This window comes from Carettochelys insculpta, chromosome 27, assembly GCF_033958435.1.
Source record: "Carettochelys insculpta isolate YL-2023 chromosome 27, ASM3395843v1, whole genome shotgun sequence".
Lineage (NCBI taxonomy): Eukaryota > Metazoa > Chordata > Testudines > Carettochelyidae > Carettochelys > Carettochelys insculpta.
The window spans coordinates 6,015,793-6,086,367 of record NC_134163.1 but is presented as its reverse complement, the minus strand read 5'-3'; the positions used below and the strand labels follow the sequence as shown (position 1 = coordinate 6,086,367).

Here is a 70,575-nt window from a genome sequence, read left to right as displayed (position 1 = left end):
GGACAGTCCTTTTTTGAACAATATTGTCCTTTCTATTTTTGTACAAAAGAGTAACACCAACCTCACTCTTTAGGCTGTTATATTGATGTTTTGAGTTTCTACTTAATTTTTAATTTTTATACTTAATTATAGGGTTGCTAACCATCCTCCTATCAGAAAGCCAGTACTTAATTCAGATGATTTTCTCTTGTTATTCTTTTGTTCTTTGCAAAATAAGACATCTAAAAATTAACTCAAATCAACTTTTGAAAACAAAATAGCAGTCAAGTAGCACTTTAAAGACTAACAAAATAATTTATTAGGTGATGAGCTTTCATGGGACAGACCCACTTCTTCTGATCTGAAGAAGTGGGTCTGTCCCACGAAAGCTCATCACCTAATTAATTATTTTGTTAGTCTTTAAAGTGCTACTTGACTGCTTTTTTGTTTTGATAGAATACAGACTAACATGGCTATCTCTCTGTCACTAATCAGCTTTTGAGCATTACATGCAGCAATTTTTTGGTATGAACTGTCCCCGCTTTTTCCATGAAGACCAGCATGTATGTGATGCATCAATATAGTCCAAGACCAGAAGTGTTACTTTCGGAAACATTGAATTGGGGTCATAGCAAGCCACCTACTTAATCGATAATTTGGATAGTAACAGCCATGTTAGTCTGTACTCCAACAAAACAAAGCAGCAGAAATGTAGCACTTTAAAGACTAACAAAATGATTTATTCGGTGATGAGCTGTCGTGGGACAGACCCACTTCTTCAGATCAAACAGGCTTCCAGAGGCTAGGTCATAATTATGAGCTGTTTCTGCTCATCAGAATGTAAGGAGGAAAAGAAAGAAAACAACCAGGGTGGAAGGCAAACCTTGACTCTAAATGCCTCTGATATTAAAAGTTTATTGGCAATTAGAAAACTGATGACCCAGTAGGGGTCATTATGACCTCTGTGTTTTGTAGACTTTAGCGATAAAGGATTACCTGCCACAGTATACTTTGAAGCCAACTCCAGAGAGTGTCTCGGAGTGGGAGGTCTGTTCATCTGTAGCTTCACAAAGAAGCAGTTTCTAAGGTGGCACAGGAATGCTTGTTATCTCAAGAGATGTTTTTTCTGACCCCTTTTCTCCCCAGTGGGTGAGCAACTATCCACTATGAACCTGCTGTTAATTATTCCATCCTATTCCAAGTGTTATGTAAAAATCTGGAATGGTCCAAACCAGCAGTTCCAAACCTGGGGTCCATGAGGGCAGTGCAGGAGTCTGTGGGAAAAAAAAGAAAAAGGGACTATAAATTATCATAGAAAATAATTTTTAAATAAATTGCAAAGTTACTCTGTCATTTTTAAATTAAATATCTTCCAATGATGTTATTAATTGCTGTCCAAAAATCTATGTTACGCTTTCCTTTTTCATTTAATGACATGTACATATCAGCTAGAATTGGCTTTGATGTGGGCCCATGAAGGGTTTGTGGGGTGACTGGGGGTTTGCAAATGATTTGGGGGGTTATTGGGGGTCTGCACTCGTGGAAAGTGTGGGAGCCATTGTTCTAAAGCTCCTGTTTACGAGTGCTTAAATCTAATAAACTGTCGTGTTAGATGAGAGCATACTGACTTGCATTTAATCCTTCTTCAGACAGAATTTCTGTGTTCCCGTTGATTTAATCCTGACCAGACCAGATGTGGAGTTCTGTTGGGGATTCTGAAACCCCTGGGAAACATCCCCAGAGTCCATCTTTCTTGGTCTGTTTCCATATTGCATGGAATATGCCCAGAGCATTGAACTCCATGAAAATGTTGCCTTTTTTCCAGGCTGGAAAGGAGAGAGCACGTAAATGCCGTACGACCTGATGGACAGGAAGGGCTTTGGAGTTGAAGTAAATTGCTCATCTGCCTTAAGGAACCCTTATCAGCTCAGGGCTGTTCACCTCACTGCTTTTGTCCCTTGTGTGTGCAAAGCTTTCCAAATAACTGGCAGCATGATGGATGGGCTTCAAACTGTGCCGGTAGGCGGTGTGTGGAGCAGAGTCATGAAGGTGAAGAGCTCTAAGTCCTACCTCTGCTGTTTGCAAGACCTGGTGTTTCCTTGTGCTGGGTCCTGCCCAAACACCTATAAGAGAGGGTCCCTGCCCTCAAGCACTTAAAGCCACAGTAAGCAAAGGGGGAATGTGGCTTGTCTAAGATTACCCACTTGGGTGGGGAATATAGAAGTTTAATGTTCTGCATCCCTCCACAGTGCACAAGACCTTGCTGCTTTGTAGCTGTAAGGGGAAAATCCAGATTTGGGAACACAACAAAGGAAATGTTTTCCTGGCAGACTGATTTTCCTTAAAAGGGCAGCTGTTTGCAGCCGCTCAGATGTGTGGCACATTGGAGTAAATCATGGCGAGGTAGGGTGGAAAGCAGGGTGCTGGTGAATCTGTAGACATGCATGGATGACACCTCCGCATATGAGGCTTGTTCACAGACACCTGCTTCAATGACAGCATTAGCTGAGTGTCACAGGCCCTACACTGGTCACTACCCATGAAGATTCCTCCTTAGTTCAAAAGGCCAATGCCTGAGCTTTGAGAGCAGAAAGGGCTGAATTCTACCTCTGCTATGTCGGCGAAGTTCCCACCAACTGAGTTGGGTAAGCAGAGAGATAGCAGTGAAGTCCCTAGTGACCATGCCGTGAGCACTGCTGCAGCTGAGCTAATGTTGCTGTGATGCTGCTTTCAGCCAGGGCTGTGCAGTGATTTCCTCACTGGAACTTCCTCCCAGGGCTTGGTTCATTTCATCCGCCAGTTTCTTGGGTTAATTGCAGGGAGTGATTGCTTGGAAAAAGTTTCATCTTCATTGGCCCAGGCCCATGGTTGCCAGGATGCCCTCAGAGTTTCTGGAGTGGTGTAACTGATTTGTGAGCTTGCCCACTGGAATCGCTCGCCTCTATTTTCCCCCTCTGGCTCTTCTTTAATGAAGCAAAAGAAGTAGGGTCTGGTGGGGGATGGAAGGGGCTAGTGTGGGGTTAGCTGCCCCAGCCTCCCAACCCCTGCAACTGACAGAGGCTAAGGAGAGACAGGGGAGCTCGGACAGTGAAGAGAAGGAGTGGGTGGGAGAGGGCTGCACAGGGCTACCTTTCTGTGGGTGTCTGGCCACGTCTGTCTGTCCGGTGCCGGTTCAGCTTTTGCTTTGATGGTGTGGCTGTGTCTACACCTGGCCAAAATTTTGAAAGGACCATGTTAATAGGCAGATCAGAGAATACTAATGAGGCGCTGAAATGAATATTCAGCACCTAATTAGCGTGCTGCCGGCCACAGCACTTCAAAAGTGCTGTGTTTTGATTACGTGTGGCTTGTCTACATGGGGCCCTTTTTGAAAAGACCCTGCAAATGTTGAAATCCCCATAAGGGAAATCCCATAAGGGGATTTTGGCGTTTGGGAGGTCCTTTAGAAAAGGGCCCCGTGTAGACGAGCTGCACACAATCAAAATGCAGCACTTTGGCTGGCAGCATGCTAATGAGGCGCTGAATATTCATTTCAGCACCTCATTAGTTTTCTCCGATTTGGCCATTAGCACGGCCCTTTCGAAATTTTGGCCAAGCGTAGACACGGCCTGGGTGTTTCAGACATCTAGACTTTTATGTTCATCTAGCCTGACCTCCTGCACGTTGTAGGCTGCAGACCCTCATGCCACCACTCCTGTAACAAACCCCTAACCTGGGGCTGACCCACAGGTGGCCTCAAATCACAACTTAGAGATTTTATATGACAGAGAATCTACCATTTGCATTAGTTTAAACTTGCAAGCGACTGGTGCCGCACAGTGCAGAGGAAGGCAAACCCTTCCCCATCCAAGGTCTCTCAAAATATGGCCCCCCTGTCCATGAAGCCCTGGACCTGTGCCACCTTCCCCCAGAAGCTCCACCCTCACACGCTGCCTTCACCCCAAAGGCCCGCTCTTGCATCTCCTCTTCCCCCAAATCCCTGATCCTTGCCACTCCTCTTCCTCCTCCTGCACCGTCATGCACCGTTACAGCCAGTGAAAAGTGGGGGACAGTGGCCCCCAGCTGCCCCTGTTTGGTGTCCCTGAGTGTAGGCCATGTGGCTCAGTGGGGGTGATTCACAAGCTGTTGACGCTTGTCCTGTTGTCCCTTACATTTCTTGTGGGTACTATTGTATACAGGGCGTGCAAGAAATGTGCATGTGCAGTGGAGTGCAGGGGGCTTGTGGCAAGGGCTTGGGGATGGCAGGAGTCAGAGCAGGAGGCTGAGGATGCATTTGGGAGCTCAGGAATCACAGTTGGGGGTGTGGGGAGGGGCTCAGGGCAGAGTTTGAGGGGTGTGTGGCAGGTACAGGAACTGGGTTAGCCAGGAGGGAGAGGAATTCAGGGGTGTTGCATTTTTTCCTCTCACTTCCTAACAGTGACAGAAGCAGACCAACAAGCATCACCCCCACACTCTACCAGGAGGGCCCGAGGGAAGAGGGCTGGGGCAGTCCCTGAGCAGTCTGGGTGTGCTTCCAGCCAGCCCTTTCACCTGCCTGTTGCAGAGTGCACCAGCCAGCAGCACAGTCCTAGCAGCCTTTCAATCCCACCTTCACTGCAAGGACCATGTGCTGCCAACCTCTGACAAACCCCCACCCCCCAAGCCCCTGTCCCACTTAGCTGGGGTTCTCCCACAGAGTTAGGGTGAGAGGTGAGTAGCTGAGGCTCACTCCTGTGTTTTCCCACAGGAACCGCATGATTTCTGGTTCACGGCTGTGCCTGGGGCAGCTCTGGGGAGCAAACCAAGTGGGAGGGAGCTGCGCTCCTCGAGCGTCTCTGCCCACGCCTCCTGAACTGCTCCCTTGCTCCGCCTGGCTGTGCGGAGTTGCATAAATCATCTCTTTGCATAATGACAGGTGCAAAGGCGCAAGCCTGCAAAGGACTGGCATGTAATTCAGGCATGCTCTGTGATCAGGCTGTCAGAGGTGCCAATGCTGTGGGGAGCCCTGTGGATAAACAGGGGGTGCTACAGCCCCAGCTGATCTGCACTGCCAAACAGCTGTTTGATGGCGGGGGGAGGAGATGAGGGCATTGAGCAGGAAGGAAGCAGGGCTAGGGAGGAGGCAGGGCAGGGTGGGAAGGGGTGGAAGGATAATGGGGCCTTGATGGAGGTTGGGCCGTGCAAGGGCAGGGATAGATGGAAGGCGAGCCAGGAGGGAAGGGGTGCAATAGATGTGGGGCCTGGAGGCAGCGGGAGGCTGACATGCCCCTCTTAAAGCTAAAAGACTGTGCCTATGTCTTCCACACCAAGCACTGGAAAGCCATGAACCCGGCTCACTCCCCTGCCTCCAGAAGCACGAGACTGGGCTCAAAGTCAGGGCCTGTTGCAGTCTTGGTCCTCCCGACAGCCTCTAGCGAGGAGTTCCACAGGTTTTGTGTTCCGTGAAGTAAAACTGCCTCATTTGTTTTAAACCTGCTACCGATGAGCACTGCTAGCACATTCTGTCCAGCCCTAGCAGCTCACCATGCCTTTGATTTCCCTCCCACCCTTTGTCTGTGTTGAGAGGAAGCTCTCCGGGCATTGTGCTAGCCTCATCCCTCCGCCATCTCAGCCAGGCTGTCATGGAGCGAGCTGGCCAGGGTTGTCAGCTTTCTCCTCCTCGCACAAAACTGAATAGCCTTAGCCCACCATCCCTGACCCCGGCAAGGTCCTGCCCTGCCCCACCCCTTCTCCAAGGCCCTGCCCCCTGCTTGTTCCACTCCCTTCCTCTGTCACTCGCTCTACCCACCCTCACTCCTTTGCTCAGTTGCACTGAGCCGGCTCAGGGGCTGGGGTGCGGGAGGGGAGGAGGGCTGTGGCTGGGAGCCCTGGAGTAGGACTAGAAAACAGGTGTTCAGGGTGCAGAAGGGAGCGCTGGGCTGAGGCGGTGGGGTTGGGATGTGAGAAGGGGTCAGGGCTCCGGCTGGGGGTACGGGCTCTGGTGTGAGATCAGGGATGAAAGGTTTGGGGTGCAGGAGGAGGTGAGCCAGGCTGGAGCCAAGGGTTGAGAAGGGGGAGCAGGGGACTGGAACGAGGGCAGAGGGTTGGGGTGCAGGGAGGGGGCTCAGGGGTGCATGATCTGGGTGATGCTTATTTCAAGCAGCCTCCAGAAGCAGCGGCATTTCCTGCTCTGACTTCCAAGCAGAGGCCTTATCCACAGGCACTGCTCTCACAGCTCCCCGGCCTCGGTTCCCAGCCAATGGGAGTTGCTGGGCCAGCTCTTGGGGTGGGGCAGTGTGTGGCACTCCCTGGATGCCCCATGCACAGGTGCTGGAGTGGGGATATGCTGCTGCTTTTGGGAGCTGCACAGGTGCAGACAGGGAGCCTGTGTCAGCCCCACTTCACCACCGATTGGACTTTTAATGGCCAGGTTGGAGATACCACCAGGAGCTGCCCTTTGTGATGGGGTGCTCTGTTTGAAAGCTGGAGTCCTGGCACAACCCTACAGCTCGGCAACCCCTGGAGGCAGTGCAGAGATGTTGCTCCCTTGAAGGACTGGGCAAGGGGACACAGGGTGTTTATGGTACAGGGCAGGTCCTCCAAGTTTTAGGCCAACGTAACCATTGGACCATCCTTCCCTGTGGGTGGAGCTATGGTGTCTCTGTCATCCCTTCTACCTACAGTGTTCCAAACTCTCCCCAGCAACGGGCCCCTGTTGGAGCCAGCCTTTGTGGGTGGTGGCGTCAGCCTTCACTGATTTTCCGACTGTCCCAGGGAAAACCGTTCTGACTGTCTGCCTTCCCAGCCCCCTTAGGAAGCACAGCCAATTGCAGCTGCGGTGGGAGGCAAGGGGGCGCTCTGCCTTCCCCGGACACACCAGAAGATGTTTTTAGGGTGGGAGAGGGAGGAACCAACACTGTTTTCAATGGGGAGGAGAGATGAGATCCCCAAGATCTGTACTGACCCCAGGTGCAGGAGGCACATCCGTGCGGGGAGCTGAGGGCAGAGGTGGGCTGAGGGGCAGAATTGTTGGGAGGCTGGGGGCAGGCTGGTGATGTGGGGCTGAGGCAGACGTAAAAGCTGGGAAGGTGGAACTGCAAAATGCCTTGGGTGGAGATCCATCGCTAGGGCTCGGGGGCTGGTGCAGGAAGTTAATCAAGGTGGGGATGCAGCTCCCAAACTCTGTTTCTTGCTGTTATTGGCCCCTGTTAGTTACAACCTGCGCTGGAAGAGTGTTTGTTCACCACTCAGCAGACCGCCAAAACTATTCCTTGTTTTTAAACCACAGTCGTGATTTGCGGCTGTTGGACTTCTGGGGTCGGCAAAAACAGATCTGCAGATTCCATGGCTGGGGGCCCCGTGTGATCACCTGCTCTGACTGGCTGGACCGCCCAGGCCATCAGCCGTCGCAGAGTGAACTCCTGTTGGCGTGAGAGCCGAGCTGTTCGGAACACAACGCCAATGCGGCGCTATATGTGCGCGAGAGGTGCGCACCATCAACACTGCTTAGCGCCCCTGTGTTATCACCCTGCTTGTCCCCTCCCACAGCCCCCCGCCATAACCACTTCCCTGCAGAGCACGCGGCATGGGCTAAGGCGCCAGGTGATCACCGCAGACCGTGTGGTTCGCCATGGCCTTGCTCTCACCTTGCACTGCTCCCTGGCCTGCCAGCTGTAGCCCAGGGCTGTCTCATGCCTATGCTGAGAGTGGATGCACTGCGGGGGCAGGGTCGTCTTTCCATGTTTGGAGAGCACCTAGCATGGTGGGGCTGGCCCCCGACTGCCGTGTTGTGGTGCTGAGGAACTAGAAGAGACTGGCTGAGGCCGAGGGAGGCCTGTGCCTGGAGGGGTGCCTGACTGTGGGGTAGGTTGCCTAGAGGTGCCCTGAGCCCTGGATCCCCTGTTACACATAGCGCCCTGAGGGGCTGGCAAACCTGTCCGCAGGCCCTGTGGCTGCTGGCGTCAGGCCACTGAATACAGCTGGGGAAATGCTGTTGTGTAACAACACCCATGTCCCAGCGGAGCTGGTCTGGTAGGGAGCAGGGGCGGGGGAGAAGGGGGGGAGGTGGTTCTTATTGTGCCTGTGGCGTGTTACCGCAACTGGTTGCTCTCTCTGCTCTAGTAAGAGCTCCAGCCCTGGCCTGCAAGGAAGAAGGCTTCGTTTGCACATCCGGGGACAGGTGAGCTGTGCAGGTCTGGAAGGCTGCCTCTGCTTTGCCAGTGCCTCTGGGACGAGCATGGCACGCCCCACCCCACTCGCTCTCCGCCTCTCTCATACTCGCTGTTGCATTTAAAAGCTCTGGGTGCCAGCCAGTCATCTCTTCAGTTCTCTTTCTGCCCAGTTCCAGGTGGCTTCAGGACACAGGAGGCAAAAGGATTGTGCTACGGAACAGAGCCTCTGAGACCCCACAGCCAGGTAAGAGAAATGGCCCCGGTTGTGAGCGTTGTTTGTGGCTCTGTTGTAGTTTGAGTGTCCAGCTGATGCCATCCAGCAGCAGCATAACGAGGCCTCTGGGGAATGGAGCGGTGAGGTAGGGGCTGTGCCACCTGCCTGGTTTTCCTAGCCCAGTGGGGCGCAAACATTTTTATTTGCAGACCACTTGAAAACCACTGAGGGTCTCAGCAGACCACATAATGATCTCTCCAAATGGCGTTTGTGCCATCAGATAGCTCGATCAGGGTCCTGATTAGCGGAGCCATGTCTGCGAGACACTAATTTGGTGGGCAGCCCTTTGTTCTCTTGAGCATGGTCACCCAAGTGCACACCTCAGACCCCTGGAATGGAGCTCATGGACCACAGTTTGAGAACCTCTGCTCCAGGAGTAGCCTCATCTCCGCTGGGAAGTGGGAGAGTTCGGGGTTGTCTCTCCAGGAAACCGGGTGTGATCCTCAGGGGGGACGCTTGTGGCAAAGTCAGAATTGCAGTTGTGCCCATGAGGCTGGAAGGGGAAGGGAAGGCAGCTGCCAAAGGTTGGCAGTCACTGGATGGTCCCATCAGCTTTGAAACATAGAGATATATGCATCTCATAGAGCCGGAAGGGACTTTGAGAGGTCATCGAGTCCAGGCCCCTGCACATACAGAAGGATCTATCACAATCCCTGACAGTTTTTTTTTTAATCTGACTTACCCCAGACCCTTAAAAGGCCCCTCACTGATTGAGCTCACACTGCTGGGTTTACAAGGCCAGTGCTCTAACCACTGAGCTACCCCCGCCCCTTAGTCCAGGAAAGGGCACTTGTGTGGATGAAGAGGTCTATGAGCTGTTTATCATCCTATGTAGGTATGTACAGCTCTGTATATCCCCATATACTCCTGTCTATCTAGTGCTGTTCTCTCTCTGTCCATTTGCCTCCATATCAGTCTGTCCATCCATCTGTCCCAGCTGTGAGGAGCATCCTAACTGAGGTATCAGAGCACCTGAACTGGCAAGCTTTCCTTCATAGTTCCTGCTGATGGGTGGGTGACTTTTAACACCTGCCCCTTGCAGAGGTGAAATCAGGACATGGGAGAGTGTCCAGCAGTGGCTCTCAATCTTTCTGGATATGGCGTCCCTTTCAGGAGTCTGGTTTGTCTCACATACCCCCAAGTGCCACCTCAGTTGAAAACTGCTTGCTTACAAAATCAGGCATAAAAATGCAAGTTCCAGCGCAGTGAGATGGAGAGACTGCTGCCTTTCTCTTTTTACCATTGAATTATAAGTAAAATTAATGACAGGACAACTATTGTACTTATGTTCCAGGGTATAGTAACCATGTGCCTCAACATTTTTTTATAAGTACCCCTTTTTAAAAATTATAAGTACCTCCAGATTTCTGTCATGTACCCCTAAGCGTACGCATACCACTGGTTGAGCAACATCGTCCTAAAATAAGCTGAGGTCTCGAAACAAGTGCTTTTCATCCTGTCCAGATTACTTTGCAGTACTCAGATTTGCTTTGCATACCACCAAGTTACACTTCACTTAAAAACTACTTCCTCACAAAAGCATGCAAATATATCACAGAAGACTCCTACTGAAAACTTGCTAACTTCCTACCATCTCATTATCAGATAGGTGAATTGGAATAGAATGATTGTACTTACATTTCAGCATAAGGTATATGAAGCAGTAGAAAATCTGAATAAACTTTTAGTCTGCCCTGACTTTACCAGTGTTTTTTATGTAGCCTGTTGTAAAACTAGGCAAATACCTAGATGAGTTGGTGTATTCCCTGGAAGACCTCAGCGCACCCTGGTTGAGAAACACTGGTATATAGAACAGTATAAGCAAGTCCATCATATGAAATTTTAGTGTGTCCTGACTTTCCCAGTGCTTTTTATGTGGCCTGTTGTAAAGTTAGGCAAATATCTAGATGAGTTGGAGGAGCACTGTGTACCTTTGGGTACATGTACCCTAGATTGAGGAACACGGGTGTAGAGGATGGTTGAACAGTCTAACCACCAGCTATAAAACGCTTGGGCACCATGGGTACTATGGGGTAAGCTGTCGCTGTCGGGCTCTGATGTCCTTTTATCCTCCCACAGTGCTACAGGTCGGCCAAGTGCCAGGACTTTTGTCTTTTGGACAAAGCCATAAAAATCCAGGTGCTCTCTGATCTTTGCAGACATTAAAGGCGCTTTTACTAAGAGTTGGTGTTTTGTCCTATTGCTTTGGCTTTCCCCTCCTGCACTGAGATGCGAGCAGCTGTGTCTCAGTTGTCTGTCTAGCTTGTGCTTTAAATTCTGTATCTGAGGTGGGTGTCACAGGGACATCTCTTCTGGAACAACAGCACATCTCCCAGTGAAGGGGTGGCCTGTGGGGAGATCAGAGACAGGCAGTGTGAGCAGTACATTACACTGGGACTCAGGAGAACCAGCTTCTATTCCTAGCTCTGCAACAAATCTTCTGGGAGACCTCGGGCAAGTCACTTTGTGCCTGGGTTGCCCCATCTGTAAGGTTGGGTTGAAAATAATGGTCTCCTTTTTGAAGCCCCTTGAAATCAGCTGGCAACTAGATGGAGGTTAGTTTTATTCTTATTTGTATTTTCTGACCCTTTGATTTGGATAACTTGAAGGAACTTTGCACCTAATGGGGCGGATTGTAAGAGGAAGGGAGTGGGGTGGGCTGCAGCCACTCAGGAGGGAGCACTGTGACTGCTTTCATGTATCCCTGGCAGGGTAATCCCAGGTGTGTCTCAGGCACTGTGCATCAGTTAGGGTATGCAAGCAAAGAGATCCTGCCTGCAATGAACCACCTCCCTGTGCCTGCAGGTCCTTCTTCATGCACATGTCCCCTTTTGAAGTGAACACACCTTCTCCCCTGAGCACCATACTGGACCTGGAGAGAGCCCAGTCCTATTAAGAGTGCGCAGCTGCAGCATGGGAAGAGCATGCTGCCCCATGTCCCTGCGGGGCTCATGGGGGCTGGAACTATTTTAAGAGCAAAGCTCAGATCTGAGTTGTTGGGGCAACAGTGTGAAGGGTTTGTGCAGCAGCTCAGTTAACTCACCACTATTGCACACAGGCTCCTTCTGTATTCCTCATTTGAGCACAGAGCTGGTGTGACCCCATGCAGTGGGTTTCAGGGGAGAGCAGCCTGGCACACTCCACGGCCCCTTTGCAGCTGTCTGGGAAGGGGCAGAGAAGGGCTGGAGTTTTGGCTGCACAGGACATGCTGCTAGACAAGGCAGAGGGATAAATAGTAGCCTGTCCCAGGGAAGGGCTCAGAAAGCCCTGTTGGCACCTCTGGTTAGGTTTACTAGGCTGCACCTGCTCAGCTTCTGGAGCAGTGCAGCCACAGGCAGCTCCATTCTCAGGTCAGGGGCAAGCCTAGCCCTGAGCATGTGTGTGACCCGCTTTCTAATATCACAGCTGTACTGAGGAGTCCAGGCTGCGTTTGCACCCTCAGGGAGCTGGTGCAGCACCACTGAAAGGAGTCAGACAAGGGACCTGCCCTGAGCAGCTCTCCAGCAAGTGGCACAATGAGTAGCGAAAGGGTCGTTTCAGGGTGATCTCAGGCATCTGCAAGGTTCGATTTAAAATGTCCCAGTTTGAACTCCTGCTAATCTAGCTAGTTCTGGTCACCGTCGTGTTGGCACATGTCTCAGTCACCACACCCATCGTAGGCAGGGAGGAAAGGAGAGGTAGCTCAGTGGTTTGAGCATTAGCCTGCTAAACCCAGGGTTGTGAGCTCCGTCGTGGAGGAGGTCACTTAGGCTACGTCTACACGTGCAGCCAACATCGAAATAGCTTATTTCTATGTTGTGACATCGAAATAGAATAACGTCTACACGTCCTCCAGGGCCAGCAACGTCGATGTTCAACTTCGACGTTGCTCAGCCCAACATCGAAATAGGCGCAGCGAGGGAACGTCTACACGTCAAAGTAGCACACATCGAAATAGGCATGCCAGGCACAGCTGCAGACAGGGTCACAGGGCGGACTCAACAGCAAGCCACTCCCTTAAAGGGCCCCTCCCAGACACAGTTGCACTAAACAACACAAGATACACAGAGCTGACAACTGGTTGCAGACCCTGTGCCTGCAGCATAGATCCCCAGCTGCCGCAGAAGCAGCCAGAAGCCCTGGGCTAAGGGCTGCTGCCCACGGTGACCATAGAGCCCCGCAGGGGCTGGAGAGAGAGCATCTCTCAACCCCCCAGCTGATGGCCGCCATGGAGGACCCAGCAATTTCGACGTTGCGGGACGCGGATCGTCTACACGGTCCCTACTTCGACGTTGAACGTCGAAGTAGGGCGCTATTCCTATCTCCTCATGAGGTTAGCGACTTCGACGTCTCGCTGCCTAACGTCGAAGTTAACTTCGAAATAGCGCCCGACGCGTGTAGACGCGACGGACGCTATTTCGAAGTTGGTGCCGCTACTTCGAAGTAGCGTGCACGTGTAGACGCAGCTTTAGGGATTGGGGCAAATAGATGTCAGGGATGGTGTTTCATCCTTCCAAGAGGGCAGAAGCCTGGACTAGATGACCTCCCAAGGCCCATTTGAGTTCTAGGAGATGTGTATTTCCAATTAAAATATAACAAAAAAAAAAAAGTCAGAGCAGACTGGAAGGGACCTTAAGAGCTCATCAAGTCCAGCCTCCTGAGAGGCCAGGAGGACCAAGCAGCAGCTAGACCAGCAGTTCCCAACCTTTCCAAGATAGGAACACATTCTGACAATTCAGAAGACCTTGTGACCCACAGCAATTCAAAACCAGGAGTAGGAGTCATTTCTCCCTGGGAACAATGCACTTCTCTGCTGCCCAGCTTAAACCCCTTTCAGCCCTCCCACTCCCTTGACCACAGGCCTCTCTCACTTAAGGTTGCCAGATTTTTGGAAAATTTATGTGGGACAGGCAGCCCCACCCACAGGATCCCCAGCCAGGCCTGCCTGTCCCAACATAAGATTTCCAAAATCTGGGGTGGGGACGCTGGCAGCCCTGCAGCTGGGAGCTAGCTGGGGCGCAGTGGGAACTGGCTGGGGTGCACAGCCCTGATCAGCTCTCAGCTTCCTCTATCCCCCTATCTACACTAAGTCATCCCAGCCAGGATCTTGTCAAGCCGGGACTTAGAAACCTCTAGGGATGGAGAATCCACCACTTCTCTAGTCAACACATTCCAGTGCTTTAGCATCCTTCTGAGGAAATAGTTTTTCCTGACATCTAACCTACTCCTCTCCTTCTGTAACTTCAGACTATTGCTCCTTGTTCTGCCATCTTTCACCACTGAGAAAAATTTCTCTCCATCCTCTTTAGAACTCCCCTTCAGGAAGTTGGAGGCTGCTATTAAAGCACCCATCTGTCTTTTCTTCTGTAAACTGTAAACTCTTCTGTAAAAGTCCAAATTCCTCAGCCTCTCCTCCGGTCTTGTGCTCCAGCCTCTTAATCATTTTTGTTGCCCTCTGCTGAACCTGCTCCAGCACATCCATGTCCTTTTTATGCCGGGGGAGGGGAGGGGGTGCGGAGCAGAAACTGGACACAATATTCCAGATGTGGCCTCATCAGTGCTGGGACAAAACTAGACAATATTCCAGATGTGGCCTCACCAGTGCTGAAGAGAGGGGAACAACCACTTCTTTAGATCTGCTTGCAGTGCTTTTCCTAATGCACCCTAATATGCCATTAGCCTTCTTGGCTACAAGGGCACACTGTTTACTCATATCCAGCCTTTCATCCACCATGACCCCTAGGTCCCTTTCTGCTGTGCTGCTGCTTAGCCAGTACAGTCCCCAGCTTATAACAATGCTCGGGATTCTTCCATCCCAAGTGCAGGACTCTACACTTCTCCATGTTGAACTGCATCAGATTTCTTTTGACCCAATCCTCCAATTTATGCAGGTCACCCTGGATCCTATCTCTACCCTCTCCTCGTAGCTTTGTGTCATTGCAGACTTGCTGAGGGTGCAATCCAGTCCCTCCTCCACGTCATTAATAAAGATGTTGAACAACACCAGCCCCAGAACTGAGCCTTGGGGCACTCCACTTGAAACCAGTCACCATCCACATATTGAGCCATTGACAACTTCCCATTGGCTCTGACTGTCAAGCCAGCTTTCTATCCAATCCACACTTCCTCAACTTATGGGCAAGAATATTGTGGGAGACTGTATCAAAAGCTTTGCTGAAGTCGAGGTATATCACATCCACTGACTTCCCCATGTCCGTAGAGCCTGTTACCTTTTCATAGAAGTTAATCATATTGGTCAGGCATGACGTGCCCTTGCTACTTGAATACCACTATCATGTCCCCTCTCAGCCTTCTCTTTTCTAAACTAAACAAACCCAGTTCTTTCAGTCATCCCTCATAGCTCATGTTCTCTAGACCTTTCATCATTCTTGTTGCTCTTCTCTGGACCTTCTCCAATTTCTCTGCATCTTTCGTAAATGTGGTGCCCAGAACTGGACACAATCCTCGATTTGAGGCCTAATCAGCAGTGGGTAGAGTGGAAGAATGACTTCCAACTCTATAGGCAGGGCAGCATTTTGCCTGGTTTACAGAGAGGAAACTGAGGCACATAGCTGCTGATGAAGTGATTTTCCCAAAACCAACACGAAAGTCAACCGCTAAACCAGGAACTGGCCCCAGCTTGCCTAACTCCCCAGCCTGTGCCCTAGTGGCCAGTCCATCCATCCTTGCTTTTGAACAGGGACTGCCTTTGTGTTACACCAGGGGTGGACAATAATTTTCACAGAGGGAGCCACTTCATGAATTTTGGTGCTGGTTGCTGGCACACTCTGGGCTCTTACCAACAGAGTGGGGGCCTTGGACAGAAGGAGTGAGACAAGGGGGGCTACAGAGACAGACCGAGAGTGTGTGAGAGTTTCAGAGAAACACTGTGTGTGTGAGACACAGACCTTGTGACATGGACTGAGTGTATGTACTGCAGTGTATGTGTGGCAATGACTATGTGTGCATGGCACAGACTGGATGTGTGTGACAGCAGAGTGTCCGTGCTGGCTACTTCTGGGTAAGTTTATGAGAGAAGCTGCCCTCTGTCTCTTTACAAGAAATCTGTCCTGCTCTGTTGGCACCCTTCCTGCCACCCGCCCTGCAGTCTGAGTGAGCCACTTATCATCCATGCTTCAGACTGCAGCAGCTCCACTTTGTGTCTCCTTCTTCCTGATCCCTGTGCTGCAGAGCTGGGGCACGGGGCAGGGGAACACCTTGATTTCAGCACTACCTGCTCCCCTCCACGCCCCACCGCATAGCTAGCAGAAGAATCCTAGGAGTATCTCAGCTGCAGATGGTAGAGGTGGGAGGAGGGGCAGCTGAACACATACTGCTGGCTGTAAGTATGCATGCTCTGCTGATCTGCTGGGTGGGCCAGAGTGAAGTGCTTGGTGGGTGGATCCAGCCCCTGGGTGTGATTTGCCCACCCCATGCTTGATTCTGTGCATACGTATATATCGTACTTAGACACTGATTCCTGACTGGAGCCTCCACAGCTACCACAGCCCAGTAACAGCAGGTTGTATTGTTATTGCTGTTGTTTATTACTCACTGGCTTTGTATGGGCAGCACAAAAGAAGGGAGTGAGTCATGAGTCTGGATTTGAAATATCTTGACAGATCTGGGCCGGCAGGGCATTTCAGGCACTAGAGGTGGGTGAAAAAGGCCAGGAGCGTTGTTTACGGGAGCAGTGCACCAAAGCTGATGTCACTGGTGGAGCAGGATGTGCTACAGTAGGAAGCTAGAGGTAACTTTCTTCAAAAGAACCTCAGTAACTTAGGCGCCTACTGTGATGGGCTGCAGTTCCCAGTGTGTTGATCATGCCACAGATGCCCACCTCCTTGCTCATTGGGGATCTCCATCACCCTGTCCTGCTGGGTCAGAAGCTCTGATCTTCCACACACAAGGCACAGGGTTGGGGTAACTGACCCCCCCACACACAAAGAGGAATGCAGACACTGAACTACTTCAACTCTGGGAGTACATAGTTCTAGGGCTCACCACACAGGAAACCAACCCCCAAAAGGGGCCAACCTCCCATAAATCCAACTTTCTTTGTGTAAAAGTTTTACTTAGGGAAAGCTACAGGTTAACTTCCTTTATCAGTGAAAAAGAGATATGCGCAGTGGTTGCTCCCCCACAAGGAAACAATTATTTACTGTGTGCCTAATAGTAAGCAAATGTGTTTTTATAAAGTACAGGACACAGGATTAAAGTGACTACAAGTGAAAACAGACAGATCAAAGTAGGTTACGGAATTAAAATGAACAGAAAATGCATAGCTAGTTCTAATACACTGGGGCTGTGTCTACACTAGCCTCCCCCCTTTTGAAAGGGGGATGCTAATGAGATACTTCAGGACATGCTGATGAGGTGCTGTTCACATTACATCACAGGAACAAAATCAGAGCTGAGTCTATGACTTTTAGACCAGAATAACAAAGTGGGCCATGCTCTGAGAGCACAGCACCATCCACATGCTGGAGGAATAGCCATTGTCTGGCCATCTTTTTCTTCCCATCCCTGTAAGAAGAGGCTGATGGGTTTGGTTATAACTGATGTGGAAGTTGAGCAAGCAGACAGTGGAGCACCTAAGAAGACAATACGCAGATGTAAAAGGAAGCTGCTGTTTCTTTGGACGGCTCTTTGGCTTGGTTTCCTTTCTCAGTTTTAAAAAGAGCCCAGCAAATCCATAGATATCTACTTTATATCATGTATGGGGATGCAGATATCCATGGATCATTTTTACAGATGCAAATACCAATTTTGTATCTGTGCAGGGCTCTCTAAATAAAAACTTGATACCCAGAAGCATTTTTGAAGTGCTGCTGTTAGTAGAAGAGGTAGGAGGCAACTCCCTGATAGGATCCTCACCAATTTTAGAGAGATAATGGCCATAATTGTGGAAGAAAATGGGGCTACTATGGAAAAATCTCTGTGCGTTGGGCTCAGCTAGAAACTCCAAGACACCATAAATTGTAAGAGATGGTCTGTGTCCCGAAAAACGAAGAAACTAAGTAGACAAAGAGAAGAGGGTTATGACCCACACTATGCAGACCCAAAAAAAGGTGAAGTGACTGAAGTGCACTGATGGAAAGATAGGTTCAGTTCCCAGAGTTCCAGCCCAGTGCCTTTCCTTGAGGACCAGTCTTTGTTTCTGCCCCCTTAGGGTAGTGCTCACACTGACACATGGGCGACTCAGTTGGAAAAATTTGAGCTGTGGATGAGAAATGCAATGAATAAGCCCGCCCATTTTGGGAAGAGGCAGGACTGGGAGTGCTGCAAACACCCAGGGGTTAACGCAGAGTGAACCAAGAAACTCTCTGCACCAGTCAAGAAGCAGCAGCTCCTCCTGGCCACTGCATGCTCCTCCCTCGGGGGAGTACGGTTGTGTAACTGACTCCCCTGGAATGCTGTGGCTCATGTTTCCCTGTAGGTGTCTGGCAGCGGGCTTTGTGTGCCCCGTGCACTGAGGGCTCCCACAAGCGCTATGGCTTCCTTCACTAGGGCTTGAAAAGAAAAGCTGCCTTTACCCCCAGCACATTTTCCACAACAATCCAGCCACCAACTCCTAATCTGGCCATGTGGGGCAGCTCAATGCAAGGGTATAAGGGTGACAGCGCCCTGCAGGCCTCTGCAGACCTAGTGCCAGGGTACCCCCTCCAACTCACCCCTCTTCCTGAAGCTTTCAGAGCTCAGGTCCTTTGTTCATAGACTTGCTGTGGCATCATCCTCCTGGTGTCCATGGGCACTACCCATAGCCACTGCTACCTCCCTGCTTGCTGAAAACTGCTACCCAGATGGCTTTGGGTTTTCCTGGCCCAGTGCCAAGGTCACCTGCCATCCGGCATCAGGTCCCACCCCCCCACCAACCAGCCAGCTCCCACGCAGGTGCTCCCAAGCCATGACTGGCTCAGCATCCCTGGACCTCAGGGATTCCTTCCCTTTCCTGGGCTTTGTGGAATCTTCCACCATCTGGGTCCTTTCCCTTCAGTTCCTTTGGGCAGGTGAGGAAAAGGTACTCCAAGAGGTTCATGACATTTGCTTGGCTGGGCATATCAGGGGCACTGACAGAACCAGCATTGCCCTTACTAAAAATGGCTACAGCCCTCTCCATTGTTCTCAATGGAAGGTGAAGCTCACAGACTGCCCACCATCAAAATGGCTACCACTATCCCCCTTACAGGGGCCAGCAAGGCTGCCCTGACTGAAGATGGCTGCCATTGCCTGGTGTTTGAAACCAGGCTGCCCTCAAGGAAGATGGCCGCTCCTCCTTCACCATGTGTGTGCCAGGCAGGAGACAGGGAGGGTTGGGAGAGGATGAAAAGGGGAATGTGTGTCTGTGGGGGGAAGTGGGGCGCTGGGGAGCCATAGGGGCAGAGGTTTGTGTGGGTGGAGAGAGAAAGTGGGGGCAGAGGGATATGGGGGGGCGGGGAGCATGGGGGCAGGGGAATGGTGGGGTGTGCAGGGAGGAGCAAATAAAGAGTGAGGCTGGTCATGGGTCTGGGAAAGGGGGAGGCTCTGGAGGGAAGGGAATTTAGGGAGCAGGGAGGGGAGCAGAAGGCTGAGAAATGTGGGGCAGAGAGAGGGGTCTGGGGATGGGAAGGCTTTGAGGTAATAGGTGGGGGAGGAAGCGAGGTTATGGGGCCACAGATGCTGAGGAAGAAAGCGACGGCTCAGAGCCAGGGACAATGATGCGGGAGGTTGGAGACAGGAGGGCACTGTGGGCAGAGACAGCAGGAAAGCAAGGGAGCAGGTCCGAAGCCTGAGAGAACCAGAAGCATGAGCAGTATTTGAAGGATGGGGCTGGGACAGTGGGAAGGAAGGAAGTTGATAGGACAGGGTGATGGGGTAGCATCACCTCTACCCCAGAAGCAAGGGAAAGGTAAGTGGGATCTAGAGAGGATGCCTAACCTTTAAGTGTGTCTTTAACCGCATGGAAATTGGTGGGGGTTGCACAGGTTCCCTTGAAGGTACAAAAGTCACAAGGCAGGTCACTTCCACAGCAATATCTCAGGGTCAGGGCTTCCTGTGCGCCCCATTCCAGTAAATGTTGTTTTGCATTCATGCCTAAAAGCAAGACCCTGCCTGTACCCTTCACTCTGTGACACTGGCGTGAGAGGCTCTGTGTTCATCCATAGCAAAAACGATCCACTTCACAGCCATCCCTGCAAGCCCTGGCCTCTGAAGCCTTGCCTGCCGTAGAAGAATTAGTGGATGAATTACACTCCTCCTGCCAACACTAGGGCTATTTTCAGATATAGGAATCAGAGAAGAACTCTGGCATTTTCACTGCTGTTCTGAATGGGTTTCTTGAGGTGATGATAAAGATGTTTTAACCCTGTCTGCATTAATATCTAAGTACCTGTGCTTCTGGACCACAGCCCCTTGCGACTGTAAAATGGGTACTTGTTTTTGTAATATAGACACATGCTGGGAGTCACACCGGGGGACGGGTCTGCGGGGGCGGGCAGGAGAGGGGTTCTTCTAATCTCTCACCTTCAGGAGACTCTGCTGGCCAAATTTATCCCTGTACAAGTCTTACTGTGGTGTTGCTGACTCATGAGTTTATTGAGAATCTTGTGATTTCCTCAGAGCTCTAACTCCTGCAGCCCTCAGAATAAATGAAAATCTTGGTTTTAATTTTTAAAAATGGTTTCAAGCCCTCCTGGTTGCAAAGAAAAAACTTGGAAATGTGCTCGGAGGATAAAATGAAGCTAAGAAACCCAAATCTCACCATTCTGCCATTGCTGTCAATGAGTTTGCATCGGTGCAGCTGATCAGAACTTTCCAAACATTTCTGTTAATTCCATGAAAGCTGGCACCATTGTTTCCCTTGATGGCATTGTCAAAGGGCTGGCTTTACTGATGATAGCTGTAGGCCAACTGCAAGTGAGGAGGGGTTCATAAACAGTCTGCAGCACAAAAGCTGGACCAAAGGAATAGTGGGGTAAGAGGTCCCTTTTCTGGAATAAATAAAACCTGCTGGAATATCCCCTCCAGTTCACACCAGGTCTCACTCGCCCACCCTTCTCCCAAAGATCTTCAATATAAGATGAAACATGGCAGGGAAGGATGCAGGCAGTTACTGTCGAGCATAAGGAGGTAGCAAAGATTGAGATGAAGTTTAAAGAAGGACTCAAAGGAGGAGAGAAGCGGATGCTTGGCAGATGAAGACAGGAACACTGTGCCAGGCAGAAGGGCAGCATGATGGCAGGCATGAAGCAAAAATGAGAAAAGAAGTGGAAGCAAGAAGGCAAGAGGCTTGGGAACTGAATTGAGGGATCAGGAAGAAGTTCACTGATTCTTAGATTCAAGGCCAGAAGAATCTAGAAGAATTACGATGATTTAGTCTGACCTGTGAAACATGGGCTGGAGAACTTCCCAAAATAATTCCTAGGGCAGATCTTTCAGAAAGACATCCTGTCTTGATTTCAAAATTGCCAGTGATGGGGAATCCTCCATAACCCTTATTCAGTTGTTCCAAAGGTTAATTATGCTCATTTTTGCAAATTATGCCTTATTTCTAATTTGATTTGTCAAACTTCAGTTTTCTCTATTGGTAGAGCCCTATGCAGATATGAAAATGCTTAGAAACTTTCACCCTGGATACAAAGTGGATATCTGCAGATTTGCAGGCTTCTGGATACAACATTTACATCGGCATCTGCAAAACTGAGCCATAGATCTCTGCAGCTGTGGATACCCATGGATCTACAGGCCTCTAGCTATCAGATCATGTTAGACCTTTCTCTGAAAGACTGAAGAGACTATTCTTTTGTTCCCTATGTAGTATTTATAGATTGTGATAAAATCCCCTTTAGCCTTTTCTATGTAGTTATACATTACATATCTCATACAGCTGAAAGGGACCTTAAGAGATCATCAACTCCAGTCCAAGCAACATCCCTGACAGGTTTGTGGGTTTTTTTAAGATTATTTGTCCCAGACCGTAAATGGTCTCCTCAAGGATTAAACTCACAACTCTGAGTTTACAAGGCTACTGCTCAAACCACTGAGCTATGTAAAGCTGAGTAGGTTGAGTCAGTTGCTGTAAAGGAGGTTTGCTAATCCTTTAATCGTTCCTATAGCTCTTCTCTGTACCTTTTCCAACATGCTTCTTGATTTGAGGACATCAGAATCATTTTGGCAGTGGTTGCACCAGTGCCAGATAGGGAGGTAAAATCACCTCTCTGTTCCAATCTGAGGTTCTTAGATTATACAATCCAAGGATCCTATTAGCCCTTTTGGCCACAGTGTTGCATTGGGAGATCATATTCAACTGATTATTCACCATGACCCTCAGATCTTTTTCAGTCACTGCTTCCCAGGTGGAACTCCCATTCCTGTCAGTATGGCCTAATTATGTGTTCCTAGATGTACACATTACATTTAGCCGTGTTAAAATACAAGTTGTTAGCTTGTGTCCAGTTTACCAAACTGGTATCAGTCACCCATCCTTTCCTTTATCAGTGATGATTTTGTATTTTAGTCCAGGTCATTAATAAAAATGTTAAATAGTATAGGGCCAAGAACCGAACCCTATGGGACCTGTTAGAAACATACCTGTTTCATTATGATTCCCTGTTTACAATTACATTTGGACACTTATTAGCAAGCCATATTTTAATCCATTTAATGTCGGCAGTGTTAATTGTGTGGCTTTCTAATATTTTAATCAAAAGACCATTTAATTCTTGGTCAAATGTTTTATAGAAGTCTAAGTCTATTACATCAATGCTATTACTTTTATCATACAAATGTGTAAGTCCATTAAAAATATCAAATTAGTTTGACGGGCTTTGTTGACTGGCATTAATCATAGCACTCTCCTTTTAGTCGTTATTAATAAAGTCCCATATTAGCCTCTCCATTATCTGGCCCAGAATCAATGTCAGGCTGACAGGCCAAAAATTACCTGGGGTATCCCATTTACCCTTTGTAAATATTGACACAACATTAGTTTTCTTTCAGTCATGTGAAACTTCTCTGGCATTCCAAGACTTATTGAAAATCAACCCTAGCAGTCTCTCAAGCTCCTCAGTCAACTCTTTTAAAAATTGTTGGATGCAAATTATCCTGAGCTACTGATGTAAAAGTGTGTGACTTTAATAGCCACTATTTAACATCCTCTGGAGATAGTAGTGAAATGGAAAGTGTTTTCTCATGTGAAATATTTCCCATATTTGTGGAACAAATCTCCTTTTTTCTACATTATTTTTTGATAATTCCACCATTTCCATCTAATTAAGGGACTAATGCCATTATTGGGATTGCTTTTGTCACTAACATACTTAAAGCTCCTTCTTATTATCCTTAACTCATTGGCAACTCCTCATGTCCCTTTGCTTCCCTTATCAATTTTCTACAATTCCTAGCTTTCTAAGTATATTTGTTACTGTCAGCTTCCCATTTCCTTTAGGTATATAAAATTATTGCCTTCTCCTTTCCTCTAGACCAGGCTGTTTTTTTTAACCAACACACCCTTCTTCCTTGACTGTGAGAAGTGAGAGCTGAGTCCTGAGTGGAGCTGGATTGTGCAAGCGGTGTTAGGTTTACAATTTTTATCTGTAATTACCTGGGTGATGAGTGATATTTATGAATGGCTGAGAGCTTTCTTGGAACGGAATTTGCTGTGCATTTTTTTCTATAGAAATATTTTCATGGATGGAGCCTTATTCTTTCTTTGCACCTCCCCTTTTGTTGGTTTTTGACTCAGATTTCTTTTTCCCAGTACCAAGAATTTTGGTGCCCCATTTCAGGTGACAGTTAATCCCGATGTGTTTATATAACGTGCACAAAACCTCAGCTTCCATTTCAGTTATATGCCTCAAATCCTGCCAGCTGCAGGTGCTAAATTAAATTTTTGGCAGCAGCTGGGAACATTGATTGTTCTGAGCTGCTGAGCAGTCCAAGCAGAAATAATAACACAAAAATATTTTGATACAATAGGGCTCAGAAATGCAAAACACATCGGACAGACACTATATATGAGAATTTCTCTGAACACAAAAGGCCTCTTCTGAAAGGGCTAGCCATGCTCACAGCAGGAACTGTAAGGTCCTCCTTACGCATTCCAGCTAGAGTCACTGAGATGCAAGATCAGATCCTTTATAAGGGTTAGTTTATTTCTGGGGAAAAAAAATTAAAAGAAGTGCTAAAGTGGGTGCTGCCAGTGCACCAGCGTTGGCAGGGCTGCGTGATTTCTGCACCCTCAGCTGGAGCAGAGAGGAGGAGGAACCACGGGTCTCTCTTTGACCCATTTTGAACATCTCCTGCTGGTGCCCACCAGTGGGAGGACCATTGGGACTTGGGTGCAGAACCTCAGATCTGAGAGCTGTAAAGAAGAGGCAGGAGTCTACTGTATACAAAGCGGATTCTTTACTGACTTTGCCCTTACACAGGAGTACTGTGAGTGTCTCTTTAAAGTGTTTTGTGCTCAGGCATGTGAGGGGCAAACTTAGCATCAAATGAAATGGCACCGTGTTGTAATTAGAGTGTGGGGATAGGAGAAAAGGAATGTGGGAGAGAGGAGGAGACACTGCAGGAAATGAAGTAAAGAAAAGGAGATGCTTAGAAGGAAGGAATAAAGACCAATGAGAGGGAAGATTTCAGTGTGTGATTATTAACTAATGAGGTAATTAACACCATTCCTTTCAGCTAGGGACCACAAACAGTAATTAAACCTCACCACATTCCTATGCAGATTGTTTTTGGATTACTAGGCATAAGGGCAGTTTTGTAACTGGTGGTGGCATTTGCTTTCTGTGCGTGACTGGCACTTGGTTGGGATCGAAGGAGGGGACAGAGTTTCTCATACATGTTGATGGCTCCAGACAATTTCTTGTAATTTCTCAAGGGGGGAAATATCTAGGAATTTTTATGGGCAGCTGGGGCCAGACTGAGATGGTAGATAATCCATGCTGATGCTGCTGGCCTCCCCTTAAGTACAGGTTTGGTTCCCTCTTCCCAGAGAAAACTGCATCAACATTGGCCCAGATCCTAGAGTCCTTCTTTAGGCAATGCCCACCTTTTGGTTTCAGTGGGAATCCTGTCCTTGCAAAGCAATGAATTCATAAGCTGCAAATCTATGATTTATAACTGGAACATCTCCAAGGGATGTGATGGATTTTACATCTCTCAAGCTGCGTCTACACGTGCACGCTACTTCGAAGTAGCGGCACCAACTTCGAAATAGCGCCCGTTGCGTCTACACGCGTCGGGCACTATTTCGAAGTTAACTTCGACGTTAGGCGGCGAGACGTCGAAGTCGCTAACCTCATGAGGAGATAGGAATAGCGCCCTACTTCGACGTTCAACGTCGAAGTAGGGACCGTGTAGACGATCCGCGTCCCGCAACGTCGAAATTGCTGGGTCCTCCATGGCGGCCATCAGCTGGGGGGTTGAGAGATGCTCTCTCTCCAGCCCCTGCGGGGCTCTATGGTCACCGTGGGCAGCAGCCCTTAGCCCAGGGCTTCTGGCTGCTTCTGCGGCAGCTGGGGATCTATGCTGCAGGCACAGGGTCTGCAACCAGTTGTCAGCTCTGTGTATCTTGTGTTGTTTAGTGCAACTGTGTCTGGGAGGGGCCCTTTAAGGGAGCGGCTGGCTGTTGAGTCCGCCCTGTGACCCTGTCTGCAGCTGTGCCTGGCATCTCTATTTCGATGTGTGCTACTTTGACGTGTAGACGTTCCCTCGCTGCGCCTATTTCGATGTTGGGCTGAGCAACGTCGAAGTTGAACATCGACGTTGCCGGCCCTGGAGGACGTGTAGACGTTATTCATCGAAATAGACTATTTCGATGTTGGCTGCACGTGTAGACGTAGCCTCAATGTCTTGAGATCCTTGCTGGAACAGGTGCTTTGATCAAATGCGAGTTATTGGGTTCAATGCAGGAGTAACTGGATGGAATCTGAGGGGCTCCACTTGATGTGACTTGGAGTACTCAATGCTATGGAAATTCAGCTTCTTCCAGTTAATCTGCACATGCACTTGGGAAACTGTGTCTAGAACCCTGGTACGTTGGTGCTAAACATACACGCTTCTACTTAAGCTAGACTAGACTTCCTGTAATTGATACTCCTAGCAAGACCCATTTGATTTCCACAGGGCGGCTAGTAGGGTGCTAGGTCATTCATTTGCTTGCACACAAAGCCAGTACATTGCTTAAGCACTAAAAAATGCAGCATGTGAATATTTCATCCAGAGGCAAAAATGCATGAACTCAGGAGGAAACTGGAAGTAGGTTTTGAGTCACTTCCCTGTGTGGCAAGGCAGAAAAATGACTCAAGGCCTCAATGAGAGAAATGAAAACTGAGGAACTGATTTAATCTTGCCCATGTGGTTTCAGTCCAGTTGGACTGACAACAACTTACACCAGCAGAGAATTTGGCCCTGGGACTGTTTTGTTCAGTAAGGAGATGTGATGGAAGAATGTAGCGGAATAGTTGAGATTGCTGGCCTTCACTGAAACGAAGATACGACCTTTAAACCAGATGGAAAGAAAATACTTTTTAATGCAATACATAACAAACCTGCTGTGGGATATAAACTGAGCCAAAGAGTTAATTAAGAAGAATTGGATGTCTGTGTGGATAACATGTATTTACATCTGCCAGGGTAATAAAACTTAACCAGTCTGAGGCTGCAGGACAGAAACTCATCACTGTCTAGGGGCAGGAGGGAATTATTGCACTTGGGAAGGGTATTACAGTCTGGGCTACCAGCCCCAGAGAACTCAAGGAAAGAGGGCAGTACTGTTAAAATGTATTGCCATCTCAGGAGAGAAAAAGAGCTTTAGGAATATAAAGCCTTGCTGTGATCTTTATTTATTCCTTTGCTTTCTAGATTCTGGCCCTGCCAGCAGCATGACCAGTCAGGTGTCACTTGAGAGCTACCTGAACGGAAACAAGCAGCAGTTAGGTCAGTGCACAGAGATCTGGCTGGGTTGTTTGGCTTGGGGATTATGGGAGAGCACTGGCCTGGGAGCAGCAGTGAGGGACATGGGAAAGCTCCAGGTGTTCCCTGTCTCCTTGCAGTCTCTGCCCCAGGCTAGGCACAATCTTGTGCTTAGTGAGGAGCAAAGGAAAAACCAGAGCTGGGCTGCCTTTTGTGGAAGTGAACTCTTGCTCTGCTCTGGTTGCTCCAAAGGCTGCCTCTAACCAGGCCAGTGGGATAGGCCCTGCAGCCTATTCCAGTGGGTCCCAAGGTCCTGCTTCCCTGGGAAAGTCAATTGTACCCAAAGTTCCCTGGCACCCTTGTGGAGCTGCCATCAGTCCTTGTTCTGCTTCATTTCCCCATGGGCTGGACACTGCAGCCCAGAGAGAGGCTAGTGGTGTTGATGACAGCACATTGCCTGGCTGCTTTTCCAGATTTCACCTGGGAGGTGAAGGCCAATGACCGAGCCTATCACAAGCAGTTCAAGAAGAGAGTTGCCTTCTGCCTGACTAGGAAAAAGTATATGGTGAGTCACCTGGCCACATGCCTGGGCTTATTTTTTGGGTGCCCAAGTCTCCAAGATTTCCCAGCTGACAGTGGGAGCCCCTTGGCTGTGGGGTCATGGAGCTGAGCAGACAGCCCTCCACAGAGGTTGACTGGAAGTACAGCTTCTGCAAGTGCCTCATTGAGCAGGAGGAGGGTGGGACCAGACATATGCTGCTGCGTTGGCCAGTCACAGTCCAGAGCAGCATGTTGGGCCATTGACACTTCTCCTATCAGGGAGCTGCGGCTGCGTGTCTGGAGGGAGCCATGTGACTTGTAGTGGCTGATGCATGGAGTCCTTAAGGGACCTGAGAGCGATCCCCGCTAACGGAACTCTTAGCTCAAGTGAGAGGTTTGGGAGCAGAATTTTCATCCTGCTTCTTCCGAGGTGTGTGAGTTTTGCATGGTGGTTGGGTAGGGTCTGCTATGGTGGGACGTGGCTGCAGAGGTAAAATGGAAAAGCCTGCCTGTGAGATAAGAGGGGGTTGTAGGTTGTGTGACACACTGAGCATGTGTTACACATTTCCCTCTCTGCCTGGTGCTCCAAGGATGTGAGTCTGCTGCTAGGCCTGGCTCCTTAGCTCAGGCTGTAGCAGCATCTGACTGTAGCTCCAGAGGTTTAGCCGCTGGTGTCAGCAGCAATAGCAGGTGGATGGACCCCACTCCCAGAGGAAGAACGGGAGATGGGCTGATAGGCCCAGAGGCTCAAAGGTACAGTATTTAAACTCCTGATTTCCACTAGTTCCAAAGGGAGTTAGGCACCTAAGTAGCTTTGAGGGACTGGGTTGTGAAGTGTTAGGGCCTGATGCTCAGTTGCCCTGCACCTGTGCATACTGGGGGCACAGCATGGGTGCAGTTCTCCCCCTCTGACTTGGTGGGGTTTTGCATTGTTGTAAAAGATGAGGCAGAGTTGCAGAGCCCAAGGTGGAGAGAGGGGAAGGAACTCTGCTTCTGCTGTACACCCCCAGCCCTTGGTGCAGATCCTCAGCACTTTCAGGGTCCAGCAGCCCCATTGCACAGTGAATCAGGAATTTAACCTGGGAAGAAGGGGGTGCCTCGTTGGGATGGCCTTTGCCCAGTGGTGGTGGGAAACACCACTTCGTCCCAGCCCTACTTGAGGCCCAGCCCAAGAAGGCCCTGCAATGTCAGTCTTTCAAATGCTCCTTCCAGGATAATGCTATCAAGACAGCCAAATACAATGTCCTGACCTTCCTGCCGCTTAACCTCTACGAGCAGTTCCACCGCATGGCCAATCTCTACTTCCTCTTCGTCATCCTCTTGCAGGTGAGCTCTCACTTGAGGGAGGGGTGAGAGTGTTAGTCCAGCCAACATGGTGAAGAGCGAGACTCTGTTAATGAAAGAGGTGGGACCTCTTGCTTTCAGTGAGCAGGAATGAACACCTCTCCTATTAGGTTCTTCATTAGCGTCACACCAAGCTTTGCTTCATTTGATGAGTTACTTGATTCCTATGCAATGTAAAAGCTTGCTCTTGCATCCTAACAGAACGCAGCTAGGGGAAAAAATGCTTGCCCTGTCTGTTCTTCGTGGAGTTTAAACACTAAACACTTTCCTGTACATTTTGCATTTACTTTGAACTTTATTAACATGCAAATGAACTGGCCTGGCTTCCAAGTGTGGACTTGTCTGTTTTCAGCTGACACCTAAACTTTGGCCACAGCTGGCTTTTAGCTTACTAACCTCATACTCTATGTAGACAAGACCTTAGCCTTATTCTCTGTAGGGCTGTCCTAAATGGCAGGGCTTTTCAGAAATAACTTATTTCAGTGTTCTGACATTGAAATGAGTTATTTCTGAAAAGAGCATTCACACTGCAAGAGCATTTCAAAATGGAGCATTCATTCTAGAGCCCAATTTTGAAATAAGAGCAATGATGGGATGCCTCGCTGGAGGCCAGCTAAGTCATAATTATCTCTGCTTAGTAGACACTGAGTCAATTTCAAAATTGACAGGTTGGGGTTCAATGAAAGTCATTCTTTTTGGTGGAACTACTATTTTGAGTTAAATGCCCTGTTACTCCAGAATAAAAAGCTTTGCAGTGTGGATGCAAATGGTTTTCTTCCTGGAAAAAAGGGGGTTTTCTGGAAAAAAAACCTGACCCCCCAAATCAAAACAACACCTCCCCCCACAAAAAAAAAAGTGTACACAAGCCCTAAATTGATTAGGAAGACCTGTAAGCTGACCTGAAATAAGAGGCTCTTAAACCAAAATAAAAGTCTCTGTGCAGGAGTGCAATAGGAGGTGGCAGTCCAACTGGAGTCGTTGCTGCATGAAGACACAGCCAATGGTTTGATTTTCTTCTCCAAGCCTGGTCCCAGGCAGAACCAGGAAATCCAGATGCTCACCGAAAAGGGCAGCTGGGGAGGTTACCCTAACTCTTCCAGCCCTCATGAAGGTGTCGGGGCCTCGGGCTGGGGTGAAGGCTGGTACTCCACTCTCTGCCCCCGTAGTAATGTTATGTTCCTCCGCTGTCTTGCTTCCCATTTCAGACCATACCAGAAATCTCCACCCTGCCCTGGTTTGCCCTCCTGCTGCCCCTGAGCTGCCTTCTCCTCATCAGAGGCCTGCGGGACCTGATTGATGACATTGTGAGTATGCGTTTAGTTTCCAGAGCTGAAAATCCATGAAAAGGCCCAGTGCATGGCATGGTTTGCCAGACAGCCCAGGACTGAGATGCAAAGTCTTTAGGCCTCATCACCTAGCATGTATGCACAACGCCTTTGTAAAGTCAATGGGCTATGCCTGTGTATCCTCCTCCCTTTGGAGGAGGACGAGTAACTGGCTCCTTCTCTTGTTCTGGCTTCTCTGTGATTTGTCTGCTCCCTTCTCCTGTTCTTTGGAGTCCCAGCCAATGGACATGCTCCTCTTAGATCAACGGACATATTGACCAGGCCTGATTCGTCACAGCATATAGGCAGATCCATTGTGCATGCCTTGTGTCACCCTGCCTGAACGGGCTCAATACCACTATTCCCTCTAATTTTTTCCATCCATGTGTGTAATAAATTTTGTTCTGAGTGATGAAGCACATGTGGATGGGCACCACCATTAGAAACACATGCTGACAGTTGGGTGGCCGCCCAAGAGCTCAGTTTACAGGGAGCACAGTCCACGACCACGAGTGCCTGGCTCAGGGCAGTCTGTCAGAAACAGGACAGTCCCTCTAGAATTAGATTTTGCCAAACCAGTGCCAAGTTTGAACTCTGGGGTCACTATAACAGTTTTGCCATGGAGTCACAGATAGTTCCATTCAACACTCCAGGCTATCTAGCCATCCAGGCAAAATGGACTTACTTACAAGTGGTCATTTACAGCATAAAATAGAACATTCAGGCTACGTCTACACGTGCAGCCAACATCGAAATAGCTTATTTCGATGTTGCGACATCGAAATAGTCTATTTCGATGAATAACGTCTACACGTCCTCCAGGGCCGGCAACGTCGATGTTCAACTTCGACGTTGCTCAGCCCAACATCGAAATAGGCGCAGCGAGGGAACGTCTACACGTCAAAGTAGCACACATCGAAATAGGGATGCCAGGCACAGCTGCAGACAGGGTCACAGGGCGGACTCAACAGCCAGCCGCTCCCTTAAAGGGCCCCTCCCAGACACAGTTGCACTAAACAACACAAGATACACAGAGCTGACAACTGGTTGCAGACCCTGTGCCTGCAGCATAGATCCCCAGCTGCCGCAGAAGCAGCCAGAAGCCCTGGGCTAAGAGCTGCTGCCCACGGTGACCATAGAGCCCCGCAGGGGCTGGAGAGAGAGCATCTCTCAACCCCCCAGCTGATGGCCGCCATGGAGGACCCAGCAATTTCGACGTTGCAGGACGCGGATCGTGTACACGGTCCCTACTTCGACGTTGAACGTCGAAGTAGGGCGCTATTCCTATCTCCTCATGAGGTTAGCGACTTCGACGTCTCGCCGCCTAACGTCGAAGTTAACTTCGAAATAGCGCCCGATGCGTATAGACGCGACGGGCGCTATTTCAAAGTTGGTGCTGCTACTTCGAAGTAGCGTGCACGTGTAGACGCAGCTTCAGGTTGCTTCCAGTCTCAAGAGACCCATCACTTACTCCAGATCGATTGGTACCCCAGCTCTCATACCTGTAGCCAGCCCTGTAATCTACTATCTAAAGGTTTATTAAGTAAGAAAAAGAAAGAAGAGAGTTATTTACAGGTGAAAGTGAGCGAATGTGCACCAATGAGTTGCTATCTAACGTGACAGCTGTAGTGATCTGTCACTTCAAAGTGTCTTCCAAGGATGGACTCGGGGGTTATCCCTGGGGATCTCTGGCTTCAGTTTGTGCTGTTAGCTCAGTAAACATTCAAACAGCAAAGAGATTGAAAATGTCCTTGTGTCTTTGTTTTATTTCCATCATCCAGCCTCCAAGTCTGTAGGACTAGCTTCCTTGGACTTGCTGTTACCAAGGCATAACAGAGCTATTCATCAACCCTTTGTATTTTGATATTCCTTGACGGATCATCTCATTTTGATAGTTCTTCTGGCTGCCAGGATAGGGGTGGACGTGAACACTCTTCCCATGTGGGCTCACAAATCTAGAGAAAAGCTTTTCAAAGATATAAAGCAAAAGGTACATATTTCCTTGCAGCCTGGAGTACAGCCATTGCAAATAAGCTTATTGCACGCAGCAATTTAGGAACATTCAATAGAATCGTAATAATCAATACATAGTTACAAGATTAATATTTATTTTGCACAACACTAATACCTACATGAGCTGGCCTGGCCTCCAGCTATGACTTTGTCAGTTCTTAGCTAATGCCTGCTTGCTGTCTGGGCAAGAAGCAATATTTGGCCTAGCACTGGTACCTTTTGCCATGGGGTTGGAATTCCTGGACAAAGCCCTCACCTATCAGGAAAGGTCTCTTGTGGCCCTGGTGAACCTGGACGCACACTGTAGCCTGTCCCTGTCTTTTCTCCTTTTTTGGCAGGCCCGACACCGGAGTGACTGGGTGATCAACAGCAGGCCCTGTGAAATCTTGGTTGGGAAAAGGTTAGGGGCCTCACTTTCTATAACCACATTCTCCCCCAACACGTGTTTGAAGATGGGGAGGAGCCTGGTGGCTCCATGCCACAGTCTGAGCTTACAGGGTTCCCCCAGTTTAGCAGGTGCGCTCAGAGAAGTGGTGGTGTTGTGGCTCCCCCACACAGACACACCTCCCCACAACCTGGGGCAGATCTCCTTTGCTCCATCCTTGGGATTCCAGTCCCAGCCCAGTCCTCATCCCAATCCCAGCCCAGCTGGGATGTGGAACTGAGAGGCCCTTGCTCCATATGCTGCCTCCCCCTGTTCTAAGGGAGAATTTCCGTTCCTGGGAAGAGCACACAGAGAGTTAGATGCCTAAAAGGGGGATACTGCTGAGAGACAGCCCAGCTTGAAGTTGCTCTTTCCTGGAGGAGGTAGGGTGCAGAAGTGACAGAAATGTCCCATCTGAACACAGGTCATTAAAGGCCAAATGTCGCTGCCTTTGATGGCTGCCTGGTAGGCATTGGTGGGTCTCATGATACTTCCCTGTAGCCAGGTATCCTTATCACTTCCCCACCCCGCCCCCTCCCCCTCACACACCCTGCCCCAGTTCAGCAAGTTTTGAATGGACCACAGAGACTGAAATCTGCTAGAGGTCAGGTTGAGGTGCAGGGGCTGGGGAGGTGGTAGTGAGACTTGCTCATTTGCTGCCCCAGCCTGGTGGAAAGAGGCCTCCAGGATGGTCACCTCAGTGTGTTTCAGCAGCACTGGCCCTCTGAGATGCTTATTCTTCTCCCACAGCTTTTGCTCGCAGAAATGGCGAGACATCTGTGTTGGGGACATTGTCCGCCTGCGCAAGGACAGTATCGTCCCGGTGAGTTCGGCCGCTTGTGGTAGGCCAGGCCCTTCGTGTCTGACTAGGCCCCTATCCTTGAGGCCATGCACTGGGGAATGGGGATGAGAGGGCCTCATAAAGAAAGTCTCTCTGAGGTTGTGTCTCTTTTGCTTGCTTATAAAGGCCGACCTGCTCTTGCTGTCCAGCTCGGAGCCCAGCAGCCTGTGCTATGTGGAGACGGCAGATATTGACGGGTAAGGAGGCTGAGGGACCACAGCCACCAGTTGGGGATCAGAGACACCATAGCCAGCATCCTGAGGCCTCTGTATTCGGGATTCCAGCTGGAGACATCGTGGGTTTCAGAGGTGATGGGTGCCTGTGTGAGTGGGTGCTTAGCACGTCTGAAAAGCAGATGCCCAGGGATTCTGAAGTGGGGCACTCAAAATTCCAAAATGGGGGTTTCTTGCATCTGCAAGACGGGTTACAAGTTCCACCAGCTCCCTCCTGCTTTCTCCCAGCTAAGCAGGGACCATGTCTCCTCCCCCCAACTCTTTGTGCATCTCTTTCCTCTAGCTGGGGAAGGGGAATGGGCCTGACCCAAGCAAGGCACAGTCTGGGGAGTAGGAGCCACATAGAAGCAGGGGACTGGAGAAAAGCCTCAGGAGCTGTGTGTAGAGCTGCACATGGAACCGGCCCTGTCTGTCAGATGTTACAGCTAGCTGGTGGGGGCCTCCGTTGGCCCTACGGAGCAGGGAGCAGGGACGGCTGGGCAGGGAGCCAGAGCAGAGGGGCCCCAGTGAGAGACACTAACCGAGCCTGGCTTAGAAATCTGCAAAGTCCTGTTTGCTGGACTGGACGCTGGGCTGGAGAGGGCCTCCAAGGCCTAGGGCTGACCAGCTCTGACTCACGATGGGGCTGCCTGGGGCCCAAACAGGACTGGCTGTTGCTCATTGTGACTGTAACTGTGTAAGCCTCTATATCATGGGCATCTGCAGTCTTCCCCATCAAACCTGCCCTTCAGCCCTGTGTCTGAGCCCTTTGTGGGACCCCCCTACCTAACACTGCTTCAGCACCCTTAGCTCTTCCTGTGGTGCATGTGCCTGGCACACTCCTGGCAGCTGAGGCTTTGGGTAGCACGTAACTCCTGTAATTCCAGGGCCCAAACGGGAATGAGCTGGGTGAGATCCTCTTTGTGCCACAGGCTGCCTGCATGACTTTGGGCAAATCATGTTGTCTTTCTGGGCCTCAATTTCCCTGTCTATAAAATGGGAATACCAGTCCTTGCTCTCCCTCTCTTGGTCTGTCTGGTGTATATAGAGTAAGTTTTTTGGGGCAAGCACTGTCTCTCACTATGTACCTGAGAAGCACCCAGCCCTACAGGGCTTGATCTCAACAGGGGCTTTTAGGTGCTACCATAATGCACATACCTTGTAATAATTACAAATACCCCCTCACTACATGCTACTCCAGCCCTGGGGTGCAATAAGGCAGTGGTTCTTAACCAGGGTATCTGTGCCCATGGAGGTCCGCCGCGGTCTTCTAATGGGTACATTAATGCATATTTGTCTAGTTTTACAACAGACCACATAAAAAGCGCTTGCAAAGTCACTAGAAACCAAAATTTCATCCAGACAATGACTCTGTACTGCTCTCTGTACTGCACACTGAAATAACAGTACAGTATTCATATTCCACTTAATTCATTTTATAAGGAAAAATGAGAAAATTGCAATTTTACACTAATAGTGTGCAGGAACACGGCTGCATTTGCAGAGGGTTGGTGTGTGTCCGTATCAGCAAAAACAAAGAGTCCTGTGGTACCGAGAAGACTATTTAATACATTTCTTAATAAATTTAGTGAATATAACAAATCTAATAATGGTGTTAGGCTTTAAGATGCCCTAGGCCTTCTTGTTGTTTTTGCTGTATTTTTATGTCTGATTTTGTAAGCAAGTAGTTTTTCTGAGGTGAAATTTGGGGTACATGAGGCAAACCAGCCTCCTCCAAGAGGCCTGCTTGGCTGTAAAGATCATTAGCCCCTGCAATAGGCAAATGACCCTCACCTCCCCCACCGTGTTGCTTTTCATAGAATACTAGAACTGGAAGAAACCTCGAGAGGTCATTGAGTCCAGTCCCTTGTACTCACAGCAAGACCAGGCGCCATCTAGACCAGACAGATGTTTATCTAACCTTCTCTTAAAAATCTCCAGTGGTGGAGATTCCACAACCTCACTGGGCAATTTATTCCAGTGTTTAGCCCCCCTGCCAGTTAGGAAGTTTTTTCTAATGTCCAACCTTAGCCTCTCTTGCTGCAATTTGAGCCCATTTTCCTGTCCTATCACAAGAGGTTAATTTTTCTCCCTCCTCTTTGTACCACCTTTTGATCTACTTGAAAACTGTTATCATGTCCCCTCCCAGTCTTCTCTTTTCCAGACTAAACAAACCCAGTTATTTCAATCTTCCCTTAAGTCATGTTTTCTAGAGCTTTAATAATTTTTGCTGCTCTTTTTGGGACCATTTCCAATTTGTCCACATCTTTCCTGAAATGTGGCACCCAGAACTGGACAAAGGATTCCAGTTGAGGCCTAATCAGTGCAGAGTGGAGTGAAAGAATGACTTCTTGTGTCTTTCTCACAACACTTCTGTGGACACATCCCAGAATGGTGTTTGCTTTTTTTTCACAAGTGTCACTCTGTTAACTCATATTTAACATGTGATCCACTGTGATGCCCTCAATTGTTTTCCTCGAGCTCGTTTGCAGATCTGTTCTCCTTTTCAGGGAAACCAACCTGAAGTTCAGACAGGCCCTTCTGGTGACGCACAAGGAGCTGGTGAGCGAGGCAAGCATGGCTGCCTTTGATGGTGAGTACCCTGCAGGAGCAAGGACTCGTCATTCCACAGCAACAGAAAGGCTCAGGCATCAGAGCATGAAGCTCCCCTGGCACTATGGAACTGTGGACAGTAAGAGCAAAACTCAACCATGTAGGATACAGAATCTTTTCTGCAGCTGATCTGAGACCATGTGATGAACTCCCCTGGGGACTAAGGGCCTACCACAGACCTGCTGCCCACCTCGCCTGCTCCAAAATAAACCCAGAGCAACGGGGATATTTATTTAAATGAAAATGAAACACTCTGCTGCATGTGCATCTTCCCCAGTGCAGGGAGCAAAAGCCAAACAACAAGTGATCACGGGCAAGTGCCGGGCAAGATGCATGGCTGGAAGGGGCTCACATGCTACGGAGATAAGCGCAGTACAAAAACCTCAGTAGACTAGAGCAGAGAAACAGCAGAGCCCTCCTGGGAGCTGATATCACTGCTCTCAGCCCATGTACAGCAAGGAAACTGCTGGGGAGGCCAGATTCACACCTCATTGTGCCAGGAGAGCCAGGGTGGGGCTGGAGGGGCAAGGCAGTGTTCCCATGCCGGCTTGGCCTCTGCAGGGGGTAAATAGTGCATCCTTTGTCTATGTTCGCCACCAGCCCACACAGGTCAGCTCTGCCCACCTGGGCTCCCCCTGGCTGCCTGCAGGCTCCTCCCAGCTGAGTTGCTTTCAGAGGCTGTGCTAGAGGGGGTCTGGAGGGGATCAGGGAGATAGCCAGAAGGGGCATTGTAATGTGTACAGTTGATATAACATTCCCACACCTCTAGTGGGCCTTCTACACCTTGGGCTGCTCTGCCAGGGTCCTGGCCCTGGGGTGAATTTACAACAGTGGAACTGAGATCAGACCCTGACTCCAACCTGTTATATTGTGTACTGGGGTAAAAACAAACAACCCCTGCCTGTGCCGCCACTTCTCTCTTCCCACCTGCACTTAGGTCTGCATTTTTAAGGGTCATCCTCAGCCCTGTCTTCATCTCCTTGCCCACAGCATCACCAAGAAGCCATCAATGGCTTATGAAGGTCAGGGCTCCCACGGTTCTATTCCCAGCTGTCCCACACCTGGGCTGGACAAAGCACTGCCCATTTGATCATGCTGGGCCTCAGTGGGCCAATGGGATAAAGCCACGGTTCTGCAGATGAAGGGTTTAATGTCTGACTCAGTGTTTTGATGCCTAGGGTCTGCCATTATTGCTTCCCTGTGAGGTTACCGGGCCAGCTCCTCCTTCTGTTGTCCAGCTCTTCCCTTGATCTGCCTCAGGACACAGTGTGCTCTGGCAAACTCAGGGCAAACACTTTTCCTCCCTGGCTGGACTCTCTTCCACAGAAGCCTTATCAGGCAGATGGGGTGGGTGGGAGAAGGGTGCCTCCTCAGCAAGCCCAGGGGTGACTCAGGCTGTCCTCACTGTTTGGCTCCCAGGGAAAGTGACCTGCGAGGAGCCCAACAGCCGCATGCACAGCTTCATTGGCACGCTGGAGTGGAGAGGGGAGAAATACTCGCTGGACGGTGAGAAGATCTTGCTGCGGGGCTGCAGGATACGCAACACAGAGACCTGCTACGGTCTCGTTATCTACGCCGGTGAGTGCCAGCAGGGCTGCCCCCAGCTCTGCCCCTCCCCCACCCACCCAGCACCAGCAGGGGGCAGAGACCCAATGGGCCTGATCCCCAGCTGGGGTAAATCAGCCATGGTGCTGTTGAAATCAATGCAGCATAGTTCCCTTGAAGGTAATGGGAGCTGTGCTGTTTTACACCAGTTGAGGGTATGGCCCAGAAGGCCAAATGGACGTGTGGGGCTGCTGTTGGCAGACAGTGTGTGACGCAGCTGTAGCCAGTGTTTCCCGTAAGCCAAACACTTGGGGAGCTGCCCGGAAGAGATTCAGGTGCCGAGCTGATTAGCCGAGCACCCACAGCCTCCCCCAGAGGGAAGCCTATGTTTCTACTGGTGGTGCACATCTGCACATGCCTCTGATGCTTTCAAAATAAGAGTGACAGTAGCCAGAGCTTTGGGCCTCTTTGAATTGCTGTGGCAGCGCTGCTGCTTGTGCCTGGACAGGGTGGGGCCAGCGCCATGGTCTCAGCCAAGCTGAGGGCTGAATGCCCTAGGTCCTGCCCCTTCCACCATTGGTACCACCCCTTTCAGAGGTGAAGTTGGCCCCTCTCCTGCCTTACCCTGGGGCCTGTAATGCCACTCGGTGCTACTGTTTGCCTGGCTTCCTATGAAGCCTCAACAGTAAACTATGGCTGGAGGGAGGGGATACTGGGAATGTTTATGCAATTTTTCCCATCCATATGCAGAATAAATTTTGTTATGTGCTCCAAGGCATGTGCAGATGTGCACCACCAGTCGAAACACAGGCTGTGGGTGCTCTGCTTATCAGCTGAGTGGCAATAGATTCTCTCATGAATGGTCGCCCAAGCACTCAGCTTACAGGCAACACTGGATACTGGACAAGCGTAGCCTCTGTTTTAACCCATCAGCAAAACTGTACTCCTTTTCCCAAGGTGTCAGCCCTGATTGCAGCCCGGTTCACCAATCACACATGTGTATGGCTTCTGTACATACCTCGGAGTCGTCAGACGATTGCAAAATATTTTCCAGACCTGTCAGACATTCCTTCCCTGGTGCCTGTACTGCAGATTGGTGGTAGTTCTTGTAACAAGAGTAACTGTGGGTGCTGTTTTGATTCATTGGAGCAGCATTACTGGTCATGCAACCAACAGCTGCACAGGGTTACTCTTTAGATCTGGGGGGGCCAGCCAGTTAGAGACAAAGAGCCAAAATATCTGTCGATAGACTGTAAAGAGCCACATATTATATATTTATTTTTATCTATTTATAAGTTTATCTCTCTATAGATATGTTATTAGCTATATATAATATAGATAGATATTGATATATGTCATAGATAGATAGACAAAACAAATATCTAATACATGGCTAAATGCCCCCCTCCTCCCACAGAGCCAGGTGCTCACAGCTCCCTGCTTTTGCCTAAGTCCCTTCCTCTCCTCCAGAACCAGGCATGCCCAGCTCCCCACTCTAACCCAGCCTTTGCTGTCTCTCTCTTAAGTTTGGCATGAGAACAGTTCTGATCATTGGCCAGTATTTGCTGCTGGTGACCTCAGAAGCAAGTGATTTCTACTTATGTAAACCATGCCACTGGGATGGGCATGCTAGAAATGCTGTTGATACCTGGGGCCAGATTCTTGTTTACATGAAGGCCCCTTTGCACCACTCTGGCAGCAAGGAAGGCATAAATTACACTTCTGTTCCTGGCAAGTTGTGCCACAGCCCTTGAATCACAATGTTCAGCCATACATGTGCAAGTAACACTTCTGGAGTTCCCTGCTCTCTGATGGTTGTACAAAAGGGCTAAACATAATTATATGGGGAAACTGTGTTATACTGAAAAGTACTGCACAGGATCTCTTCGGGGGGGCTATGTCTACACGTGTCCCAAACTTCGAAAGGGCCACGCAAATAGCCATTTCGAAGTTTACTAATGAAGCGCTGACATGCATATTCAGCGCTTCATTAGCATGTGGGCGGCTGCGGCACTTTGAAATTGACGCGGCTCGCCGCCACGCGGCTCATCCTGACGGGGCTCCTTTTCGAAAGGATGCCGCCTACTTCGAAGTCCCCTTATTCCCATGAGCTGATGGGAATAAGGGGACTTCAAAGTAGGCGGGGTCCTTTCGAAAATGAGCCCCGTCTGGACTAGCCGCACGGTGGCGAGCCGCGTCAATTTCAAAGTGCCGCGGCAGCCCGCATGCTAATGAAGCGCTGAATATGCATTTCAGTGCTTCATTAGTAAACTTCGAAATGGCCATTTGCGTGGCCATTTCGAAGTTTGGGACACGTGTAGATACGGCTGGGGAAAGGCAAAATGCCACATTTATTGGTAATACACATATAGCAATCAACACTTATATATCCCATTCCCATTCTCACACACACACACACACACACACACACACACAAGCACCCCCTCTCAGGCAGGTTGCCAAAAATTAGCCTTCTCATGCATATGCATAATCTGGGAGAGCAGTTTTAAGAATATGCATTTAGCACCTTCTTCTGGGTGGTGCTTACAAAGGCAGGCGCTTGCTGGTGACTCCCAAGGTGTCCATGTGGCCAGTCTTCTTTCAATGGGCCCACTTCACAGGTTCCATTGTTCTTCTCACTGGTCTTGGATCTACCTTCTCCATACCTGGAGGTGCATGTCTTCCACACCTTTCCATTCACACCTCATTCACTCAACAGGGCAATCAATTAAGCAATCCAAAAAGAAAGGGTACAGAGAGTTTTGTCTTTACCTTACCTACTTCTAGGAACTGTTCTACAAAATAGAACTAAATTTCTATAGAACAGGACTTAATACAGTGATACATAAAATGACTTGACAATATTTAAAAACTCCAATAAGAAGATAGTTAAAACAGAGATGTGTCTACAACTGAGACACATAGGTGACTTGAATGGCTCAAGATCACACAGTAAGTCAGTGGCAAAGCTGGGAATGGAACCTAGAAGAACCTGGATCTAATCACTATGGGAGGTTGGTAAGAGCTTCCCTGGAATAAGTTCCTGTGCTGACACCTGCAGGGGGGACCATGTGTCAGACATTTCCCCCAGACTGGAGAGCAGAGAGGGTGTGATGCAGTCAGTGTGATCCTCCAACAGCTGAACAAATTGCCAGGGATACATGCTTTATTTTCCTTTCTAAAATGTGTCTTACCCAGGATTTGATTCCAAAATTATGAAAAACTGCGGGAAGATCAAGATGAAGAAAACCAAGCTGGACCACTTGATGGACAAACTGGTGATCCTCGTAAGTTCATCTCTTCCACAAGGAATGGGCTTGCCAGCTGAGCTGTCACTGCCTGCCTGCACACTCCCCTGAGTCCAAGATGTAGCTCATGTCTGGTCCAGCATAGAGTGAAAGGCAGGGCTGGAGGCTGCTGTTGGGATCTTTTATCATGTGAGGAGGAGGAGGCAAGATCAGAACCAGGTCGGTCATTACCATCTGAAAGCTGATGGGTGAGATGAGTTGGGTTCTTCTCAGTCCGGGTCCTAGGGCCTGAACATGAGCTTCTATCAAGGCACCACGGCAACTAGTGTTACTCTACTTGCTGGCTGCTTCAGCAGAGGGGTTGAAGGCAGAGGCAGACCTCCCCTCTCCTCTAAAGATAGAGCCTCCAGTCTCCACTGACACAGCAGTCAGGGCGGTTGGGATGCTTGCTTGCTGCTGTACCTGTTCTGCAGGGAACCATAGAATCATAGACTCCTAGGGTTGGAAGGGACCTCAGGAGGTCATTGAGTCCAGCCCCCTGCCCAAAGCAGGACCAACCCCAACTAAATAGTCTCAGCCAGGACTTTGCCAATCTGGGACTTAAAAATCTCTAGGGATGGAGATTCCACCACCTGTCTAGGTAACACACTGCAGTGTTTTCACCTGCCTCCTAGTGAAATAGTTTTTCCTAATATCCAACCTAGATCTCCCTCACTGTAACTTAAGACCATTGCTCCTTGTTCTGCCATCTGTCACTACTCAGAACAGCCTCTCTCCATCGTCTTTAGAGCCCCTCTTCAGGAAGCTGAAGGCTGCTATCAAATCGCCCCTCACTCTCCCCTTCTTCAAACTAAATTAAGAACAGGTTAGATAAATGTGTATCAGGGATGGTCTAGACAGTATTTGGTCCTGCCATGAGGGCAGGAGGCTGGACTCGATGACCTCTCAAGGTCCTTTCCAGTCCTAGGATTCTATGATTCTATGAAATAATCCCAAATTATTTTTGCTGCCCTCCGCTGGACCCTCTCCAATACATCCATATTGTTTCTGTACTGGGGTGGGGGTGGGGACAGAACTGGACTCAATAGTCCAGATATTGCCTCACCAGTATCGAGTAGAGGGGAATAATAACTTCTCTAGATCTGCTGGAAATGCTTCTCCAAATGCACCCCAATATGCCATTAGCCTTCTTGACTACAAAAGCACAGTGTCGACTCATATCCAGCCTCTCAGTCACTGTAGTCTCCATGTCCTTTTCTGCTGCACTGTTACTTATCAGTATCTTCCCAGGGGGAGGATTTCATTCTCAACGGCTGTCAGACTGGCTTTTTCCCCAAGGTCCATCCCCGTCCCTGTCCTGGTGGGCGCTGCCCACCCACTCAGCTACCAAAGAGACCTGCCCTTAACACAGCACTGGAGTTTAAATTAAATAAGACAACCAGATCTTAATCAAGTGTAGATCGCCCTTGCTCCATTGAAGTCAAGGGGGACGGATTGTTGGTGGAAATTGAAGGACAACTACAACAACTGGGGTACTCCTGGAGCCAGCTAAAAGTTTTGTCCTGAGACAGAGTGAAGTGGAGAACACTCATATGTGATCTATGCTCCATGCCGAGTACAAGGGTTAAGTAGTAGTGGTAGTAGGAAATCAGCCGTAGCTTCCCTGGGGAGCTGTGCTGGCAAACATCAGCTGAGGATCTGGCTTGAAGAGCTCATCCTCACGTTCCTTTGGTCCTCAGTTGAGAGCCAAAGAAAGGCCCTAGTCCGGGCTGGTGACAAACTTTGCTGGACCTAGGCAAGGTGGGTGGGGCTTGGCTCCAGGCCCCTGGAAGGGGCGGGGCCTTAGCAGGACTAGAAGCCACCCAGCCCTCAGCACTGCCTGCCCAAGACCATGCTGTGCAGAGCTCTGGTGGTGATTTAAAGGGGTAGCAACCAGCACCCCCAGGCCCTTTTAAATTACCAAGCCCAGGGTCAACACTGCCCTTCCCACCCCAGCTGGCAGCCCTGGACCTGGTCTGTCTATAGATTCTGATTTAAAGACTAATGCTCTTCCTGCTGTGCAGACCCATGGCAGAGGGGGAAGCTGCAGACAGGTGAATGTGTTGCTAGGACTTTGGTGTTGCTGCTACTGTACTGGGAACTACAAATGAGGTAGCAGCAGCTTGCCAAGCTCCTGCTTGCAGGTGCTTTGTAACTTGCCAACCAGATGACCCATCAGGTCTATTTACATCAACATTCAGAACAACAAATATTCCTCCTGGGTGGCTGGTGAGGTACCAGCTACCCTGGGGGACTTGTCATGTGTTTACTGCGGAGCACGGGTGGCAATGCCTCCCCAGGGTCTTAGTGCTCAGCTACTCCACTTTCCTATTCCTGTCCTGGCAGTTCCTGCAGGCTCCCACAGCAGGCTGTTGCAACCTGTTGAGTCTTCCTCGTTCCCCCCAGTGGATATATTAACATAAAGTGAAAAGCCTTCCAGTTTGCCGGACCTATTAGCTTAACATTGAACCTGTATCAGAGGGGGAGCCGTGTTAGTCTGTATCTGCAAAAACAACCAGAAGTCCTGTGTCGCCTTATAGACTAATAGATTTTTTTGGAGCATAAGCTTTCATGGGCAAAGACCCACTTTGTCAGATATCCACAAAAGTTTATGCTCCAGAAAATCTGTTAGTCTACAAGGTGACACAGGACTTCTCACTGAACCTGTGAAAGAGTCATTAAGTAGCAATGATGCCATTTAATAGGCATATGCCAATCTGGAGGTATATACTGTCATTTTCTGAATTTACTGACAAAAACAGTTGCCCATTCCTGTAATAAGTGAAAATTTGCTTTGAAAATTTCATTAGTTTGTTGCTGAAGATTATAAAAATCACATCTCAAAAACCCATGCATAGATTTTTAGGTGTGCAATCTGAGCATTCATCTTTAGCCTTAAATGCTTGGATCCTCAGACATGCAGTTTTTAAAATAAATTCTTCAAAAGACCTCCCTTATCAAAGTACGCATTTTAATTACTACAGTACAAAAACTTGCTGCCAAAGTCCTCCTGTCTGTCCCTGCTCTCCTTTTGCCCCTCAGTTGAAGAGATCCCTTAAAAGGGACATCCTTTTTCTTCCAGATAGCTGGACAAATTAGTTCCTTTACTTCTGACTATTTGATGAAATAGTTTTAAGAGAACCCTCCACCAAAATTAGTACCTTAGTTATGGTACCTTAGTTCCTTTGTTATGCCTAAAATCTTTAGAAAGTTATTTTAATCTAAAAATATGATGAAATGTCATAACAATGTATATTGTTATGGAGATCACACAAAATAAATTCATGTTCCCCTTTTCTAAAAGCAATGAGCTTTGTTATGAACACACTAAATGGCTTTGATTAATTTAGAATAACGTCTTTGTTTCAGTGAGTTAAGTATGTAGTAATCTGGAATGATTAGTTCATGAAGGCTAAAGAGAACATTTAAAATATGAAATCAGCTTAGAGATGCTGTTTAAGAAAGTGACAGAGACATAGCCACGTTAGTCTGTATTCTATCAAAACAAAAAAGCAGTCATGTAGCACTTTAATAAAATAATTTATTAGGTGATGAGCTTTCGTGGGACAGACCCACTTCTTATCTGACCCACTTCTTATCGTGGGTCTGTCCCACGAAAGCTCATCACCTAATAAATTGTTTTGTTACTCTTTAAAGTGCTGCATGACTGTTTTTTTGTTTAAGAAAATGTAAAACAGAGAAGAGCTGCCTTATGTATTAAATAATATTTAATGTTGTATTCAGCAGGATAGCTGACTTGCCCTTAGTTACCAAATTTTTGCAAATAAATCTCTGACTAATTTCAGAGTACAGAAAAAAGCCTGTGACTGACCTTTTATACCCAGATTCAGTGCTTTTAATTAGGTACCTTCTGCATGTCCAGACTTCGTGATCTGGTATGCAGTAGAAAGAATCCTAGAAAATAGAGCAAGAAATTTTAGAAGAGTGTGGGTTTTTTTCACATGTCATTTGCTACATTTGGTCCAGGTATTTGGCTGGAAGGGGTAAGCAGGGGCAGGGAGAGAAGACAAGAGGGAGACAGTGGGGAGGGGCGGTGCTTGGGCAGAATGGGGGTGGTGCCTGGGTGATGTGGGGTGGAGCCACAGGCTGAGATTGCTTCCCCAATCAGAAGCTTCACCCACTGCCAATCCCTGGAAGATAACAGGGCTACTTATAGTTCTATCTGTGCTGTTCAGCACCGTAATACATCAGAAACAGGAACTAACAGTCTTCCCTACACAGACAGCAATGAAGTGACTTGTCCCCAAGACTAGGGGGTGGGGACAGGGATGACAAAACCCAGTTCTCTGCAGTCATTGCCCAGTGCTCTAACCACAAGACCATCCTATCTCCCCTGCTTCCTGTTTGACTGAAGTCCCTATTTAAAGGCAGTGCTCTCAGTTACCTATTCCAGCTACGATGCCTTGTTGGCTCTGTTCTTCCACCTTCTGCATGGGTGGCTCTTATGCTTGCCTCTGCAGACCTTTAGGGCGGGGTTCTATGTGTGATCGTGTGGTGCTAACTTCTCCTCCTGGTTTCCTGGAGCATTGGGAGAAATGGAATATACATTAAATATGATCCTAATGGTACTTTGCCAAAGAAGCACCAGCTGCACCTACAGCAGGGGCGTGGTGTGAGTGTGGAGGGGCAGGGTTGGCCTAAGCAATCACAGCTGGGAGGGAAGTGCCTGTGAGATGTATCTGTGTTATTAGTGATGGTGTAATTATATATAATTATTTTATTTGTATTCCAGTGGCCCTGTGAAGCTCACTCACAGACTGGGGCCAGTGGGCTAGGGGCTGTGCAGACCCAGAATAAAAAAGATGATCTCTTTCCCAGAGAGCTTCCCATCTAAGACAAATAAGGCATCTGCCATGACAGAGCTCCAGAACTCACGTGGAAGGTCTTGTCCTCATGGGAACATTTGACCAGTTCCAGATATAGTTACACCAGTATAACTCTGCTGTGTCGGCACAGCGGTAAAAGAGTGGCTTATTTGGGCTCAATTTAAACCCTTTCCCAAATGACATACAGTAACCAGAAAACAGCCCTTTTATACTGGAATAAGAGTCCACAGAGAAGTTATACCAAGGGTCATGTTTTTTTGATCCTCTCATCTGGGCTTCCCGCATAGTTAATTTTCATCCAGAAATCCTATACGAAGCCCAACGACTTTAGTTAGACCAAAGCATTTCAGACTGAACTGTGCCACATGGTGAGAAAGGAAGAAACTCAGGTGCCAGCAAGGCCTAAGCCCTCCCAAAAAGTGATCCCAAAAGGTGATCCACACCCTGGGCTGCAGAGAAAGGTGAACCCCACCCCCAAAGTCACCCTGATCTGACCAGGGGTGAAATTCCTTCTTGATATGAAATCTGGCCATCAGTCTGAGTAGGCAACTAAGCTGGACACCCATCAGGCATCCAAGGATAACTCTAGTGCTTTGAATTCACACTGTAGTTTGTATCTAAGAAGGACCTATTTGCACCAATATGACTAACCAGGTTCACCGGTTTTGCCTCTCCCCAGATCTTCATGATGCTGGTCATTACATCATTCTGCCTTGCCATCGCTGCTGGGTTCTCGGCTGTGAAGTTTCACAAGGAGCACAGCTACCTCTCTGTTTTGTATGATTACACCAGTCCTGCTGAGCAGGCATTTTTCACCTTCTGGGGCTTTATGATCCTTCTGAGCATCATCATACCGATGTCCATGTACATAACGTAAGAGCCATGGGACAGAGCCTGTGCTGCTTATAAATGGCTGTTGTCTTTTATGTCCTCCTTTTGCCCTCCTGGGTCTGCCTGCCATTGGGTGCAGCGGGGACAGTTGGACCTCTGGGTTGTCTCCCTGACTCTATCAGGAGGTAGATGTGGTCTGCAGTTGTGGCCAGACTGGCCACAATAGATTGATGGTGAAGGTAATGTTTGGTCACTAAATGACAGGGTGGTGGTTCAGATGACCCGACTGTGAGCCTAAGTACAGTTAATACACAGCACCATGGACATTTAAAGAACTTCATAGAAGTTAAACCCTGCATCCTTCCCTGACCTAGTGAGGTCAGTGTTCTCAACTCCACTTTGCAGAATGGGGAAGCTGAGGCAAACAGGAGGGCAGTGACTTGCATAAGGCACCATGTGAGAATAAGCACTTTGTCTTTCTCTCCTTTGCTGAGGCCTCATATGGTAACTAGATGTTACACTGTGGAGTGTGATAGCTGGTTAGGGCTGAGGATGGGAGAGCAGGTGGGTACAGTAACTCTCCCTACTCCTCCAAACCTGACCTGAGCCTTTGTGGAGGCCAGGTCTACACTAGATCTGAAAGTCGATCTTAGATATGCAATTCAGCTATGATAATGCTGTAGCTGGAATCGATGTATCGAAGATCTATTTATCAGGCCATCCACACAGAGTATCAAATGAGAATGGAGAGTACCATGGCCCACTGTTGAGCCCTGATGGTTCAACTTAGCACATTCACACTGTCAGAGGGGTAGCCATGTTAATCTGTATCCACAAAAACAGCAAGAAGTCCCGTGGCACCTTACAGACTAACTGTTTTTTTTGGAGCATAAGCTTTCATGGGAAAAAACCCACTTCGTCATATCCGTATTAGGCGCCCTAAATCAAACCCCAGAAGATCAACCATGAACGAGTTGATCTTCCAGTAAGTATGTACATACTCTGCCTCTGGAAGAATTTGACATACTTCTCTGCCCATTACTTTGCACAGTCACTCCTGTTCACACCTCCAGATCAACTGCTGGTAGTAAGCCTCACCCTTGCTGACTGAGCTAACCTTGTTATCCCCACCCTTGCTCTGGCTTATTTATACCTGGCCCTGCAGATTTCCAAGACCAGCATCTGATGAAGTGAGTCTGTGCTCACGAACGCTCATGCTCAAAACTTTTCTGTTAGTCTATAAGGTGCCACAGGACCCTTCATTGCTGTCTCCCCTAGGAAGTAGATCACTGTTTCCGTTTGGACCAGAGGCTGGGATGACAGAAAACCTTTCTCTCACTCTATGGCTTGAGATTCTCAGCCCATCAGGGAAGACACCAGGGGTTTGACTCATCAGAAGCAGTTTCCAAACTTATGGGTCCTTAGCTCAACCTTCAGACATTTGAGGTTTGTTGTTAAGGGCCAGGTTTTTCACAGGTGCTTAGGGACAGTGTTCTGGTGCTCAGCACCTTCCTTTAGGGGCAGATTTCAAAAGCTGAGGTCCCAACCTGCTCTCAACTCAGACTGCTGAGCTCTTGTGAAAATCTCACTGTCAGTCATCTGCATTGTTCTGGATTCTAGTGGTTCAGAGCTACAAGGCAAAGAGAAATAGGGAGATGTCAGATTCCTAAATGCCCCTAATTCTGTGGCTAAAATAATCTTCATCCCTGTTGTGTTCCTTTCTCTTGGGTTTCCTAGGATGGAATTCATCTACATGGTGAACAGCTATTTTATTGATTGGGACATAGAGATGTATTACCCCGCAAAGGACACTCCAGCAAAAGCCAGGAGCACCAGCCTCAATGACCAGCTAGGCCAGATTGAATACGTCTTCTCGGACAAGACAGGCACCTTAACGCAGAACATAATGACCTTCAAGAAATGTTGCATCAATGGGATCATCTATGGTACCTCTGAGTGGAAGCAGGTTTCTGTGGTTCATGGGGGAGGTTGATCTTGAGTATCTGTGGGATACAGGACACCTGGGTTGTGTTTCTTGTCCTGCTCCAGACCTTCTGTGCAAGCAGAGCAAGTAATTTAATCCAGTTCATTAATAGGAGCAAGAGGCTTTGAGGTCCTCAGGTTCCAGATGCTGGAGAAATTCAGTTTGCTGTTATGCCAGATGTAGGTGGGCAGCTGATTTGCTGGAGCAAGAGTGTTGTCTCATTGGTTGCTCGTGCTCTTAGCTGCCTGGTGTACCTGTCACTTCAGGTGACCATAGGGTCCATGTTGGCCAGGACAAACCTTGTTTGAAACCATGTCCTGGCTGTCTCAACATTTCTGGCAAAAGAACAAGGTGCAGAGCAGTGTGCAGGGCAAGGGAGCCCCTTGTACAGGGTGCACAGGGCTTGGGTGAACAGCAGTAACACTCCTGCATGGGAAAGGACGGCCAGTTCCACCCAGAGTTGGGGGCACTTGGTAGAGCCTCACTTGTGTCTCACAGTTGAGCTTTAAGGTCTTCAGGACAGAATCTGCCTTCTCGTTCTGTGTCATGCCAAGCACAATGAGACCCTCACCCATGGCAGGGCCCTGGGGTGCTACCACAGTGCAAATTATTGCTGTGTATTATTATAGGTCATAATCCCCTGAAGAGAAGGGCAGGGGATTGTCTGTTAACATTCAGTCACAAAATGATCCACCTCCATCTCTCCCCCAGAGAGAAGAAAGCAGGGATTCATTTCAGATCCATCCTGGAAGCTGCCAGTGTGGAACAAGGGGCTGCTCTCTCTTCTGGCACAGCAGCCTTCTGTGGGCCTGGTGACACTACATTAGCAGGAGCATGATGTGTGACCTGGGTGACTGAGGGCAATCTACTTGACAGGTCGCAGGCTAGGGTGTTTATGGAAAGGAGGGAGGCTGATTAGGAGCTGAGCGGATTGATTTCCACAGGGCTTTTGAGGAATTTGAAGGAGAGTGAATAAAAATCACTTTCTGCTCACAAGTAAATCTAACTTTTGGTATCTGCAACGTCGTAATCCTTCCAGTTCTCTGGTCCTCCATAGAGTTTCCCAGAGAAAATAGGTCAGATGAGGTCTGCATTTCCAATGTTAAAAATATGCAACAAACATGGAAACAATAAAAACTTCAACCTAGGAAACAAACACACCTCTGATTTTGTCCAGTTAAAAAAACTCCAAGCCGGTCAGGCCTTCTTCATAAGGAAGCAAATAACTGGACAAAGGTGATTGATTTTTCCCTCGCAAAGTCACCTTCAAAGCCTGTGTGGAGAGGGCCTAGGGACTGGCTTTGGATCTTTTGGTCTGACATCTAGGAAGTGGAGTGTGGAGGGACTTGGTAGTGGGACACCAGAGCTGCGTCTACACGTGCACGCTACTTCGAAGTAGCGGCAGTAACTTCGAAATAGCGCCCGTCACGTCTACACGTGTTGGGCGCTATTTCGAAGTTGAAATCGACGTTAGGCGGCGAGACGTCGAAGTCGCTAACCCCATGAGGGGATGGGAATAGCGCCCTACTTCGACGTTCAACATCGAAGTAGGGACGTGTAGACGATCCGCGTCCCGCAACATCGAAATAGCGGGGTCCTCCATGGCGGCCATCAGCTGGGGGGTTGAGAGATACTCTCTCTCCAGCCCTTGCGGGGCTCTGTGGTCACCGTGGGCAGCAGCCCTTAGCCCAGGGCTTCTGGCTGCTGCTGCTGCAGCTGGGGGTCCGTGCTGCATATACAGGGTCTGCAACTAGTTGTTGGCTCTGTGTATCTTGCACTGTTTAATGAAAGTGTGTCTGGGAGGGGCCCTTTAAGGGAGCGACTTGCTGTTGAGTCCACCCCGTGACCCTGTCTGCAGCTGTGCCTGGCTCCCTTATTTCGATGTGTGCTACTTTGGCGTGTAGACGTTCCCTCGCTGTGCCTATTTCGATGTTGGGCTGAGCAACGTCGAAGTTGAACATCGACGTTGCCAGCCCTGGAGGATGTGTAGACGTTATTCATTGAAATAGCCTATTTCGATGTCGCAACATCGAAATAAGCTATTTCGAAGTTGGGTGCACGTGTAGACGTAGCCCAGGAGAGATGAAGACTCCCTCAAGGCAGGGGTGAAGGTGGGAGAGACGGGAGGGCAGGTGACCAGCCCTGGAGAGGATCATTCTCTGATTAATTAAGGAAAGATTTGTAGTGATGAGTTTATTTTTGGGTGCCCAACCTGAGACACCTAAAAAGGCCTGATTTCCAGAGGGTTTTGCACTTTTGTTTTCTGACAGTCAGATCAAAGTGTCGTCAGTTGGTGCCCAAAATTGCAGGTCCCTTCTTATCATCTGGGCTTGCATCCCTACTAAAAAGCGTTCATTGCAGGCTCTTTATTAACAGATTTCTTTTTTATTTTAGCTGGATCTGAAAACAGTGAAAACAAACCTTCGGTGCGTAACTACCCAATGAAAATTTAAGGCCAGACCTTGCTCCCAATTGAAGGCAACAGCCAAATGGCTGCTGATTACTGATTGTTATGTGCACCAAAGCATGTGTGGCTGTGCACCACTCAAATAAGTGCTGCCCACTGTGGGTGGTTGTGGGCGCTCTGCTAATCAGCTGGGCAGCACCTGAATCTCTCCTGGGCGGCCGCCCCGTCGCTCAGCTTACAGGGAACGCTGGTTTCAAGGTCTGATGTCGCACCAGATTAGCTGTACTGGTACAGTTTTGTGAGCAGCCACTACTCCACTGGTTTGAGCCAGGATGAGACTGGTTCCACTTAATCAGACAAGTTTAAATCAATGTAGTGTGGCCACAGCCAACCTTGCCCCAGTTAAACACCCTGTTTTTGGTTAAACTGATGCAAATTCTGTGTGTACGCCAGATCTAAGATACCAGAGTTCTATGCTCAGCTCCCTACGATCTGGGCCCATTTGTGGCAGAGAGAATTCCACTGCATAGCAAAGCCAGGCAGCTTAGGAGTGTGCAGCTCCTCCTACGCCCACTGTTTAGCACAGTAACAGCCTCAGTCATTGTCAGCTTCCAGAGACCAGCAGGAAGCTGGGTCTGCCAGTCTCAAGTTATCTCCCAAGATGATCCTAGCCCCTTGTTGGCCAGGACAGGAAATGACACCTCTTTCATCAGGTGGGCTCATGATGGTTTCAGATTGGTCAGTATTCCTGGGGTGCAAGGAAAGAGGTAGCAGATTCAGGGCCCAGTCCCCGACTCCTCTGCCTTTAGTACAGCCAATTACACCTATGCAAATGCCCCTGAAATTGTGCCAGATCAGAACAGCAGGGTTGCACACCCACTGTGCACAAGGTGAATGGTGACACCAGGTGCAGGGCGATGGAAATTCAGCCCCATCGCTGTGAATTTCTTCTAATAACAATGTCATGCTAATCACCCCCACACTTTACAGTAAGGGTCCATGGTTTATAAAGGGTTTATAAGCAATGAATAGATGCCAAAGCATGTTACGTGTAACAAGTGTGAGAAGGGTGTGCGAGCCAGTGGTCAGAAGCCAGTTATAAACAAACCAAGGGTCAGTTGGGCTCTAGAACGCTTACTTACCCAGTTATTAAAGCCATCTCTAACTCTTGCATGAATGTGTCGTGACCTGTTTATAAACAGGTTCTTCATAGGCAGGATGAGATCCTGGTTCTTCTGCCCACTAGAGCGGAAATGGATGGGAGGGGCCAGGTAGGGGAGATGCAACCAGCTGAGGGTCTGTCTGCACTTTGAGCAAGAGATGCACTTTCCTATTTGAGGCGAAATATCTTGTTAGCTCGGGCTGAGCCAGGGAGCCAAAAGCAGCTTATGCACCCGTCAGAGACCACTGGCTCGCGCTCAGTGCAGCTTGCCTGTCCTGCTGCTTGCACTGCAATCCGGTCTGGCACAGGTGTGTCTCCTTGGCCTAGACATCCCACCCCCAGTTCCCAGTGCAGATGTGCCCTTAGATGCTTCCTTCCGGAGCAGGGTATTCCCTGCAGGGCTGAGGTGGGTTGGCCTGGCTGTTGGAGTTTACGCCTTGCTCCCATTAACGTCCCGGCCCACCCCTCTTGCAGAAAGCCAGCTGGAGCTGGAACCCGTATGCAGACAGCAAGGCGGAGTTCCATGACCCCTCACTGCTGGAGGCCGTCCTGCGGAATGAGGATCCCATCATGCAGGAGTTCCTGAGGCTGCTGGCCCTCTGCCACACCGTCATGGTGGAGGAGAAAGAGAGTGAGTTGAGGGTGAGAATGATGCCTGTCCAGCTGGCTGGGGAATTCTGACAGGCTCTGGCTCTGGTCCGGGCCCATTCACCTGCCCGGATCTCACCGCTTTCACCAGCCTGAGCTGAGGGCGAGGAGATAACAGGTTGGAGCAGGACCTCACATGGCCTTTTGCCCCATGCATGGACCTAAAGGAAGGCCCAAGGTATCCTGTAGAGTCAGACCTTCACCCCAGGTACATTACCCCTGTAGCAAAGTGCTGCGTGGGGTGGAGAAGGGTTGCTGGGGTCATGGCTGGCCCACTAGTGCCTGGCCCCAGCTGAGGGCCTCATGCCTCCATTGATTCCCTCAGGTCGAGTCAGAAAGGCAATGCTGCCACGAGGTGAGGGAGAAACCCTGGGCAACCCCTTTGGCAGGGTGCTGGGTGGTCCCATCCGATCGCTGTAGTCACCCATCCCCCTGTTCCCCCTACTGAACTGAGGACAGGCCAAGAGATGGGGAAACCCCAGTGGGACTGTGCCCTCAGAAGGAAGTGGTTCCAGCTGATACAGTGTGTGCACCAGTCCCAAACTCACACGGGGCAGCGAGAACATGCCTCCAGCGGCCGAGAGGGCAGGCGGTTCCCCTCCACCTGGGAAATGGTGCTTAGCTCTGGACAGGGGCACCTGCTGCTGGGGAAAAAAACAACAAAGCCTTTTTCTAGAGAAAGCCAAGAAAAACCAAATCAGGAGGACTGAGCCCTTTCCCCCAGGCTTCACCACATGGATATGTGAAGGGAGGGCACTGGGTCTTGGGGTGCAAGGGATATTAATACTGGGGTGGTGCTGGGGCAGGTCACGTCTGAGCCAGGGGATGGTGCTGACGTAGGTCATGTCTGAGCCAGGGTGGTGGTGCTGGGGCAGGTCACCTCCCTACTAGCAGGTGGCGCAGGTGTATCTGCAGCAATGTACCTGTGGGGACAGGGTGCTCCTCCGAGCCGCGGGAAGGGGGCTTTTACCGGGAGCAGCACAGTGCCTGGCACGTGACGAGCTGCATTTCTGCCTGGGGGCACCAGGGAACTCACTCATGTGAAAGTAATGAGGTGGGGACCAACGGGGCCGGGGGCTACATCCTCTGGTTCTGTGGGGCCGTCAGGGCACGAGGCTGTGTGTCAGTGCCCCTGCTTTGGGCAGAGCGTGGCAGCCATCCAGGCACTGGGGAATGAGCAGGCTGGCTTGGCATGGACCTTTGACCCCCTGTGCACCTGCTGGAGGCTAGCCCGTGGCCCAGTGTCTGGCTGGGCACACAGGAGAGCCCCTTGTCTGTCTCGCCCTGCTTCTTTAGGAGGCCAGCTGGTTTACCAAGCAGCTTCGCCGGACGAAGAGGCCCTGGTGACAGCTGCCAGGAACCTGGGCTACGTCTTCCTCTCCCGGACGCAGGACACCATCACGCTCAGCGAGCTGGGCACTGAGCGGACATACAGTGTGCTGGCCATGCTGGACTTCAACAGCGTGCGCAAGAGGATGTCGGTCCTGGGTGAGCCAGCCGCCTGGTGCCTAGTTACTTGCTGCCACCCACCGAGGCCCCCAAAAGGAAGTGGCACTTTTCAGGGTGGCCTGGGGGTGTGGTGGGGGAGGGGACAAAAGGTGCCAGGCCCCCCAGGACCAGCCCTGAGAGTCTCTCTTCACTCTGCTGTTCCCTTCTGATGCCCATGTGCAAACCTGACCATTAGGGACGGGGAGACAGGGCGGTGGGGAGGGCATGAGCAAGGGCAGCAGCAACCACAAAGGGGCTGCCCCATTGGAGGAGACCGACAGGAACAAAGGGGGTGGTGTCCCTGGGGCTGGATTCTCCCCCTGCCTCACCAGTGTTGGTTAGAGTAACTCCAGTGAAGTTCCTGCACTGCCAGTCAGGGAAACAATCAAAAGACGGTGACTCTGCTCATTGCCAGGTCTCTCCAAGTCCTGTGTGTTGTCCTCCGCCCCACGGCTCCTTGGCAGTGGGGAGGGGAAGGGGGCCCCCAAGGCCGAGTAGTCCATGGCTAAGCCGGCTTGTTTCCTGCAGTGCGAGACCCCGAGGGGACGATCCGGCTCTATACGAAGGGGGCGGACGTGGTGATCCTGGAGCGGCTGTGTGACGATGAGCCTGCCCAGGCTTTCACCCAGTTGGCGCTGGACGTGAGTGCTGGCCCAGTCTTGGGAGGGGTGGGCGTATGCTTCCAGTGTGCTCTGGGGCTAGTCATCCCACTGCCCACGGCCAGGGCATGATCTCTCCTTCCCTGTCTGTCTTGCTCTGGCTGCCTCCTTGTCTCCATGTAATTTGATTCAGCCGACTGTACTGTCTCATACCTGCCTTGGTATGAGGGCCCCACAGCTCCCAGTGCAACCTATGCCTGGCAGCCTCTGCCAGTTTGATCCTGCTTCCCCAGGGCTGGATTCTGGCTCTGTCGGTGCCCCCCATGGTGGGGAGTTACTGGCACAATTACCCTGAAACTGTGGCAGCAGCAGCACCAACCCTCCTGATTTCAAGGCAGCTCTCGTGGAGTTTGGTGAGCCCCAGACCCTGGAGCCATGTGATTAGCCAAGACACTCGGCTTTCCTTTTGAAAAAAAAAGAAGCTGCATTTCTAGTCTTTATGGCTGTGGAGAAAAGCTTGTGTGGGGATGCTGGGACACCTGGTGGTCCTCATTGTAGCTGGGTGGTCCCCTAGAGGCATATGCCCAGCAGCTGGCAGCTGGTGGTGTGGCATCAGCTGTAGCCAGGTGAATGCCAATGGAATGTAACTGACCCACATGTTGCATCTCCATCCCCTCCACAGAGCTTTGCCAAAGAGACCCTGAGGACCTTGTGCCTGGCCAGCAAGGAGGTGAAGGAGGAGGACTACACTGAGTGGAGCAAGAAGCACCATGAGGCCAGTGTCCTGCTGCAGAATCGCGCTGAAGCGCTGGACAAAGTGTATGAGGAAATCGAGCAGGACCTCCAGGTGGGAACAGGGTCTCTGAGGGCTGGGAAGCCCTGTAGGGGAGGGAGGAGATGGGGTCCAGGCCCAGGGAGACTCCCTAGATTTTGACGGTCCCACACTTTACCAGCATGGCCTCCCCTGCTTGGTGTGGACCTGCAGAGACAAGAGGGAGAGCCACTTGGTCTCTTTGGCCTTCTGCTCATCGGGAGACCAATCTCATGGCTATTTTTTGGGGCCTGGGCTTCATCCCCTGGAGAGGAGACTGAGAATCTATCAACTCATCTCACGTCGGGCCACTGGACAGCCGCCAGATGGGAATGGTTTTTGGGCTGTCTCTCCTCTGCCAGGACTGGAGAGTACAGGCTGCCGTAAGCAGAGTTGTCATGGCGAGAACATTGCTGGCTGGCTGGGTAGACCAGGGAGCAGCCCCAGTCACCAGTTCCTGGTTCCCCTTCGCCCCCCTACCCCACCTCACTCCATCCTGCATGCACAGAGCATTAACCCCTCCTACTTTCTGCAGCTCCTGGGAGCCACAGCCATTGAGGATAAGTTGCAAGATGGGGTCCCCGAGACCATCCAACTTCTCAAAAATGGGAACATTAAAGTGTGGGTGCTGACAGGAGATAAACAAGGTAGGGTCTGTGGGGGGGGGCCTCGGAGCCAGACTAGACACCTCGGTCCTCGCCTGGGGCAGGACCCTCCCTATAAGGAGCCTTTCTTCTACTCTGCTGGTCTCTTCTCGGAGCGATCACCTGCAGCACTTTCCATGGGCCTCCCTCTTTTTACAGAGGGGGAAACTGAGGCAGGGGACACAACCTGCCCATGGTCACTCAGAAAGAGCAGGACTGGACCCTAGGTGAGCTACTGCTCATGCCAGGTGGCAGCTGCTCAGCCATTTCTGCGGGGAGCAGAGCACGTGCTCAGAGCTAGTGGGGACAAGGTGGGGCTCAGGCCATCCTCCTGTGGCTGGGGAAGCCCTGGAGCTGCAGCCTGGTGATTTGTGCATTGCAGAGACTGCAGTGAACATCGGCTTCGCCTGCCACCTGCTCTCGGATGACATGGAGATCCTGGAGGAAACGGAGATCTGGTGAGCGGGGCCCCATCGCCTCCCACAGCCTGGCTGATATAGAAGCATTGGGAGATGAAGTGCTCCTGGGGGACATGAGCCAGCGCAGGGTGGGCAAAGGGCCACACTCGGAGCTGTGTGAATGTGTCTCAGCCTCCAGCCTGTATTGCAGCCCCAGGCTCCCCTCAGCCCCCTGCCACCAATCCCCACAACTCTGCCAGTGCCCCTCACTCCCCACCCTCAGCCCCCGGCTCTCCCAGCCCTGGGCTCCTCACAGCTCTGCCAGTGCCCCTCACTCCTGAACCTCAGCCCCCCCATCCCAGCCCTGCACAGCTCACCTGATGCCTCTCACTACCGACCTGCAACCCCTCCAGAGACATTGCCCTTGCAGAAAATGACAAAGGAAAGCAGCCGCTGGGCTCCTACCCCAGGAGGCCTCTAGCCCAGCAGTGTCAATAGGAATTCAAAGATCACCACACTTGTGGTTGTCGCCTTTCACAGAATCACAGAATCACAGGGCTGGAAGGGACCTCAGGAGGTCATCTAGTCCAGCCCCCTGCTTCAAGCAGGATCAACCCCCACTAAGTCATCCCAGCCAGGACCTTGTCCAGCCGGGACTTAAAAACCTCGAGGGATGGAGAATCCACCACCTCTCTAGGCAGCGCATTCCAGTGCTTCACCACCCGCCTGGTAAAGTAGTTTTTCCTAATATCTAACCCACACCTTTCCCCCTTCAACTTCAGACCATTACCCCTTGTTCTGCCATCTGACACCACTGAGAACAGTTTCTCACCCTCCTTTTTAGAGCTCCCCTTCAGGAAGTTGAAGGCTGCTATTAAATCACCTCTAAGTCTTCTCTTCTGTAAACTAAACAAGCCCAAATCCCTCAGCCTATCCTCATAGGTCTTGTGCTCCAGACCCTTAATCATTTTTGTTGCCCTTCACTGAACCTGCTCCAGCAAATCCACATCCTTTTTATACTGGAGGACCCAAAACTGGACACAATATTCCAGATGTGGCCTCACCAGTGCCGAATAAAGAGGAATAATTACTTCTCTAGATCTGCTCGAAATGCTCCTCGTAATGCACCCTAATATGCCGTTAGCCTTCTTGGCTACAAGGACACACTGTTTACTCATATCCAGCCTTTCATCCACCATAACCCCTAGGTCCCTTTCCATTGTACTGCTGCTGAGACAGTCGGTTGCCAGCCTGTAACAATGTTTGGGATTCTTCCGCCCCAGCTGCAGGACTCTACACTTCTCTTTACTGAACCGCATCAGATTTCTTTTGGCCCAGTCCTCAAATTTATCCAGGTCCCTCTGGATTCTCTCTGTACCCTCCAACATATCTACCTCTCCCCTAGTTTTGTGTCATCCACAAACTTGCTGAGGGTGCAGTCCAGTCCCTCATCCAGGTCATTAATAAAGATGTTGAACAACACCGGCCCCAGAACCGAGCCTTGCGGCACTCTGCTTGAAACAGACCACCATCCAGATATTGAGCCATTGTCCACTACTCGTTGGGCCCAGCCATCAAGCCAGCTTTCTATCCATCTTATAGTCCAAGGATCCAATCCATATTTCCTTAACTTATGAACCAGAATGTTGTGGGAGACCGTATCAAAAGCTTTGCTGAAGTCAAGGTATATCACATCCATATTCATCACATTTGCTCCCACCTCTAAATAAAAGCCCTTCCTCTCCCTCAGAGCCAGGCACTCCCAGCCCCTCCCCTGCTCCAAATAAATGTCCCCCACCCCCAAGACATCCTCCCCCTGACCCCCCGTTCTGATTTAATGCTGCTGACTCACTGAATCCACCTCCAGGGCCCCTGCCATGTGCTTCTCCCAGCAAATGGTGAGGCGCATGCATGGGCGGAGGCACTCCCAGCACACAGCTCTCAGGAGGTGTTGCATTTAAAGGCTCTAAGAGCTGCATGCTCTCAAGACCCCTATCCATCACACCGCAGTGTCCTGTTCACCACATGTCGAGTGGGGCTCGTATTGGACACCGGGGCCCTTGACAGCTCCCATAAGCCCCAAACACACAGGGGCTGGCAGGTCAGTCTCCACGGCTCATTCAGGGCAGTGCTCTGTGCCAGCAAGGAGGCTGATTCTGGAGACATGCGGCAGCATCCACTAGGCCCCACAACCGTCACTGGCCTTCCCACAGTGCAGCACTTCAGCACTATCACTGGGGGGGCGCGGATTTGAACTAGTGACACCGGCCCTGGAGTGGGCCAGTGACTCCCCAGCCCAGGAGCTGGGCTGGCTGGCCAGTGTGAAGCATAGCGGTGGGGGTGGGGCAGGCTAGATAAATACGATCCCACCCTGGGCAACAGTGGGGCAGCTTGTCTCTCCTGCAGGTCGTGCTGCCCTGGCTAAGCGCGCTGGCTCAGGGCATACCTGTCGGAGCTGGAAATGTACCTCCAGCCCACTGAGGCTCCCTCCTGGATCCAGCCACTGCCCAGAGCTGCCCGGCTCGCCTGGGCTTTGACCCCTTTTCCATTCTGACCCAGCCCCTTTCTCGCACAGCCAGATGCTGGAGGCCTATTGGGTGAGCAACAACAACCTGTGCAGCAGCGGGGAAAGCCTGTGTGCCTTGCAGCCGCGCCCTGGGAGCTGGCGCCAGGGAAGGATGGCCTTGGTCGTCACCGGGGACTTGCTGGTAGGTGATGCTTGGCCGCTCCTGCCCAGCAGCACCTGGAGCTTTGCTACCTCTCAGGGGTGGGGCACAGTGGGAGATGGGGCAGAACCAGGTTAAGCGCTGCTGGGGGGGAGTCGTACCCAGAAACCCCACCCCAAGTGCCCGGGTCGGTTCTGGGGGGTCAGGTGGCAAACCCAAGCTTGTTGCGTTACTTCTACAAAGCCCCCCCTTCCCGTGTGCCCCCCCACGGCTGAAATCAATGCAGCAGCCGATGAGCAGCACACAGCGTCGTTGGGCTGGATGTGGAGATGGATCTAGCCCTGCTGGGCACAGCCGGGGGTTGCAAATGCACATGGAGGCGTGGGCCTGGCCCTGAGGAGTTTGTGCTTTAAGAAACAGGGATGGAGGCGGGTTGGGAAGAGGGAGGCAGATCTAACGCACAGTTCGAGGCATATAAATAAAGTGTCCACTGGCACCTTGGCAGATTTCTCCTCAGCAGCATGGGAGAGAGGGGCCTGAGGAGACACATGAAGGAGAAGCTGGCAGTGGCTTTGCAGACTGGATACTTTGTAGAGCCTGTTGTGCCTTTGTTCTGAGGATTTCAAAATGCTTGGTGAATGGAGGGAGAATTTGCAGCGTGCCCAAGGGGTTTAGAAGCAGAGAGCCCATGGCATGCTGCTAAATCCCTGAGGCACCCTGAAAGTCTAGCCCTTCCACTGCATAAGTGATGGGCAATTATTACTGTTTTGGGGGGGAAACTGAGGCAGGGAAGTGACTCTGGATCCTTAGCCTTAAGCCCGTCATCCTCCTCCCTCCCCACACTAGCCAGACGGGGTTTGGCTCAGGCACAAGGCTGGCATCTCGGGTGTCTCTGCTCTGTCCTCAGGAGAAAATCCTGGGCACGGGGGAGAAGGTGAAGCAGAAGGAAGGTTTCTGGGCGCGGCTGGCCTGCTGCAAGACTCGCATGCAGCCTGTGGCAACGAGCTCGATGGAGAAGGCCTTTGTCAACCTGGCCACCAGCTGCCAAGCCGTCATCTGCTGCAGGGTCACCCCCAAGCAGAAAGCCCTCGTTGTGCAGCTGGTGAAGACACACCAGCGGGCCATCGCGCTGGCCATCGGCGATGGAGCCAATGACGTGAACATGATCAAGAGTGAGGCCTCACGCTGGCGAGCTGGGGACTGTGGGAGCCCAGGGATCCCTGTGTGCTCAGGAGAGACCCCCGCCTCCTCCAGGCTGGCTCCTCCCTTCTCCACCTCTCTGCCCAACAACCCCTCCCATGAGTCAGCAGTCCAGCTGCTTCCTGCGGCCTTCTGCACCTGGCCACAGGCCACTGTCACTTGAGCTGGAAGAGTGACGCTGGCAGCAGTAGTAGGCTCGTCTCCTTTAGGGGCCCTGCCACTTTGCTGGGTGTTACAGCCACAGGACGTATCCATGGCTGCTCTGTGTGGTGCTGGCATTCCCCTTGCACTGCCAATTTGTTCCGAGCTCCCCGCTGGGGCTAGGGCCCAGGGCAGACAGGGTTGTTTCCCTGGGTGGTGATGTGTGTCGCATGTCCCCCTCTAGGCCTGCATCTCTCTCTCTCTTTTCAGCGGCTGACATTGGGGTTGGCATCAGTGGGCAGGAGGGAATGCAGGCTGTCCAGTGCAGCGACTATGCCCTGGCCCAGTTCAGATACCTGCAGCAGCTGCTGTTTGTCCATGGCCGCTGGTCCTACCTGCGCATCTGCAAGTTCCTCCGCTACTTCTTCTACAAGACCTTCGCCGGCATGATGGTGCAGATCTGGTTCGCTTTCCACAGCGGCTTCACGGCCCAGGTCAGACTGCTGGGTTTGGAGGGTGTGGGGTCACGTCATGCACCCTCTCTCTCTCCTACCTTTTGCCACTGCCCATTGCCTCTCTGCACACGAGGGTGGAATGCCGTGCCAGGGCTGAGGCTGGTGCCAGTAGATCCCACGGGGGGCTGGACACATATCCTTTGTCTCTGTCCTGGTAAGAGGCCCCTTTCTGGGCTGCTCTGCTTTGATGTACCAGGGCACGCTGAATGATAGACATGGAAGGCAGTTGTCCCTGGGGGCAGCAGCTGAGCAGTGAAAAATCCCATCAGGGTGAAAGCTCCTTCAAGAAGGACAGGAACTATCCCCTGTCTCCATCCCAGGCAGGTTCACACGCCCAGACTTACAAGGCCTGTCTGCTGTAGCATTCACCATCTGCTGCAGGATTATCCACCAGGACTGACTCTCAGCTTCCACTGGAAAACCATTTGCAAGAACAGCTCCTGATCTTCAGGTGCCCAAGTTGGGACCCAGGAGAATGTCCTGATTTCAGCCAGTGCTGGGCCCTGCCCTCTAGAAGTCAGGCTCCTCTGGGGGGCCTGAGGTCGGGCACTCAAACCCACTAGTCTCTTTGTAAACCTTGAGCTAAATTTCTAGCTGTTGTGGTCATGACGAACATCCCTGCCTTAGTGTTAATGCAGTGAGGCCTGCAGAGAGTCCAAAACAGTGGTGGGCACCTGAGGGTTGCACGCAGCCCCCTGGTGTTCAGCGTGTGATCTGTGCAATCCCTCCACCTCCTCCTCCTCCACAGTTCTCGCGGGGGGAAGGGGGGCCTGCCCTTACCTACTCCGCCCCCTCCCTGCCAGAGCTTCCAGAGTGCAGTGAATCAGCTGGAAGTGCTGGGAGCATGGGGGAGGGAAAGGGACAGGCACACCTGTAGGGAATAGGCCAGGTGTGGGTTTGAGGGAAGGGGGTGGAGTGAGGGGTGGGGCCTGCGGCAGAGGGGAGGGTCAAGCAGCTCCTGGAAAGATGAGAAGTGACCCACATTTAAACCCGCGTGAGGTTCATGCTGGTTGCGCACAACACGGTGTGAGCCGCGTACACCCTCTGCTTCTCTATGTTACTGTTGCCCTCAAGTTCTTTTACCCCTAATAATGGGTCACTGTGGTTTGCAAAGGCCTGGAAAAGGAGACTCGTGCAAGAGCCCCGTCTTGCAGAGACAAAGGAGGGCCACTCGTGTGGCCCACTCACTAGCCTGGGTTGCCCATCGCTGGGCTAAAGCGCTGAGAAACGTGGGGTACCGGATCTCATTCTGGGCCTCACATTTCAGGAAGGATGTGGAGAAAATGGAGAAGGTCCAGAGAAGAGCAACAAAAATGATTAAATGTCTAGAAAACAAGGCCTGCGAGGGGAGCTTGGAAGACCTGGGCTTGCCTAGGGTCTGAGAGGGATCATGACAACAGCTTTCAAGTACCTAAAAAGTTATTATGGGGGGAGGGAGAAATTTTTTCTCCTTAACCTCTGAGGACAGGAGCAATGGGCTTAAACTGCAGCCAGGGCGGTTTAGGTTGGACAATTATTCGAGCTGGCAGGGTGGTTAAACACTGGAATAATTGCCCAGGGTGGCTGGGGAATCTCCATCACTGGAGATATTTAAGATCAGGTTAGACCAACAGGCCTAGACAGCCTCTAGGGGTTTCTACGTGAGTTGCCCCATTCACCTCAAGAGGTGCACTGTCTCTGAAACCTTGTGATGGCCACATATGTGCTTGTGGGGTCTGTGGGACTTGGCGTACGTCCCTCTTGTTGTCCGGTCAAAGCACCCATATACGCTGCTGCTCCCCTGGGTTTGTTCTGATTTCACTCTTCCTTCTCCCCCCTTTAGCCTTTGTATGAGCCCTGGTTCCTTGCGCTCTACAATGTGTTCTACACCGCCTACCCCGTGCTCGCCATGGGGCTGTTGGAACAGGTACTGTTTCCCTCTTTGCTGCACCTCTCTGCCCTCAGGCTGCAGGGCAGGGGGCCTTGGCTCGTCCTGCCCATCCAGTGAATAAACCTGTTTGCCACTGTGTAGCGCAGGTTGTGAGCTGGAGGCTCTGCCATGGGAGCTCAGAGTCGCCAGGGGCCACTGCAGCTTTGCACATGCTAGCACTCTGTCTTTCCTGTCCAGACACAACAGCCTCAGTGTGTATCTCAGGAAGCCCTTCTGACAGTTCCCAGCAGCATCGTAGGGTACCCTGAGCCCCCAGGGAATCGTGGGATCAACTCCCTTTCTCTCTCTTTTCCGGGAAATCGGCTTTAGTTCCCCAGTGGGTATCTCCCAGAATGGTGCCGGGGTAACCCTCGCTGCCTCTTGTTTAAATAGCAAGCCCTGATTGCAGGTTTCCTCGTTTCGTGGGTGTACACTTTGCACCCCCGGATGGATTGGGTGACAATAAAGGTGACCTGCAAAGGGTAGGACAGACACTGGCTTAGTGCCCGTTGCTGGCATTCACACGAAGTCGGACTTTTTCGTTGTTTTTTAACCCCAAATGTTTGTAAGTTCTGACGGTGCCGGGTTCACAGTGGCACCGATGGTGTCGTGGCACCAGGTCTACATGTCAAAGTAAACCTGCACTCTCCCCACAGGGTTCTGTCCCCCGCTAGCTCTGCTCTGCTCCCTTCCCCGATTCACTTCTCTCTGCCCCTCCCTGCCAGGAGCCTGTGGGGTCGTAGCTTCAGCTGGTGGGCGGGGCCTCAGGGGAGTTGCCAAGCGTGGAGGGGGTTGCGGAGCAGAGCACAGGCAGAGTGGGGGTGGGGGCATGGTCTAGGTGCAGAGGCCCACAAAAGTTTATTCTGGCCCTGTAATCTGATGTCAGATATTGCCTCCACTGTTTCTCCTGAGATGCTCCGCAGATGCATGGGAAGATAGCAGGACAGGACAGGGCAAGAGCTGAAGACACGAATCCCAGTTGATTAGGGAAAGCAGGATATCCAGAAGCTCTTGGTGCCATCTGAAATCTACTCTCACGGATGTCAGGGGGAGTTTGCAAGTCACACCCAGACTAGGCAAATTGTTTTGCCTTTATAAAATCTTGTTCTGCGTGAGCCCCTTGCAGCATCTCTGGCTCGGTCCTTCTGTCTTTCTTTCCTCCAAGATGATCCATGGGGCTTAGAATCCTGGATTAGATGATCTCCCAAGGTCCCTTCCAGCCCAATGCTGCTGGGTTTCTAAGGCAGGACTCAATCTCTCTTCAGGCCTGACTGTGTCCCTCTGACATGCCTTGATCAGATTGTACATGTTACTTCCATGCCTCTGAACCTCACCCCACTAAAAATGGTAGCAAGAGCTCACGCCACCCCATTTGGGAGTGGGGGCTGCATTCAATCTCACCTGTGTGTCCCTAGCATGGCTATTCTCCATCTGCTGTGGTCTGAATTTTGAGCTCCTAACTGTGTAGGAACACGACACCCAGAGCCTGCACTCCTGTCCCTGGCGTGTCAGACCCCCAAAATCTCATGCCCTCCAGGACACATGGCTGGATGGATGGCTCCCCACCAGTTCGGCTTCTCCCTCATATCTCTTCCCCCTTCCACCAGGATCATGTGGGTGGGCTCCTGCTCATCCCAGACTAGGCAAGAGAAGCCATTTTTTTTCTAATTCAGTTACAAAATCAATAATCCCAGCACCTCAATATATGTGAATATAAAACTGTCCTTAATAAGTAGCGTCAAGCCACATTTTTTATCACCGCTCGTTTAAGAACAGTACACATGCAGTGATTTGTACCCGTCAGAACGTTTAAATGACTTTCCCTCCTGCTTTGGAGAGCGAAGAGGACAAGGAAGACGCTGCACCTGGGGACAGGCTCTTAAACAGGAAGGTGCAATGACCGTATCAACCCACCTGTCCCCCACCCCCATTCCCAGGCTCGAGCTCCCCTCCGCCCCCAAACTCACTCTCCATCTCCAGCTTTACCTGCCTCAACCCCCAGATCTGCCCTCCCATCCCCACGATTAACCTGCCTCAGCGCCAGACATCTCCAGTACTAACCCGTCTCTGGCGCTGGCTTTGTTTATTGTCAGAAAGTTGGATGTAGCGGCATGGCCGGGCAGGGCGGTGGAGCCCCCCAGGGACTTAAAACCTCTGACGCCAGGTTCTGCTGCAGCCGGCAGGGTGGGGGACCTCCTCCGGGTGGTGGGGATGTGGTGTGCAGGGCGGTGGAGCTGCCCCCTACCCCCCAGGGCTGTGCTGAGAGTACAGGCAGAAGGAACCCATGCAGCCAGCCTGAAAACAGCCCTTGCCTGAGTTACAGCTGGGAAGGTGTTTAAGGCAGCCGGCTCCAGCACTCACGGCATGGCTGGGGTGGACGGGAGTGCTTGGATGGTGGCGAGCCTATGCCTGGTGGCCGCAAGTGCCCCGTGGAAGGAAGGCTCCTTGCCCTGCCACTGCTGAGATAGTGGAACTGGATTTGATTGGTTTGATGACCAGCTCCCTCCTGATGGCCATTGAACCAATGACATTCAGTTGTGCTGTTTCAGCAGTGGTGAGGCAGGGAACCACAGGAGGAGTCAGTGGCAGTAGCAGTGGGAGCCACAAACGGCTCCTTAAAGAGCCCCATGCACCTCCGGAGCTGCAGGTTGCTGACTCCTGTGCCAGACTCATCAGCCATGTGTACCGTGTGGCTGGGTGGGATGCCTTCATTAATACGGTTGACTTCTGTGTGCTCCGAGGCCCCCATCTCTCTTTCTTCTGGCTGCTCGGCAGGACGTGAGTGCAAAGAAGAGCCTGCAATTTCCCGAACTCTACAAAGTGGGCCAGAAAAACGAACTTTTCAATTTCTGGATCTTCTGCGTGACCTTCCTGCACGGCACGGTCACCTCCTTGGCAAGCTTCTACATTGCCCTCTTGGCCTTTGAAGACAAGGTCGGCAGCAAGGCCACCAGCGATTACCAGTCCTTTGCTGTAACTGTGGCCACCTCAGCCTTCCTGTCTGTCATTGCTGAGGTGAGCCCCAAGCCCACAGCCCCACCTCAGAACAAGGAGATGGGGGGCACCCATGAGGACATAGGTAGCAGGGTGGAAGTGGGTAAACTGAGTCCATTCGACCCTCATGAGATGTAGGACCATGAGGAGCACCCTGTGACTTTGAGGTTCTTGGCTTAAAAAGCACCCCAAGTTTCCAGGCCTGGACAGAAGGGGGCCAAAAGGTGTTGTTTTCCTGGAGTCAAGGGGGCTGCATGAAGGCTGGAGCTGGAGGAGTACTCTGGAAGCAGCCTATGCCCATGGCTGGGGAGAGGGGGGATGCACAGCCGTATGAAGGGAGCTCGGCTCAGCTCAGCTTGGCAGGACAGCTGATGTGAGTGGGTGCAGGGGACAGGGACGGCAATGAAGAAGAGGCTCTTTGGTGGCTGTGCCCTACAATAGGGCTCAGGTTAGGCAGCTCCTTTGTAGCACTGGTTGGAACCTGGACTTCTGAGCAAACAGTTCCAGGCCAGTTCCAGGTCAGAGCAAAAAAGCCAAAAAGCCCGAACATTTCCCTCGAAATGAAAACCTGTGAACGTTTCTCTTCGGGGCCATTGAAATGTTTCCTTCCAGGAATGTTCCCGTGTCTGGTGTTGACCCAGAACAAATGTGTCAATTCGCTGTTATGGTTCAGCTGTTGTTCATCAACTGTTGGACATTAAATACAGGTTCTTAGAGAGGGACCAGCCGGGCAGTCATTCCAGGCCATATGCTTGTAGGAAGCCCATTCAGAAACATCCCCAGCTTCAGCTGTTTGCCCTCACTGCCCGTCTCCAAAGGCTGTTCCGGAACCTCCCTCTGCGGGCTGGGTGCCTCATCTCCAGCCTTGGGCATTCTGGTCCACAAACCCCTCAAACAGTGTAACATTAGCCTGGCTGGTTTCATGTAATATAAAAGTAAAACTAAAAGGTGCTGACAGGAGCAAGTTGAAAGGTCGAGTCCCTGGCAAAGGGCACTGTTTCACTGGCAGTGAAATGCAAAGAGAACGTCGAAACAATCCAGTGAGACGTTTCCTGTTGAAAATGCCATTGAAACAGCCATGCCCCTGGTGGAACCTGCTCCATCGAGAACATTTTCAAGCCCTTCCACCCCACTTGGCTTTAGGGGAAGTGCTGTAGCTACACCTGCTGGGTTACATGCCCGCCAGTGGCTCCTGTGACCCACATGCCTCCTGAGGGTGGTTTGCTGTCCCATGAAGTAGTACCACTTACCAAGAGCGAGAATGGGTCTTTTCTATAGCCTGAGCTGAGAGCCAGCTGCTTTTAGCTCCAACTGTAGAGGCTCCTGCGCTAACCTCGGGGGTCCTAGGTTTGAGTCTGCCTATGGGCGATTACAGAAACACTTCCCAGCCAGGGCTAACCCTGGCCTCTCTCCGTTAGCATAGACAAGCCCTGTGGGCAAGCCCTATGTTCTCTGGGAACATCTGCCCTGGTGCTGGAGGTGCAATTGACTGAGTGAGAGCAGCGTCTGGCTGACAGGAGGGGGCAGCTGCCCCAGTACTGCCTCTGGGCGGCCATCTCCTCATGCATCTTCTGTGCTCTTTTTGGCGCACTGGCTTGACAGACGCTAACACAGACAGGTCGGCCTGAGCTGGAAGTCTCGGCTCCGGCTCCCATACTTGACCTGCCCTTGTATCGCCAGGCGCCTCTAACCTGGGCTCAGGAGAGTTTTCAAAGGGCTCATTGGGTTCAGGTGCTGCTCCCCATTGACCTTTCGATCCCATCCATGATACCAGCAACGGACTGTGGGTTTTCCTAGTGCTCAGCACTGGATCCATGGCTCCCTGGGAAATCAGAGATGGAACAGGCCCAGAATTAGGCCAAAGCTGGGCCCATCCCACCTGCTGTGTCTGAGGCCTGGTACGACTCTCCCAGGCTTTGGGAGCCCTGGCTCCAGCAGCTCTAGTGAGTGGTGGGTCCCTGACTCAACCCTGCAGCTGGCTGCAAAGGCTAAAGAGTTAATGGGCTGCCGTCTCTGCTTCTTCCTGGACAGATCATCCTGGACATTAAGTTCTGGACCGTCCTGTCCTTCCTGACCATCGCAGTCAGCTTTCTGTTCTTCTGCATCTTCTCCCTGTTCACCCAGAATTTCTTTGTCTTCAGAAAAGACCCTGTCCTCTTCCGCTTTCCAGGTAAGGTGCTCCACGCTCATACCTCATGGTAGAGGGGCTCATGTGCAGGGCCATTCCCTCCCTCTCAACCGGCTGCATCTATCCTGAGCCCTGTCCCCTCCCCACCTTGCTCAGCAGTGTCAGAACCAGGGAGTCAGGGCTGTGCCAACTCCTCCACATCCCGTGGGGACAGTGAGAGCTTAGAGCAGCCGTTCCTCACCTGTCTGGCTTGGGTTCATGGTCCCATTGGCCTAAGCCCATTCCTGCTGCATCCCTGTCTCCGCACGGTCCCATGAGCTGTGCTTGGAAGACATATACTGCTGCCACATGCGCAGGGCAGACGCATTGGATTCTTCAGTTGCCTCAGGCTGTGGTTTCAGACTCTATCCCTGCAGACCAAGCTCTTGGTACAGGTAGAGCCAGGAGCAATGAGGGGTCCTGTGGCACCTTATAGACTAACAGAAATGTATGAGCATAAGCTTTTGTGGGCAAAGCCCCACTTCATCAGATGCAGGTGTGAGTGCCAGGTGTGACCTGCATCTGACGAAGTGGGTCTTTGCCCATGAAAGCTCATGCTCATACATTTCTGTTAGTCTATAAGGTGCCACAGGACCCCTCGTTGCTTTTGCAGATCCAGACTAACACGGCTACCCCGCTGGCACGTAGAGACAGGAGGGTCTTTCCCAGGCTCTGACTGACTCACCCTGGCCTGTGTCCTATTGACAGATGCCTCCAAGAATGCGCTGACCGACCCATACGTCCTGTCCATCGTCCTGCTGTGCGTGGTGGTGAACACCATCCCCTCCCTCACCGTCCGCCTGCTCCGCGCTATCACGGGCACTGGGGCCATTCAGGATGTAAGTGTGGCTCTGGGTGTTGGGGTGGGAGAGCAGCATCTGTGAAGACCCTTCCTTTGTCATCCATGTCCTGGGCCTGGGCTAGTTTCAGCTGGTTTCCAGGCCTCCAGTGCCTCTCTAGCCCAGACGTGGCAGCATTTATTCAAGGGATCGGCCATTGCTGTAAGTGCTTTGAGCCATCCACTCCTAGGCTTCAGCCCACCAGCTGATAACCTGGGTGGTCGGGACGAATCATGCCAACTCCCCAACACACAGAGCAAGCTGCACTGGGACTGGTGCATTGACGCATCTCTCCCCTGTAGCATCGTGTCCTGGCTGTAATTGGCACTGAGATGCTGGACTGGGGACTCATCTCGTTAGCCATGTCCTACGGCATCTGCCAAAGGCCCTATGTCTTTCTGTATTGCCCGTGTGATGCTACACTGCGTGACACCACAGGGTCTCTCAGCAGCGCCAGCCTGTGCGCTCATTGGTGCTGGCATGTCCTTGTGTTTTCCCCTTGCACTGTGGTGGGAATGGGAGGGGACATGGCCAGGCTCCTCCTCTTCTGGGGATAGCTGGCGACTCTCTGCTGGCCTAGCAGAAATGCCAGCTGAAGCTACGACCCCACAGGCTCCTGGCTGAACAGCAGCAGGGGTGGTACCTGCCCGCCGGCTGGGCTGGCCACTGGGGAAGGGGGATGAAACTGTGCAGCAGATCTGAGATCCTGGCTGGCACTCTGGGTGCCTGTGCACTAAGGCAGGTCCCATTGCCAGGTTCAGGAAAGTCGTGTGCCTCGGGGCAGCTCCCGTGTGTCCCTCAGAGAGCAGTGAAGGTGAATTGCACTGAAGGGCGGTGTGTGAGAAATGAAAGTAACCTGCCTGTAGTGCTCCTGGGGTGCTGGCAGGATATGGGCCCTTGTGGGAGCCAGCCTCCACCCTCAGAGATGTGTGCCTAGCGCTGATGCCAGCCGGACTGGTGTCCCCGCAGGCTCCAGCTGAGCAGTGCTCGCGTGGGACTGCGTCTTCTGGGCCGGGTGGGAGGGAACAGCCTACTCAGCAGGGAACCTGCTCTGCCCACATGACAGGTAGCAACCAGAGGCTTGAAGAACCCACCCCAGGCTAGACAAGGAGGCTGGGGCAGACCCCAGATCTCTCTGACTGGTGCCTTCACCACAGGGCCAAGCTGCCCCTCCCATCCCGAGTGCTCTCTGGCCCTGCTGCCTTTAGCAGGGTTGACGCTCCCCTTCTCTCCCCTGCAGAAGGTTCACTCCAGGGGCACGCGGGTGGAGGACAGAACCGTGGAGATGCAGTCACACTTCCGCAGGCGCTCCCTGCTGCGCCGCTCCAGCTACGCCTTCTCCCACAAGGAGGGCTATGCCGACCTCATCACCCGGGGGGCCAGCCTGCGGGTGAAGGGCTCCAAGAACCGGGGCCAGGTGAGCGGCAGCAGCTCTCAGGACATGCAACAGCCCGCAAGAGAGGACGTGCTCCCCAGCACAGCTTCGAGCCCAAGTGTTTTCCTCCAGGAGTACAAATAAAGGGATTTTAAGTTTCATGCTACTTTTGGACTTGGAGACGGCTTCCCAGCTGGGTCTGGAGGCCTGGACCTCGGGCGCTAGTCAGGCACTGAACTAGCTGCATGGCTCCTTCAAGAGCAAGTTTTATATTTTTGGACTGCCAGAGAAGTACGCCTATGGCAGATTCTCTGCAGAGTGACTGTGACACCCAGTGGCCATCAGTGTTACTTGCAGGTGTGAATTATCTGTGGATATTCCCCTGCAGCCCTCATCTGTGTCCAGGATGTGGGTAACAGCTGTTGTGTCAGGGAGGAATAAGGGTCTCTGGGCAGAGGAAAGTGCCCATAGCAGCTCTGATGTATCGGACAAGGAACATTTGTTCTCTGAACAACTCCACTTTCCATACACCATGCTCAGACTCTCC

At 51.0% G+C, this 70,575-nt stretch overlaps 1 protein-coding gene across 1 annotated transcript; it reads left to right on the top strand.

The window, feature by feature from the left end:
- Positions 1-26,228: 26,228 nt before the first annotated feature.
- Positions 26,229-70,314, top strand: ATP8B3 (ATPase phospholipid transporting 8B3). Its single transcript, XM_074978130.1, has 27 exons — positions 26,229-26,283; positions 26,733-26,824; positions 28,012-28,125; positions 29,349-29,447; positions 31,820-31,881; positions 32,656-32,728; positions 32,873-32,943; positions 35,469-35,551; positions 36,991-37,149; positions 40,315-40,403; positions 45,930-46,123; positions 47,819-48,027; positions 50,460-50,491; positions 52,109-52,265; positions 53,579-53,770; positions 54,299-54,411; positions 55,052-55,216; positions 55,716-55,827; positions 56,207-56,282; positions 58,798-58,930; positions 59,796-60,060; positions 60,500-60,723; positions 62,567-62,650; positions 65,429-65,668; positions 67,679-67,817; positions 68,523-68,653; positions 69,894-70,314. The coding sequence occupies exons 1-27, from the start codon at positions 26,229-26,231 to the stop codon at positions 70,170-70,172; spliced, it is 3,642 nt and encodes a 1,213-aa protein (XP_074834231.1). The 3' UTR covers positions 70,173-70,314.
- The last annotated feature ends 261 nt before the right edge of the window (positions 70,315-70,575 follow it).

What these genes read in the sequence shown, in the direction of transcription:
- ATP8B3 (XM_074978130.1), top strand. Translation starts at nt 26,229, where the DNA reads ATGACCAGTCAGGTGTCACTTGAGAGCTACCTGAACGGAAACAAGCAG. An exon ending in CCGATGTCCATGTACATAAC is followed by an intron (nt 46,124 to 47,818) that starts GTAAGAGCCATG and finishes TGGGTTTCCTAG; the next exon opens with GATGGAATTCATCTACATGG. An exon ending in TCGTCACCGGGGACTTGCTG is followed by an intron (nt 58,931 to 59,795) that starts GTAGGTGATGCT and finishes CTCTGTCCTCAG; the next exon opens with GAGAAAATCCTGGGCACGGG.